General features: G+C 42.9%; 2 protein-coding genes across 2 annotated transcripts; one reads left to right on the top strand and one right to left on the bottom strand.

The window, feature by feature from the left end:
* The first annotated feature begins 7,271 nt into the window (after positions 1-7,271).
* Positions 7,272-47,208, top strand: vwa5b1 (von Willebrand factor A domain containing 5B1). The gene is made up of 22 exons (XM_056274426.1): positions 7,272-7,428; positions 8,308-8,469; positions 9,241-9,460; positions 9,695-9,849; positions 11,051-11,182; positions 12,222-12,346; positions 13,768-13,944; positions 15,473-15,583; positions 15,740-15,942; positions 17,394-17,508; positions 18,351-18,536; positions 21,339-21,540; positions 21,715-21,914; positions 23,360-23,603; positions 24,508-24,801; positions 24,977-25,114; positions 27,886-28,020; positions 28,516-28,587; positions 28,944-29,013; positions 30,312-30,435; positions 46,537-46,746; positions 46,795-47,208. Exons 1-22 carry the CDS (start codon positions 7,290-7,292, stop codon positions 47,206-47,208), a joined length of 3,828 nt encoding a protein of 1,275 aa, XP_056130401.1. The 5' UTR covers positions 7,272-7,289.
* A 16,504-nt stretch (positions 47,209-63,712) lies between these two features.
* Positions 63,713-66,208, bottom strand: mul1b (mitochondrial E3 ubiquitin protein ligase 1b). Its single transcript, XM_056275176.1, has 5 exons — positions 66,102-66,208; positions 65,222-65,378; positions 65,000-65,087; positions 64,739-64,859; positions 63,713-64,507 (listed from the first exon to the last, which is right to left on the bottom strand). Exons 2-5 carry the CDS (start codon positions 65,339-65,341, stop codon positions 63,778-63,780), a joined length of 1,059 nt encoding a protein of 352 aa, XP_056131151.1. The 5' UTR covers positions 65,342-65,378; positions 66,102-66,208; the 3' UTR covers positions 63,713-63,777.
* Positions 66,209-72,089: the final 5,881 nt, after the last annotated feature.

A 72,089-nucleotide genomic window follows, 5' to 3' on the forward strand; every position in this document is an offset into this window, starting at 1 on the left:
GTAAGTGGTATTATTGAAAAGTGGAAGCGTTTAGGAACAACAGCAACTCAGCCACGAAGTGGCAAACCACGTAAAGTCACACAGCGGGGTCAACGAGTGCTGAGGGACATAGTGCGTAAAAGTCGCCAACGCTCTGTTGACTTAATAACTGCAGAGTTCCAAATTTCCTCTGGCATTATCAACACAAAAACAGTGCGCCGGGAGCTTTATATATGGAATGGGTTTCCATGGCTGAGCAGCTGCATGCAAGCCTTACATCACCAAGCATAATGCCAAGCATCGGTTGGAGTGGTGTAAAGCACGCTGCCACTGGACTCTGGAGCAGTGGAAACTTGTTCTGTGCAGTGACAAATCACACTTCTCTGTCCGTCAGTCTGATGGATGACTCTGGGTTTGGCGGATGCCAGGAGAACGTTACCTGCCTGACTGCATTGTGCCAACTGTAAAGTTTGTTGGAGGAGGGATAATGGTATGGGGTTGTTTTTCAGAGGGTTGAGCTAGGTCCCTTAGTTCCAGTGAAGGGAAATCTTAATGCTTCAGCATACCAAGACATTTTGGACAATTCTGTGCTTCCAACTTTGTGGGAACAGTTTGGAGAGGGCCCTTTTCTGTTCCAGCATGACTGTGCCCCAGTGCACAAAGCAATGTCCATTAAGACATGGTTGGGTGAGTTTGGTGTGGAAGATCTTGACTGGCCCACACAGAGCCCTGACCTCAACCCCACCGAACACCTTTGGGATGAACTAGAATGAAGATTGCGAACCAGGTCTTCTCATCCAACATCAGTGCCTGACCTCACAAATGCTCTTCGCTCTTCTGGATGAATGGGCAAACATTCCCACAGACACACTCTAAAAATCTTGTTGAAAGCCTTCCCAGAAGAGTGAAAGCTGTTATTGCTGCAAAGGGGGGACCAACTCCATATTAATGCCTATGGATTTAGAATGGGATGTCATAAAAGCTCCTGTAGATGTAATGGCCAGGTGTCCCAGTACTTTTGTACACACACACACACACACACACACACACACACACACACACACACACACACACACACACACACACACACACACACACACACACACACACATATATAATCCAGTGATTCAAGTGAATCCTTTATGAGACAGTACAAGCCTGTTTCATGCCATAAGCATGAAACAGCTCCTTATTTGTTGAGCACTTTTCCTACCGTTGAGTGTTTCTTTTAACAATGTTTATTTATATATATATATATATATATATTTTTTTTTTTTTTTTCTTTTTTCTGATATGTTGGATCTATGTGTTTTGTGGTTTTTGTAGTTTGGCTATATGTGTTCTTGTAGTTTGGATATGTGTTTTTGTCTTTGTGTTACACTGCTGTGGGCCTGGGGAAATGATTTTTTTTTCATTTCATGTGCACAGGTGCATGAAATGAAACGACAAATAAATGTTCCCGATTCCTGATACAGTTCAGCCCCCTGAATGGCCACCCAGTAGGCAGGAGATACATGAGGACAGAGCCCAACCAGCTGAAACAATCCTACCAGCCATGACAGCTGAAGCTACTTTGGTTCAAATGAGAGTCATGGCCAGACTAAAGACAGCCAACCCTTGGGCATGGGTTCCACAACTCAGTGACAAAGAACAATCACAAAGCCTGCTTGCAGATGTGAACACAGTCTCACGCAACATCTCAACTGCCACCATAGCAGAGACCAATGAGCTTGCATATACCACTGCAACTGTAATCCTGGAGATGCTTGGGTACAGGATTAAGAACACAGGTCACCTACAGTACCCTCCAAGGATAAGAAGGCTGGAAGCCAAGATCGAAGCAGCACAGAGAGATTTTAGCCCGTTAGCAGAGGTGCAGAAAGGTGTGATGAATGACAGCCCCTGGTTGAAGAAGTACAGCAAGATGTCCATAAGTGAGGCTCTGGAAACTGCCAAAAAAAGGCTCACAGCTCTGGCCACCAGGCTCAAGAGATGCATACACTAGAGAAGAAGAAGCCAAAAGAGTAATTGGCCTGTTCCTCAAAGAACCGTCCAAAGTGTACTCCCAGCTGTAGAGTAATAGGGGAAAAACACCCAGAACAGAGACTGAGCAATACTGGAAGGATATATGGGAAAAGGAGGCATCACACATCACCATTGCCCAGTGGCTTGTGGGCCTAAGAGCACACCACAGCAATATATCAGAACAAGAACCAGTTATCATCACAGTGGCCAACATCCAACGACGAGTCTCAAACATGAAGGGCTGGAGTGCACCAGGCCCTGACATGATTCATGCCTACTGGTTGAAGAAGCTAATGGCACTCTGTGAAAGCCTGGTGACACAGATAAACCAGCTGCTAACATCAGGGGCTAACCCTGACTGGCTAACACAGGGGAGAACAATACTGATCATAAAGGATCCCCACAAGGGTACAACACCTTCAAACTACCAGCCAATAACCTGCCTCTCCACAACATGGAAGATCCTGTCAGTCATCATAGTAGCTAAGCTGATGAATGGGCACATGAGTCAATACATGAGCAAAACTCAGAAAGGAATTGGGCAACACCAAAGGGTCAAAGCGTCAGGAACTGGTTGATAGAGCAGTCAACCAAGACTCTAAAAGACCAGACAGACCAACCTGAACACAGCCTGGGCTGACTACAAGAAAGCCCTATGATTCAATGCTCCATTGCAAAAAAGCAGCTGGATAGCTCATTTGGTAAGAAAGTTGGATTTCCATGCTGGAGATTGGGGGTTCAAACCCCGATTGGGACAAGTATCCAGTAAGAGTCCAAAGCTTAGACTCCTAATGCCATACAAGCCAGCTACGTCGGATATGAGTGAGAGTAACATATATACCGATTAACATTAAAACCAGCTGCCTAATATTGTGTAGGTCCCCCTAATGCTGCCAGAACAGCTCTGACCCGTTGAGGCATTGACTCTGTAAGACCACTGAAGGTGTCCTCTGGTATCTGGCACCAAGATGTTAGCAGCAGATCCTTTAAGTCCCGTAAGTTGCGAGATGGGGCTTCCGTGGATCGGACTTGTTGGTCCAGCACATCCCAGAGAGCTCAATTGGTGAACTATGCAACACCTGGAACTCTTTGTCATGTTCTTCAAACCATTCCTGAACAATTTTTGCAGTGTGGCAAGGCACATTATCCTGCTGAAAGAGGCTATTGCCATCAGAGAATACTGTTGCCATGACGGAGTGCACTTGGTCTGCAACAATGTTTAGGTAGGTGGTACATGTCAAAGTAACATTCACATGAATGCCAGGGCCCAAGGTTTCCTAGCAGAACATTGCCCAGAGCATCACACTGCCTCTGTTGGCTTGCCTTCATCCCATAATGCATCCTGGTGCCATCTTCCCCAGGTAAACGATGCACACGCACCTGGCCATCCACATGATGTAAAAGAAAACATGATTTATCAGACCCGGCTACCTTCTTCCATTGCTCCATGGTCCAGTTCTGATGCTCACGTGCTTATAGTAGGCACTTTCTGCAGTGAACAGGGGTAATCATGGGTACTCTGACCAGTCTGCGACTACACAGCCCCATATGCAGCAAGCTGTGATGCACTATGTGTTCTGACACCTGTCTATCATAGCCAGCATTAACTTTTTTGGTAATTTGAGCTACAGTAGCTCAGGCTAACTTTTGCTCCCCATGCGCATCAACGAGCCTTGGGTGGCCATGACCCTATTGCTGGTTCACCAGTTGTCCTTCCTTGGACCACTTTTGGCAGGCACTTACCAGGAACCGGGAACACCCCACAAGACGTGCCATTTTGGAGATGCTCCGACCCAGTCATCTAGACATCACAATTTTGCCCTTGTCAAAGTCACTCAGATCCTTATGCTTGCCCATTTTTCCTGCTTCCAGCACATCAACTTCAAGAACTGACTGTTCACTTGCTGCCCAATGTAACATGATGTAATATGTATCCCCGCAGTAAGACAGAGACCGGAAATATGCTCGATGCACTGGAGCTGAGAATGATACCTCAGTATAAAAAGAGCTGGAGTCAAGGCAGTGATAGTTTTGAATTTTAGATATGAACCAGAATGTCTTTAAGTCATCCCTCTGTGTTACTACATTTTCTTTTCTTTTCTTAGGTTTAATCTTAAGCTTCCTTTTTTATGTTTACATTCTCGACTAATGTTTTGCTAGCATCACTAAAATTTCAACCTTTCAATTTCATCATACCTGTCGTCATACCTGTCATCATAACCTAGTTATGACAGTTAAATCATCATACAATGCGTTTTTTTTGTGAGTGAGCAAGTGAGCATAAAAGAGAATGAAGCACTAGTGAGTGCAATTTTATGTGTGAGTGTGTGTGTACACATACTGTAAACATGTTTGAGACAATGTGAGAGATACTGTAGGGAGAGAAGGAGCAAGGATGTGTAGAGGCTGAGCATTTTGCTGGTAGCATCTTAATTCAATTATGAAGCGGATACTGAGTTTAAGCCAATCAACACTCCCACATACCATCCCCAGCTTCACACCTACCAAGTGAGTTTACAGACATATTGATTGTCATTGTAGCCTTCAAAGGAAGCAGATGGATGAGCTTAAGTGAGCACAAAACACAGAGATAGCCAAACACCCACACTGGATTGAAAACATTAAGGGCTTTCCAGACACAAGGGAGAGTGAGTGAGGGAGAGAGATATACTCAGAGAGAGAGAGAGAGAGAGAGCGATAAAGGCTGGTCTAAGGATGACATGTTCCCTATTAGCTACCACCCATCCTTTCCACCCACCATTTTCCCCCCTCACCCGGTGTTGCATTTCATTTACTGTGGTCCAAAGCTATCAAATAGGATACCTGAATGGCGCCTCTCGTCATTGATTTCAGGCAAGGCGGGAGAGAGTGGGTGGTGCTGATGGTATGAATATGGAGGGGAGGGGAAAGGAAGGAGAAGGGGGTGTTTCATCTGATGCTTTGGACTCTGCTGTCTCAATCCCCCCTTCTCTAATTGTTCCCTCCCTCCCTCCCTCTCTCTCTGTCCCTCTCCCCCTCTCTCTCTCTCGCTCTCTCTCGCTCTCTGTCTCGACGAAGCCCCTTACTCCACCAGCCACAGGGAGGAGGAGAGACTAAAGCATAGTTTTTGGAACCACATGTTGCGTTGCAGCATTGGTTGTTACCTACAGTGCTTTCCTTTATGCTTTGCCCCCTCTTAATGCTAGGGCCGTTGCATCAATAGCTACCTGTGGCAGTAGTCTCATTCCCTCTACGCCACAGGGAGAGGAGAATAAGAGAGAGAGAAGAGAGGCTGAGGAACAGGTGGACATCTTTCATGATATGTGGACCTGTAAAAGAGAGAAATCCTCACCATATACCCAGTTGACACAAATGAAAGGTAAGATAATATTGCTGATGCTATAATGATGTCAGATGTATTGTCATGCTGCCCAGTGTCTTTGTCTGGCAATTTATGACAGATTGTTCATATATTATCAATCATTGTCTTTTTTTTAAATATAATTTTGCCAAGCATTCTATGTAAAATAGCAGTCAGTGAGGTGTTTCGATTCATTCAGCTAATAGGAATGAAGCCTATCTGTTTCAACAGGTGGTTGTGCTACTCCTCTGTTTAGGTCAATAATGTCAATGAAGGAGAATGGCAGTGCTGACAGAAAATGTTGAGAGTTCATGCTTTAGTGAACTCAGAATGATTCATGTGACTGATCCAAGCAGAGGAGGAGCAACCAGGGACTATCACTTTTGACATTCATTAGTACAAGCTGAATGACACACACAAAAAAAAACCCTTATTGAAAGGGGAAAAAAAAGAAACAAATACCCCCCCCGGAAATCCACCAACTCACTATAATTAAGTTATTTAAAAAAAAACAGTTCAGTGTACTGTATGTTAAATTCATGTTCAACATTTATTGTTTCAAGAGCATTTTTGAGCCACATCACTCCATCATTATTTGTGTATGATTATAATCTGCACCTGAGCATCATTGTTTGTCTCTAAAGAAAAAAAAAGATGGAATATTTGACAGTCCAGTTGCGCTAATTCCCCCATCATGATGGAGGAAAATGTTCATCTTATTCTTCTGCAAGGGGAGATCCGTTTCCATTGACGGACAAGAGAACGTACGGCACAAGCTGTCACTCAATCTGTGGTCCTCTAGACACATGATGGCACTGTTGACATAGACTGCTGGGTAGAGTGTCTGCAAAAGTATGGCCTTTTCCTCTCCATAAATAACTAGCCGGTTGCCAAAATCCCAGTTTGATTTGTAAGGAGATTGATTTTGTTTGTCGGTGAATTATGTTTAATCATTATCCACAAACCTTTTTTTTCCTTTCATGTAGCTGGATTTTATTGTTGCTTACAGAGAGTATGAGTCCATAAGTACTCTTGTCTTGTCTTGGGGTGAGGGGAGTATTTTTAAGCTGTCTTTTTTGATGAAGATTTGGTGGTTTCAAAATGGCAGGGAAATTAATGTTCAGGGTCTTTTATTTTCAGCCGCTCTCAGTATCACAGGTGATGCCACATTTTGGAGAGATCGCTGGTCAATCTGCAGGCAAGCAAGCAGAGCTGTCTCTATGGAAATTGCTTTCGTCATAGCACTTCCTATAAACCCAGTGTTGGGGCTCTGGTCTTCCAGCAGAGACAAGCCCTTGACAGCACATAATGAAGATTACTGGTGTATGAGATGACATTTACATAGAAACACAGCCCAGAAGCAATTACTGATTTTATTATTTGTCGTACACAATCATCCGTGCGACATTTGTGCTGGTGCATTTTTGTAGTCCCAGTATGTTTCTTATCATTTCTTCTCTCACTGTAAATTGTATGTGCATGACTGAATTTTGCTCTGCTGCTATGTAGTTTTCCCCTAATGATGTCACCATCTTAAATTTGTGCCCTTGTTTTGTCTCTTTTTTTTGTAACCATTCATCATCTCTAGGCTGGATTAGAAATGCACCCAGAGCCTTGTGTCACCCAAATCATGTTTTTTTTTCAGAGTCTATAAAATGATTGGGGTGGATAATGTGGTATAAATCTGTTTGATACGTTGAACAAATTGCAGTGCAGCAGTAGTCATTTAACTCCAGTGGCCATATTGTAACCCATCTTTATCTTTATTGTGATTGCTTTGCCTTTGATGTCATTCCTGAGCAACAGTGCAGTAACAGAGAGGGGAACAGGGGCCCTCTGAAGAGGGCAGCTTGCTAGTTTTGCATTTTAACATTACATTATCTGATGAGTTTGTTCTTTGAACGTTTGACTGATGGCACCAAACCAGAATCCTAAAACCAGCGCCATGCCAGGCCTCGTGAATAAGGAGAAGTGGAATGCTCTGCCCCTAAGTGTCTCTGACATCACTTCCTGTGTCAGGGGTTACACCCTGGCAATGACAGCTTCCATGACCTATGAAAATATTGAGGACCACGCTATTGAGGGTGAGTACATGACAGGAGATAGATGCGGTATTGGAAGGCCATCTAATTACCAACGCAGTAGGATCAAAGAAGGTTGAATCAGTTCATCTGGATGCATTTTTGACAAATATGTTTTATCACTCATCTAAGTGACATCTTCAGTCTCAACTGACTGCTGTGCTTGCTGTGATTGCAAACATTCCCTAATCCTCTGTGACTAGTACACATGGCCATTGAAACTAGTTAATGGTCACGCCCTTATTTGCATATGAAACCGGTCCTTGGTTTCAGTCGTTATGCAACTGTATTGTTTATAAGGGTGGGGATACCTGCTGTTAGTTTAGGCTGAAGAGGTCACTTAGATGAGTGATGAAATGTATCTGTCAATAAACATTGTATCCAGATGAAGTGATTCAATTTTCTTTGATTTTCTGACCTGGATTATTGAGCATGCATCAAGACAAACGCAATAGGATGTTTTGCTGTTTAAGGTCACAGGCACTCTCTTGTGGCTGGGGAATAATACAGATGAGTAAATGGAAGAATGTGCATCCCAGTAACAGTGGGCGTTTTGTTTAAATTGAACTATGAATCTAGAGCAGCATGGTGGTCAGTTCTTGATTTCCCCAATGCAATGTCTAACATTTATGTTTCCCAAGTGGGTTGCATTTCATAACTTGTACAAAATAGAAAAAAAGGGGGGGTCCCTGGCCAACCTGGAACCCCCGCCATTTAAAGATCATCCCACTCTGAAGCCTCCCTTCTGACATGTCAATAATGGTTTATCACTACCCTGAGGACACATCAGTATGGCAGGAATACAGTACGTGTATTCAGTGGTTGTTCGCTTCTGGTTTGTGCTCCCAATTGTACCAATTGTATTTCTTTCTGTCCTTCTAGGAATCTTCATATATCCTCTGGAAGAAAACTCTACAGTTGTAGGGTTTGAGGCTATGATTTCTAGTCAAATTATAACACTGCAAATCAAGGACAAGACGAAAATTGATGACTGTTATCTTGATTGCGCCGGTGTAGCTAATGGGGCTCTCCAGAGTGGAAGTGGTAAGAATGGATCTTTTTGACATATGAAGCTGTGTGAAATGGTGCTTACTAGCCTCCTTTTTGTTGCAGTTATAGTTGAAATATAATAGGTGCTACAGGTTGGGCGAGCATCAGTGTCTTTTTCTATTAAGTTTTTATCTTTATAGAGTGGCATGACGGTCTATTCTGTTGCCTACCAACACGGGGATCACCGGTCCGAATCCCTGTTTTACTTCCAGCTTGGTTGGGCATCCCTACAGACACAATTGGCCATGTCTGTTGGTGAGAAGCCAGTTGTGGGTGTGTCCTGGTCGCCGCACTAGCGCCTCCTCTGGTCGGTCGGGGCACCTGTTCAGGGGAGAGGGGGAACTGCAGAGAATAGTGTGATTCTCCCATGTGCTACGTCCGCCTGGTGAAACGCCTTACTGTCAGGTGAAAAGAAGCGGCTGGTGACTCCACATGTATCAGATGAGACATGTGGTAGTCTGCAGCCCTCCCTGGATTGGCAAAGGGGGTGGAGCAGTGACCTGGATGGCTCGGAAGAGTGGGGTAATTGGCCAAGTACAGCTGGGGAGAAAAATGGGGAAAAATCCAAAAAATAAATAAATAAGAAAAGTTTTTATCTTATTGCAATAAAAACGCAACAATAAAGAGCTTATGCATGCACAAATTACAAAAAAGCAGAAGAAACAAACACATCCCTAAATAAAAATCTCCTCTTGACCTCAAGAGAAAGTGCACGTTAACACTGGTTTTATCCGCTTGTTTATTAATCTGGTCTATTTTTTTCAGGGCACATTGTGATGGATGAGGATTTGGAGAGGATGGTGTTGGTGGTTAACCTTGGGATCATCCCTCCAATGGAGACAGTCAACATTCTCGTCAGCACCTCCTCCGAGCTCTCAACCCTCCCCAACGGGGGCATCCGGGTATCGTCCCCACCAGTGTGTACACCTCGTGTACAGAGGACCATTAATGAGGAGCAGGGCCGATCCCCTAACTTTACCAGAGCGTAAGGAAAAAAGAACAAGTTATTCTTCAACGAAATCGTGACGTGAAAGAAGGTGTACAAAATATACTTTGAACTTAAATTTGGCTCTGTTGTTTCCTCTGTCCCTAAGATCTGCTGCAGCACAAATCAAATCAGATGGAATGATAAAAAATGTGATTTAAACACTTAAATGGTGATGACTGTGTGGATGGTTGCATTTGATTGTGGTATAATGCTATGACACATTTACTGTAGGCGGGAGAGGCATAGCTGTGGCCCGAGTGCTCACGATCAAACACCCAACTCCACTCAGTTGTGTTTGGCCCCCCTGCTGGAGGAGGAGGCCATCAACTCCATGGACTACCAGTTTAATTTCCAGCTGGAGATACGGGTTCCCTATCTCTTGGCAGGTTAGAGCATTGCCCTGACACAGTTATGTTTGTTTTGATATGCTGCCTATGTTAATTCATTATCTATGTAAAATTAGACATCATCAATATATAAAATGTATCATAAAAGTACTTCTTTTGTGAGTTATAAAACACTGACCATATCGTTTGATAACTGATATTGGTATGTAATCAAATGTGGCCTTCAACTTGCTCCTCTTTTAGTCCCACTTCTGAGTTCAGAAGTTTGAATTACTGTTATCATGCATTCAGATGCTAGACGCTGCGTCAGAAATTGGTCCATCCTAAGGATCAGGTCCCCCAGCACAAACAGAGCAATATAGTGTATGCTGTTAAGTGCTGGGAGGATTGCTGTGACTTGTACATTGGGGAGGATGACACAACACAGAAGAGTTAACACGTCAGGCCAGGACTCCGCAGTCTACACCCATCTACAGGCCAGTGGCCACTCTTTCAAGGATGAAGATGTGCACGTCCTTGATAGGGAGGAATGCTGGTTTGAATTGGGAGTCAAAGAGGCCATCTATGTGAAGAGGGAATGACTATCCCTAAACTGGGGGGGGGGGGGCTAAGAGTACACCTGTCACCATTTTACAATGCTGTGATTGTAATTATTCCCAAATCCTCTGTGATAGTACATATGCCCATTGAAACTCTAGTTAATGCTCACGCCCATATTTGCATATGAAACTGGTCATTGGTTTCGGTTGTTATGCAACTGTATTGTTTATGAGGGTGGGGATACCTGCAGTCAGTTTAGACTGAAGAGGTCACTTAGATGAGTGATGAAACGTTTCTGTCAATAAACGTTGCGTTCCGACGAACTGATTCAGCCTTCTTTGATTTTCTTACCTGGATTATTGAGCATGCATCAAGACTTTCAGATGCTACTAGCTGCTAACGAAAATAGATACATCGACATTTTGTTTTTGTAGCTGTGCTTGTAATTTAGAAATCAAGGAGCCAGGGGTTACTTTGTGTTTCAGGAGTGTCATGGTTGTTTCGATACAGTTGCTGATTTTTTGTTTCTGTGTGCATTATTAATACATGCTGTTTAGAGCACTATTTTGACAGCATTAGTGAGGGATGCTTATGATAAGTCAGATTCTGTGGAGGAGTCGGGAAATTCTATAACACCAGTCTTAAAACCAGATTCACAGCTGCTGGTTATCTTAGCTGCTCGACTGGTTTGTTTGTGTAGGTGTGGAGAGCCCCTCTCACGCCATCCGGGCTGATGCGGACCCTCTGGCCCGCTCTGCTACCAGTGTTGTCATCACCCTGGCTGACAAGTACACTTATGACTGCCCTGTGGAAATCCTCATCTACACCAGCGGTGGGTAAATGCACGCAAACATTCGCTCACAGCATGGCACTCCAATTAATCCCCCCCCTCTCTGTGGTGCAGTATTTTGAAGAAGTGTTTACCTCAGATCTGTCAAGCCCTGAGCTTGTCCTTCAAAGCCTCCTTTTTATTTATTTTTTTTAATAAGCAGTGAGTTGATCAGATCAGTGGTGAGATGATTCATCACTTCTCTTTGTGTACGACTGCTTGGCTACAAGCTGTCCAACTTCTGTCGACGTATGATATGCCTGCAGAGCCTGACCTCATTGTGTGGGTGTGCATTGCTGGGTATTTCTTTTTTTTTTCCTTTCCGTCCTTCCATCTCTACCTTACGGCCATCCTAACCTATGTGTGGGCTCCTCGTCTCCCAGAAGGCAGGTATGAGCCCCTGCCTTGCTGAGCCAATAGGCCTCTCAGATGGCTTTGTCCGCAAGCAGACCCGGGGCCATTGGAGTGCAATTCAATTCGACTCAGTGTGGAGCTGAGATTTCAATCTCATCAGGGATGCTGAGACCCTGCAGAGTGGTGGAGAAAACACAGAAATGGAGCGGCTTCTTGAGGTTGTCAGTTTATCTTAGCGAGCTCCGTGTTGCAGCATTGCCTCAGACAAATAATGTCTGCTTTTATCATCGGATTGATTTACCAGTTGCTAGTAAAAAAAGAAAAGAAAAAAAAAACAAAAACAGTAAAGCTCTTGTGTAACACAAATTATTAAAGGAGCAGGAAGGAAATTACAGTCTGAGGAAAAAAAGGTAAAACCTCAATATTACGTTAGAGCCCAGCTTATATCTAAAGAAATTTGGGGCTTGTCAAATTATTTTTGAAAGTCATAAAATTGGAATCCCCTGCTTATTTTTATGTAAGAGTAGGGCTCAATCAGTAAAAACCGACAGCGACACTCCTCCGTACCGTTAGCTCTGGAGCAATTTCAGGATTGTCCATTCCTTCCATTATCAGGGTAATTGTTGCCATCGTATGTTGTCAAGTTGATGGAGTGTCTATGTAATGCCCTGTGGTGTCCTAACTTTAGAGCCTCATCTGCCGCATGTGCTCATTGAGGAGGGAGACATGACACAAGAGGAGTATGATGAACACCTCCGTGGCAGGAGTGACTTCATCAAGGCCACCAAGAAGGACTCGAGTAACGAGAGGAAAGTGAGTGTGTTGACAGTATCCTGCACAGCAGTGGTGTCAGTAGGTGGCTAGAAGAAAATACTGTCATATGGGAGGGAGGGCTGAATGATGTTGGGGGAAAAAATTGCAATTGCAATGGGAAAAAATTTATATTATAACAATGACTAGGGCAGGTGGGGGCAGCAGTCCAATACGTTCATTGATTCAATGTGACACTATTGTCTTGACTTAGTGCTCACCCATCAATCCAGGTTATTCTATGATTAACACTGTTTTTTAAGCACTTTGCTTACCCTTGAAGAAGGGGGCTCGTCTGTGAATGAGTGAAAGAAGGGTGGTGTATATGAAGGATTCATGAGATCTCAGGAGGCTTCGTGTCACTGTCTTCCAGTTTAAAATATTACAATACACTTAAGTAAAACTGTAAACTGGGGTGTTGTTGCATCAGCAATACTAGCAATCCTTTCACATTACAGGGAGTCATTTGATCCACTGTCAATATCAAAAATATTGCTTAATGCATGGATTACTGAGCATGCATAAAGACAAAATAGAAAATTTAACATTTCATTGCAAAAATACAAACCCCTTGAATTACAAAGTTATTTCAAATGACCAAATGACTACTGGCTATATGTCAGTTTGCGGAGTGGTTTTTAAATTGATAAAATAAACAAACCCCTTTTAAATGACTTTGCTAGTTTTAGTTTTCTGTCAAGCAGTGAAAAAAGTTTCAGCTTCATGTGACTGATGGGCCTCACATTGCGCCCATTGCAATGTGACCATTTCACCCGCTTTAAATTGTGATGTGGATGATGAAGCATTATATTGTTCAGCCCTATTGTATGGGAAGAAATTCACAAAGACTGGTGACAAAAATATATTTTGTGACAAAGATGGGTCTTTTTTGGTTATCTTCTTGAAAGGTTTGGCAAGAGTTTTGGCCAGGGGAAAGCACGTTGTCGCCCAATATTAGAATTTATCTATTTCAGTATAACATAGGGAATATAATACATGCACAACCACAACCCAATAGCCCCATGAATTTGCATCCCCTTTTTCAAATCATACACCTCAGTACTAAATCAAATATTAACCCCATGTCAGTTCAACATGTAAAAATATGTCTATCACAATTAGTCACACAATCACTGATACACTCATAAGGAAGACGTGTGTCAGTTCACATCTCAGCTGCAATTAGATTCTTAAGAGACCAACAGACCTCAACAGTAAAAAGAAAGAAAGCACTTAGCCGTTAAGTGACGTGTGATAAAAAGGGGTTTATATGGAAACCCTCCAAAGGCTCACCACGTTCTGCCTGGATGTCTTTCCATCTCTCTAAAAAAAAAACCCCAAAAAACGGGTCCTTTTCCTGATGCTCCCCCAATCATCTCTGGAGCGCTTGATTGTTAAATTCTTTTCTTTCTGTCTGCTTATAGGTAGATATTCTTCACAAGCGCCTCCACAAGGACATCCTCCACAACCCTGTGGCCATGTTGAACTTTTGCCCGGACCTCAAATCTATTAGCTCGGACCTGAGGAAGGTCCACGGCGAGTTCATCTTCCTCATTGACCGGAGCGGCAGCATGAGTGGGATTAACATTAACTGTGTAAAGGTATCCTTACCGACATTACTAGTTTGTATGGACCATAGGTATTGACACCGACGAAACCTAATGATAGATCAACGCACATGCCTTGATGAAATTATTATCATTGATCCTGTCTGACACTGAACATCATTCGTACATACCAGTAGCTATGAACAAAAGAAAAGAAAGGAAGAAAAGTTGAGCCATATGTAAAAATTTTGAAAGAAACAGAGTTGAAGAAAAATGTTGCTGAAAATGATTCTATCTCTGACACTTACTGGACACTGTAGGGGGAATCCAGGTGGCGTGGAGGTCTATAACGTTGCCTACGAACACACGGATCGCCGGTTCGAACCCCCGTGTTACTTCCAGTTTGGTTGGGTGTCTCTACAGATACAATTGCCATGTCTGCGGATGGGAAGGCAGATGTGGGTTTGTGTCCTGGTCGCTACACTAGCGCCTCCTCTGGTCGATCAGGGTGCCTGTTCAGGGGGGAGGGGGAACTGGGGGGAATGGCGTGATCCTCCCATGCACTACATCCCCCTGGTGAAACTCCTCACTGTCAGGTGAAAAGAAGCGGCTGGTGACTCCACATGTATTGGAGGAGGCATGTGGTAGTCTGCAGTCCTCTCCGGATCGGCAGAGGAGCTGGAGCAGTGACCGGGATGGCTCGGAAGAGTTGGGTAATTGGCCGAGTATGATTGGGGAGAAAAAGGGGGGAAATAAAAATAAATAGACATTGTAGGCATCACTGCCACACTTTTTTTTTCCCCTCTGGAGAAAATGTGGTGATGTTCGGTGTTGGTAGACTAGATCTTAGCAGTTAGAGAATGACCTCTCAGGTCATATCAGAATTCACATCAGGTTTCTTTCCACACCCAGAGAAGAGAAAGCCGGGATAGTCTCTGGCAGAGTTTTTTTTATGTGCCTCTTAACTATCTGCTTGGGTAGGCTGGCTGTGTGCTCGCGCTGCCTTTATGACGCACTGCTTGAAATTCATTTGTGACTCAGACTGCCATTTGTAATTGGGTGTGTCTCCTCCTGAAATCTACCATGGCTGGTCATAAGGCCAGGGTCAGCCTGATGATGACATAATGACTCTGCACTGCTGTGTGATGTTGGAGGAAATGCTGCAGAATACCTGAACAGCCATGTGAAAAATGGAGAACATCAAGCACAAGTGTTAGCGCTCAAAAGCAACAAAAAAAAAAAATCCTCCTCAATGATTCAATCACACAACATAAAGTGTCTGCCATATATGCTTGGCTGTTCTATCTTTCAGAATGATAAACTGAAAGCTGCTATCATAGAATGGTAAGAGCATGGAGGACCGCATTACTCATTGAATCTGTAACCAATACAGCTGTTTAAATGGCTGTACTGCATGGGTAAAATATACAACTAATAAGGTCAACATGAGCTGAATTTAACTGTTGAGCAGAATGACCTTTTCTGTTTCTTTTTTTTTCTTCTTCGTCATTTCAAAGATAAGTGTCTCTTCTTCTCACACATCCTGGCCTTGGGATCAATGTGCACTGTGCTTTTCTCTCAGGACGCCATGTTGGTGATTTTGAAGAGCCTTGTGCCCGGTTGCCTTTTCAATGTCATTGGCTTTGGTTCTACATTCAAAACCTTATTCACAACCAGCCAAAACTACGAAGAGGTAAAGCGACTTTCTATGACTAAGCAATCGATAAACTGTGCCTTATGCTGCCAGTTTCCATTGGATCTTAGCTGCCTCCTAAAGGTAAAAAAAAAAAAAAACTGAAAATTTTGTTAATGTGCATATTTCTTTACTCTTTTATATGCCATATCCTAGGAAACCCTGGCCCTAGCTTGTGAATATATTAGGAAAATCAGAGCTGACATGGGGGGAACCAACATCCTGGCACCACTCAGCTGGATCCTAAGGCAGCCGATGTACAGCGGTCATCCCCGCCTGCTCTTCCTGCTCACAGATGGGGCTGTCAGCAACACAGGCAAGGTTATTGACCTGGTGCGCTGCCATGCATGTTACACCAGGCAAGTATCTGTCAACTTCACCCACCTTTTTGAGCATGCCTTGGTTCTTAGAATAATTTTGTGGTGATAATGAGTAGAAAATATTTTGAATATTATTGAAAAATTTCACGCTACAGCATGCTTTTAAAACTCAAGCAACAGTTTGCCATTCATTCGTGGTGGGACTTTGAATCCGCTTCAAGATGATATTTCATAACAAGAATAAAACATATCTGCACTGACACTCCAAACTGACCTGGAATAGCATCTTATTTAGCTGATATGTCTTTTAAAATGAAGATTAGATTGAGCATAACAGTGTTATCAGAGGCCAAAACAGCAGCAGAGATAATGTTGGATTCAACCTTGGTTTACTCTTATTATGCAAATAGCAAATAAAAAAAACCCATTGATTACAAGTAATCAAATCTAAGGGGTATGTAGGGGCTTAAAAGCAACATTTTTTCACTGAGCTATGTAATCCTGTCAAAATGAAACCAGGGAAAATGCATCTTATAGTAACAGTTCTTTCAGTGTTGTATAAGTTGTTCAGACAGGCAACGTCTCATACTGACACCTCTTCCTGATAATGTGACATTTGAAAAAAACAAAAAAACTACTACAGCTACATTGGGGATGTGGGAGTGCTCTCTGTGGGATGTAAACAGCAGCTATTAAATGGGAATAAGCACTGATGGCACATATGAGCCGCCACGATATAGAGGGAAATCATTTCATTTTGACAGATACATCTAATAACCTCACACTACCTTCCTCTACTTACTTAGTCATTCTTGAAATAATTGACTTTTGTCCTCTTTCCTCTAATGGATGAGAGCCCTCAGATTATTGCATTAGGTACAGAGTGTTTGGCCGATTCGTCCACATATCCTGGATCATTACAACAAACAGTGCACCCAGTGAGAGGACACAGCAAATAATAATGAATCTCTGTTGCAAAAGTCCGTGTCAGATTTGTGACTACGCAAAGGGTCAAACGTCTTTTTTAATCTCCACTCTTTGCCTCCTTCTAATATGCAAAGGGACATCGCTAGTGGCATAAGACAGCTATCACAAGTCTTTGTGGAGAATGCAATTGACAGACCTAATGCGATAACTGATATGGCAGGGCTATACTTGTGATGGAAACAGAACCAGCAAGCCTCCTTGGAGTACTCCAGGGGTGCGTGCCCCAGGCCTGCATTCACTTTCAGCGCATGGCAAATAATGTTCAGTATGGCGGCTCCATCTATCAACATTTTCCTGGTTGTGTTGTTGCATATTTATTTCTTTATGATGCTGAGTGATGGGGCTGCTTCATTGCAATACATCACTACATACACTATGTTTCTTGAGTTTTTTTGTGAAAGGGTTTACATCCCAGGGGGAGACTGTTGTCTCTTATTGGACTCACATATATTTGGATTTACCGATGAATTTACAAAGCTGCAGCATCAACCGTGTTTTTGCAGGTGCCATACATTTGGTATTGGACAGAACGCTTGCAGGAGGCTGGTGCAGGGACTGGCTGCTGTCACCAAAGGAACAGCAGAGTTCTTGGCTGAAGGAGAGAGGCTGCAGCCCAAGGTACTTATTTCTAATGACAGGACGATTCTTCTCTTTGACAACCAGCTATTCGGAATGTCACCGGGGGGATCATTATGCAGTGGGTGCAAAGTGTTCAGTGTTTGCCATTGCCACCAATTAGCAAATAAATTTGTCGAGAAAAACACTAATTAAGAGAAGTCCCCTCTATTGTAAAAGGTTTACGTCACGCATCAGTAAGGTCATATTTTTATAAACAAGACTGAGAATCTGCAAATTATTTTGTCTGAATGGAAGGTGTTTCAAATCAATGCAGTTAAAATAAAAAATTGCTGGCATCAAGGTAGCATAGCAGTCTATTCTGCTGCCTACCATCACGGGGATCGCCTTTTCAAATCCCCGTGTTACCTCCGGCTTAGCTGGGTGTCCCTGCAGACACAATTGGCCATGTCTGCGGGTGGGAAGCTTGATGTGGGTATGTGTCCTGGTCGCTGCACTACCGCCTCCTCTGGTTGGTCGGGGCACCTGTCCGGGGGAGAGGGGGAACTGGGGGGAATAGCGTTATCCTCCCACGTGCTATGTCCCCCTGGTGAAACTCTTTACTGTCAGGTGAAAAGAAGCGGCTAGTGACTCCACATGTATAAGAGGAGGCATGTGGTAGTCTGCAGCCCTCCCTGGATCAGCAGGGGGGGTGGAGCAGTGACCGGGATGGTCTTGGAAGAGTTGGGTAATTGGCCGGATACAACTGGGGAGAAAAAGTGTGTGTGTGGGGGGGGGGGGGGTGGCTATACAGAGGAAAATAACATTGTCCCTCTCCCAGAGTTTTACTGTTTATATTTATTCCTCTAGTTGCTATTTCATTTCAATCACTTTTTACTCTACAGATGATCAAGTCTCTTAAGAAATCCATGTCACCGGTGCTCAGTGACATTGCCATCGAATGGCTGTTCCCAGAGACCAAGGAGGTGTTGCTCTCTCCTGTTGGCAACACCTTCCTGTTTCCTGGGGACCGACTGATTGGCTATTGTGTTGTCTGTGACACCACCCGCTACCATGCAAACCCCAAGTCTGTAAGTACAAAACCCCTCACCAGTCCAAAAGGGACAGAATACTACACACAATGCCCCTCTAAGTGGTATTTATTTATACAGTATACTGCATTTTGTATGATGTATGAATGATAGGCTATATTCTTCGATAGCCAATCTGTCAAATTTGAAAAGAGGAACATTCCACTTTATGATATCTTGAATTCATGTCTATCTTAAACTGTAGCCATTGATTATATACTATAGGTCAGGGGTCAGGAACCTTTTTGACTGGGAGAGCCATAAAAGCCAAATATTTCTAAATGTATTTCATTGAGAGCCATATAGTATTTTTAAAGTATAATGAATTAAATATGTCTTACTTTTAATGCGACTTCTGGTGCTGCATGGTTTTGCTGATGGCCTTGTAGTCTGGTTCATACGTGGTGAGGCTGAGCTTCATGCAGGCGTTGAGGCTTCCATCAGTTAAACGTGAGCGTAGGTTGGTCTTAATGTTCCTCATATGCGAGAATGACTGCTCACAAGTTTTAAGAATCAGCTGGTCTTCAGGTTGAAGATTTTTCATTTCCGTCCACTTGTGTTCCCTCGCCAGCTCTGCTCGCTGTCGCGCAAGACTTTCCAACTCTCCATTAAGTGACTTGAACTTACTCATCCACATGTCTGATGCCTTCAGGTCAGCAACTTCCAGCTCAAAGTCTCCGATAGAGACCCCGGGGATGCATGTCAGGTCGATTTTGTCCGCTGCACACTCATGTGGATGAGTGATGAACTTGAAAAGACCAGTGCGCGCACGAAATTCTCCAAAACGTGCTTTGAATGACTGCAGGAGATTGAACGTAAAGCCAGCTAGCTGCTGGAGATCCAGATGTTGAGTGGAGTCACTTGCTAAGCATGCATCTCTAAATTGTTGCAGTCTTTCAAAGTGCAGAAGACGACCTGTTTCAATGTCCCTGAGAAAGACTTCCAGCTTGCTTTCAAATGCAAACACTGCTTGTTGAAGGGATGAGATTGTATTTCCAATACCTTGCATTTTCACATTGAGCTGGTTCAGATGGCCAGTTATGTCCACGAGATAGTGAAACTGCAGGAGCCAGTCAGTGTTGTCTAGCTCAGGATGCTTGACGCCTTTCATTTCAAGAAAAGTCTGGATTTCACTCAGGCAAGCTGCAAAACGGCTGAGCACCTTCCCCCTTGACAACCAACGCACGTTGCTGTGTAAAAGCAGACCGGGATAATGATTCCCAACTTCTTCTAACAGAGCTTTAAACTGGCGATCATTTAAAGCTCGGGCAACAATAAAGTTGACCACTCGAATGACCAGCGACATCACCTCACCAAGCTCCTGGCCACACGTCTGAGCGCAAAGCGCCTCCTGGTGCAGGATGCCATGAAAACTTAGGATGGCTCTCTTTTCATGTTCACGGAGAAGCGCTACAAATCCTTTGTTCTTCCCCAACATACAGGGTGCACCATCAGTACAGACAGAAATAAGCTTATCCATCGGTAGTTTTTTTTCTTTAGCAAACTCCATGAAAGACGTGAATAAGTCCTCTCCTCTTGTTGTCCCTTTCATTGGCAAAACAGCCAAGCTTTCCTCACGCAGTGTGTCACCTGCAGCATACCTGGCAATGATACTGCACTGAGATAGATGGCTAACGTCTGTTGACTCATCTAACGTGAGAGAAAAGTATGTCCCGGCGTTTATGTCCTTAATTTGTGTTTCCTCGACCTGATTTGCCATCATGATGCTACGATCGTGCACAGTTCTTGCTGACAGGGGCATGTCTTTTATTCGTTTGATTATCTTGTCTTTATTTGGGAAGTCATCAAACAGTTCATTGGCCACATCAAGCATGAATGTTTTGGCATACTCGCCATCTGTGAATGACTTTCCATTCCTTACTATTGCCAAAGCCCCCGCAAAGCTAGCGGAATTCCTGTCACCTTGCTTGGTCCACACACGTAGTTGCTGCTGACTCGTCTGCACTCTCCGCTGTAGCTCCTCGCGTGCCCTTTTCCTGCCGTCCCCCGCTGGAGATTTCCATGCAAATGAAGCATGGTGCGTATCGAAGTGCCGCTTTATATTTGACCGTTTCATCGATGCAATTTTATCATTGCATATTAGACATACCGCAGATCCTGCTCTCTCCACAAATGCAAAGTCCTCTGTGCACGCAGCCTGGAATGCACGGTAATCATCGTCTTTTTTTCCTTTCGCCATCTTTTCCGTTACAAGGGTTGAAGCGGATAAACTAGTTGGCTATCTGAAAAAAATTGATTTCTTCACCTTTACAATGACCCGGACATGCTCGCGAGCCATTGGTTCCCGACCCGACCCACGGGTGACCCGTGACCCGTGAAATTTATCTTCAAAACTAATTTCTGTTCACTTTAAAATGACACAGTATTATTAAGAAATATCACAAGTATTTTAAAATCAGTTCCAAACTGATTTTTTTTTTCAACTCAAAATTGTCTGGGAGCCATATGCCGTCACCGGAAGAGCCATATATGGCTCGCGAGCCATAGGTTCCCGACCGCTGCTATAGGTCATATCACATATGTACTATATCTATCTGCTCTATATTCACTTGAACATTCACTTGAAAAATGCCAAGAATGTCAACGATTTGAGACACTGTCTGTCCCCTCTGAAAGGTACGTGAAAACAAATGCCGTTGTTTCATAGATGAAAAACAAAAAGAGGGATAATTACAAATTAGTGTTTCATTCAAGCATGGTGAACAGAAGTAGAGTCAAGCACTTGTCCAGATGCCAGTTAGCATTATGAGTTGTATCATTATTAATTAATTATCTCAACAGGACAAGAGGAGGCGATACAGTATGATGCGCTCGAATGAGTCAGCCAGTTCAGTGTTTTATCACTCTCAAGAAGAGGAACCGGTGAAAATGGGTTTCGATGGTCAGGGTGCCAATAGGGACACACACTCTGGCACCCTGTATGATTCCTATCAGGACTCCATGTCAGAGAGCAGTCCTGTTACCACAGAGCATGACCCTATGGGTAAGAAACCATAAATTTTGTAAACCATTGGATTCCTGATTCCCATGTATCTTAGATTTTGTCATTTTGTTGGTGCGGCACCATCTTAGGACACACACATTCACTATCTCTCTTTGGGTGTGTCAGATTGTGTCTATACTCAGATGGTCTTTATGTGTTCGAACATCATTTCAGGGATTGACAGCAAAACCTCACCAAGGAGGCGTGCATACAGCACCAACCAGATCGTGGACTTCAACCCAACAAAGAGGGTCTACACACCAAGTGATCCTGGCACTGTGGTGGGGAAAAACCCCCTGAGGAGAGCCAAGTTCCAGGAGCTGATTGGCCAGACGACCCCTGAACATGGTGCCCATTGGAGGAATGACTATCAGGTTTTTCTCCAGAAGCAGAATATTCTTGTGCATGGTATTGCATTTTATCATTAAACGTCCACACTGGGGGGCGTCCGGGTGGCATGGCGGTCTATTCTGCTGCCTACCAACATGGGGATTGGTGGTTCAAGTCCCCGTATTGCCTTCGGCTTGATCAGGCGTCCCTACAGACACAATTGGCCGCGTCTGTGAGTGGGAAGCCAGATGTGGGTATGTGTCCTGGTCGCTGCACTAGCGCCTCCTCTACGCCCACCTGGCGAAACTCCTCACTGTCAGGTGAAAAGAAGCAGCTGGCGCCTCCACATGTATCGGAGGAGGCATGTGGTAGTCTGCAGCCCTCTCCAGATTCGGCAGAGGGGGTGGAGCAGACATCGGGATGGCTCAGAAGAGTGGGGTAATTTGCCAGATGCAATTGGGGAGAAAAAGGGGGAACCCCCCCCCAACATTGGCCGAGTTCCCAATATTTAATCAGCATATCAGGTTTTTCCTATTCTTGTCTCAGTGTCACGAAGCCAATATAGCTTCAGCACACAGACACCAGACCAATTCGCTCCAAATTAACCTTTTTTTTTTAGCCACAACAAATCTAAAACCGTTGTGTGGAGTTTAATATCACATGTGTGTCTACACATATGTGCACAATAAGGCAAAATCCCTCACTGTTATCCAGACAGAGAAATCATATTTCTTATTCTACCTTGGAATTTATATTTCATCCTGTTTTCAACAGAAGCTTTGTTCATGTTCAGACCATGGTGACAAATGAGATTTAATGGGGTGAGGAACATCACCTGACTCGTGTCTGAGCTGAAGTATAATCAGGAACACAAAAGACGGCATGTGCTTGCTGCTGTAATGAGGGGCAAAATTCATGAATGATAATTAAGTTCAGTAGTTGCCCAGGAATGTCTCAAGTATCCTTGAAGAAATAATGTTTTCTCTATTGCATATTGACTTGGAGGGCATTATTCAATAATAAAAATCCCAAGTCCAGTGATTAACATATATATTGGATAAGATCAGTACCAATGCCTCTGTGTGTATGTATTGGTGGTGGTGTTTTAAAGTTTTACAGATAGGCTTCTGAGCGAAGCCGTACTGCAGTACAGCATGACACTCTGAATAACTGATTAAAAAAAAAAAAATTGGCTACTGGCTCCAAAAGATTTGAGTCTGCAAAGAAAGCAAATGCGCTGCTGTATCTTCTTACGAATAAATTACACTTTTGTTGTGCAGATTACCCCTTTATGCTAGGGCTCAAACACCACAATAACCCCGCAATACCAAAGGAAGCTCATTTGAGCAGGTTGTTCTGATTAGGTCATCACTTGTCAGGGGAAAACACTGTTGAGAAAACATTGTTGTGTGCTGTCACAAAGCAGTGACAGCCAGCTTTACACCAGGGTGAATCGGCTGAATAATCAACTCTCTCCCATTGTGTTCAGCCACAGTTGGCGAGCCTGTGTGGCATGTCATCCAGAGGGCACCCTGGTAGCTGTCACAGGCCTTTACCTCAGCAGGAGGGGCTTCTGCAACAGGAGGCAGGCTCAGAAATTCACCTCCAGCCCCAAAACCAGGCCGATCCTCCACCGGGTACCAGCGTACACACTGCAGCTAGCATCACCACTGGAACAGATGGATCAAGGTCCTCTACAGACAGCCCATCTGTCGGCAGCTTGGGAGATGCAGGTTGGACAAAAACAAGGACAAGATTTTTCCTTAGCCTTGATAACGCTAGAAAATTCTAGGTTGTAAACAAAACTAATGGAGATGGCTAAAAAGTAAAACAACAACAACCACACAATTACTTTACTGCTGTGTTATATTTATAGACATATTAGACCACCTATGAAATATGAGGACTAAAAAAACAGGTTGATATTTGCATTCATGATTTATCAAACACATTTGGGACTTGGCTCTACATGATGAAATCCTATCAAATAATGGTTTAGACAATACCCATGTTCCTTGGCAGGGAATATAGGATGATTGAAGTAAAACCAATTAATTTTGAGTTTAAGACCAGAGTAGATCATAATGTATATTTTTGAGTGTGGTCCTTCCAGTCACTTAAAAGTTTCAGTCAAGATTGAATTGTTCCCCAATCTCATTACATTTTAGTAAATGGAGGCTGTGCTTCAAGCATTAGTTACTCAAAGACCTTCACTCAATGCGTCATCCTTTGCCTAAACAATGTAGGCCATCAATAAAACCATGGAGATGGATTTGAGGGAAGATGAGAAACATTGGATGACATTTAGAGACAAAGTGAACGATTAGCCATAAGCAGAACCAAAGAAATACCACCTCAGCAAACAGTTATTAGTGGTCTATTAAGGGAAAAGCTTTTGGCACATCGAGCAAGTTCAATTTAATATGCCACCACCTAAAGTTCAGTTCAAATAATAAATCCATTTGTTAATAGCTTGAATCCAATTTGACTTACAAGTTATGGAAATTGAGTCTATGTAAAGTCAATAGTCCAAGTCCCAGGCTCAAGTGTAACTCAACTAAGAAGTAGATGCACAGATTAAAAAAAAAAAAAATCCTCGCATCCAGCAGACAAATGTTGTTCCTGTGATATTTAAAGATGGTTACGGCCACCAGCTTTGTGAAGCAGAAACCCCATTGGAGAGCCATGCCTCAGACCTGGGAGGCGCCATTCAAGGGAAGGGGAACTGCAAGGCTGTGGTGTCTGGACTGTTGTGTGGGAAACCCATGAAGTGGGAGGTAGTCTTTGATATTGAGCCCTATCTTCATGGCCGTGAGCGAGAGGAAAAGGTTCATGAGGATCTGTGGAATGAGACCTTCCATCACCTGGCTGGACGCTCCATCATCCAGGACTTTGAGGACATGGCTGAAAAGGAGTGCGAGATTGAGCATGGTGAGCAATGGTTTTGGTGTGTTTAAGTGTCTTCATCAAACTTTGAAATGCTGTAAAAATAAGTGAGATTTGTGGAATGGATCATTTCTTTCTGTCATTTTGCTATTATCAGTCAATCATCTCTTTAATTGGTCTTCAAAGCATTGAAATGATGTATGGTTATTATATTTCACAGGCTCTGGCAGGAGGTACCAGCTATATGCCATTCACACCAGCAAGGCCTGCAATATACTCAGCAAATACACAGCGTTTATTCCCATAGATCTGGACACTAATGAGTATTTGCAGACATCTATTGAATACATAAACCCCTGTAAGTCATATGGTTTTAATGTGTGGAAACTGAGATTACTTATATAAGATGTTATATAAATACAAACATATAACTTTGTCCTTGATTATAATAGGAATCCTATTACTTTGACTTTAGAAGTTTGTTCAGCATTTATGAAGAAACAACTTTTCATTTAAAACTAAATACAAGTGAGTCGAGGCTCTCATCTGCTTTGGCATCAAGAGAAAAAAAGAAACCTGAAACTGCTCCGCTGGCAAATATATAATTGGAGGCTGAACTTGTGGGACCCATTTGCTAGGGTTTCTGTTAACACAAGCTGTATTTCATTATAGTGCTCGCATGCTATTTTACTTTCAAAATCTTTAATTCAGTCACTCTTGATGGATCTCAATGGATCAAGCTCGGGTCCTCCACCAGAGGCCTGGGAGTTTGAGGGTTCTGCGCAGCATCTTAGCTGTTCCTTGGACTGCACTCTTCTGGACAGAGATCTCAAACGTTGTTCCTGGAATCTGCTGGAGCCACTCTCCCAGTTTGGGGGTCACAGCTCCTAAGGCTCCTATTACCATTGGGAACACTGTGGATTTGACCTTCCACATCTCACCTTCCACATCCGATCTAGTTCTTACTTCAGCCCCATGGTATTTCTATAGATTTTCATGCTCTTTCTTCCTGATGTTGCCATCACTCAGGATGACTACATCAGTCACTACTGCTGTCTTCTGTTCCTTGTTGACCACCACAATGTGTGGTTGGTTAGCCAGCACCTGCTTGTCAGTCTGGAACTTGAAGTTCCACAGGATTGTAGCTCTGCCATTCTCAATCACCTTTGGCAGTGTCTCCAATTTGGACTTAGGAACTTCCAGTCTCTATTCGGCATCGATGTTCCTCTACAGTATCCCAGCCTCTTGGTTATGCCTTTCAGTGTACACTTTCCCAGCTAGCATTTTACACCCTGCAACTAAGTGCCGGACTGTCTCACGGGCATCTTTGCACAGCCTGCATCTTGGGTCTTGTCTGGTGTGGTAGATCCCTGCCTCAACTGATTTGGTGCCGAGTGCCTGTTCTTGTGCTGCTATGATCAGAGCTTCTGTGGTGTCCTTCAGTCCAGCCTTTTCTAGCAACTGGTAGGACTTCTCGATATCAGCCATGTCTTCTACCTGTCAATGGTACATCTCATGGAGGGGCTTGGTCTTCCATGTTAACTCTTTTTCATCCTCGCCACACTCTGTCTTCTGCTGCTTAAGATACTCACTCAGCAGTTTGTCCTGGGGGGCCCACTTTCTGATGTACTCGTAGATGTTCCTTGTTTCATCCTGGATAATGGCTCTGACACTCACAAACCCTCGGCTCCCATCTTTCTACTTATCGTACAGTCTCAGGCTGCTGGACCTTGGGTGGAACCCTCCATGCATTGTAAGGAGTTTCCATGTCCTGATATCTGTGGCCATTACCTCCTCCTTTGGCCAGTGTATTATTCCAGCTGGGTATCGGATGATTGGTAGGGCGTACATGTTGATAGCTTGGGTGTTATTCTTCCCATTGAGCCGGCTCCCCAGGACCTGCCTCACTCTCTGGAGGTATTTGGCTGTAGCTGACCTTCTTGCTGCCTCTTCATGATGTCCATTTGCCTGTGGAATACCAGGTACTTCTAACTGTCCTGTATGTCTGCCATCTGGTAATTCAACCCCTCCAGCCCTCACCGCCTTTCCTCTTTTTGCCACCATTCGACCGCACTTGTCCAGTCCGAATGACATCCTGATGTCGTTGCTGTGTGTATGTGTGTATATATATATATATATATATATATATATATATATATATATATATATATATATATATATATATATAGGAATATATATAGGAATATATATAGGAGCAAAATAAGGAGCAAAATAATCCAGTGAGTCAAGTAAATTCTTTATGAGAGAGGACAAGCCTGTTTCATGCCATAAGCAATCATTAGTTGATTGCTTAAGGCATGAGTGTCTGCATGGGTTTCCTTCGGGGGCTTTGATTTCCTCCCACAGTCCAAAGTCAGTCAGGTGAATCGGCCATACTACATTGTCCCTAGGTATGAATGTGTGTGTGTGCATGTGTCACCCCTGTGATGGTCTGGCAGCCTGTCCAGGGTGTCTCCCCGCCTGCCGCCCAATGACTGCTGAAATAGGTTCCAGCATCCCCACAACCCTGAGAGCAGGATAAGTGGTTCAGATAATGGATGGCTGGATGGATAGCTATATATATATATATACATAGTGGGGTTTTTTTCTGGAAACCGTCAATGGTGTTGATGAAAGTGCTCAACAAATGAGGAGTGGAATATTAAGAGGCTATTTTCCTACATCTATCTTAAAAAAAAAAATATATATATATATATATTTATATATAGTATATAGATAGATAGATAGATAGATAGATAGATAGATAGATAGATAGATAGATAGATAGATAGATAGATAGATAGATAGATAGATAGATAGATACAAAGTACATTTAAATTCTGTTCTAGGGTTGTATATTTCCAGATATCATTATTATGTTAAAAATTTAGTGTAGTATTAGTGTCGAAATACAGGGCTTGTTCATGCCACAATACCCCGCTATACCATATATGTAAGAACAGTTACCTGTGAGTGAGTTGCATTGCCCCTGGCCGAATATATATTAATTTAGTTAATGGGACAGTGCACTGTAAACATAAATCATCTAGGCCTGGGCTCTACAGGTGCAGGCCAGGTTTACAGTGTGGAAATGAAGTTACCCATGTCTAAATCTCTTGGGTATTTCAGGTGAAGGTCTGAAGAGAGGCTCTCACTCCAGCTCCCGCTCAGGAAGCAAAAAGAACAGAGGTTATTCCATCGGGCTGGGTCGCTCTCAGTCTAGCTGCATGTCAGTGGAAACTGAGGATGCCATTCTGTCAAACAGTAAGAAAAAGGATGTGTTTTCTACAAGAGACTTGTTTATGCAAAACTGCTTGATGTCTTTGATGGAAATGGAATGCAGTTGCATTCAGTCACCAATACCAAGAGCTGTATAGCGCATATTTTCAACGCTCAGTGTGACTGGTGGTGAAAGGTAAAAATATATAATCTTGGGCAAAAAAGCACTATGTTTAAAACTTGTTTTTGATATTGGCATAGCAACAGTAGGAGCCATGACTACTGCATTCATTATTGATCCTGCTTAGCACAGCTGGCTAAAAAAATCCTGTTTGGTGTACGCAGGTCTCTGGTCAATAGATCAATATCATGTATAACTTATCATTTAGACCAGATTTGTGCACTTTTTGTCTTTGGAGAAACACAGCAAATTATTTATTTATAACAAGATTTAAAAAGAAGTTTAAATTTTTGACAAAACAAATTTACACTTTAACACTTTGAAGTCTTAATCAACAATCTTTTTGATTAATATGTCAGGTGGCGAGGATGGGGGATCTCCATGTAGCACCCCTTCTTCCTCCAGTTGGGAAAAGTGTAGCTTCACAGACGGTGGGTTCAGTCCATCAGCCAGTCCATGTCTTCTTGCATTTCATCAATTGTCTCCATCACAATCCTTGAGTTAAACCATCAGCTAGTTTTTTTGTGGTCATGTCCTCTGAAAAGCATTATTTCATTGCTTCTGATGGAAAATGTGTTGGTATTTCAGTCCCTCTTGCGCACACACGCACACACTCACACACAGAGGAACAGAGAGAAAGGTTGTCTAGGAGTGACGGCTGCTAGCATTGGTGCCCTCCACTGCATCCGTGAGATCCCTCCAGGTGTTTTTCACTGTGTGACAGTCATGATGAGAACTGAATAGAAAAGTAGCTTCATGCATCTCTTTCCCACTAATTCTTTCTCAGCCTTCCAAAGGAGTCCGTCTGTGACATCAGAGCAATCACAGAAGTCAGTGGAGAGCCTGTTTTCTGCCAGGTGGGTGGTGTAAGGAGTCACGCGCTAAATTAGAGACTGCCTGGTGCCATATAAACATACTGTAGACGATGTACTACCCCAGCATACGGTTAACTGAGCAATCACTTGAAGTGAGGGGACCTCATTCCAGTGAAATCAGTGGCTCATGACGGGTTGAGCTATAATATGCCACTGGCAAAATGTTACTTCTTTTAAACTGCTGCCTCAAAATGCCAGTATTATTTTATGAATCCTCCTCTCATTTCATTACAACAGCCAGATTTGATATCTCAGGTGAATGCTGTCTATTTCGGGACACTATTTGTTTTTTCAACAATGTCAGTAAAGCCACTTGAACTTCAACTGTTGTACTTGATATAACATGTATCTACTCACTGGCAATCTTAAGAACTAAAATGATCAAAAGAAAACAATTGCTTATTTCAGTGTAGCTCAATGGGCGGCATACCTGGAGTTCTGGCAGCATTCCTTGAGCATGGCACTAATGGTTTCAGGGTTAGGGGTTTGGTTCTGACTAGGGCTACTGAAACTGTAATGTGACGCAGTCATTTCACCATAAAGCGCTGCATGTTCTGAGACTGAAAAGTGCTGTAGAGATATATTTATTACTACAAGGGTTGTAGTACTCGAGTATGGGCTCGTTCTCAGTCTCCTCTCGGACTTCCCAGCGTAATGACTCGGCCTTGACTTGATCTTAGACAGAGTGGAATTGGGATAATTTTTCAAGACTGGTCGAGCACCAGACTAGTGTACTTATTATACTTAAATTAATATCAAATTTTCCCAGAGGAGATCAATAAAGAGCAATCTAATCTGTTGCTTCTTTTTTTATTATTAGTAGTTTATTTCGCTAAAATAATGGAAAATTGAAATCGGAAACATTCCTTCCTTGGCAAAGGAAACAAATGCCTTAATAAATAACACCATGTTGAAAACTGCTGACTTTTATTACGATGGTAGACAACAGCTACAGCCATGGTGTTTAATTGGACTTGTGCTGTTCAGTCTTTACATAAGTTTTGGCCCCACTGGTCCTAAGTTGGACTTACTACCTTATAGACTCTGACTTGACTTGGACTCGCTCTCCTAAAGACTTGGTCTTGCCCTCCTAAAGACTTGGTCCTGCCTGGGGTGGTCTTGACTACAAGGCTAATTACTACCTGGAGAGCAAATGGCATGTATTGCAAAAATGTAGGGATGGATATGGAAAGGGAATAGAAAAAGTTTAGGTGGAAGCTGTAGATAATAGTCATGGGTGGTGTGTCAAACTGTTTATCTCTCTCTCTGTTTTCTGTAAGACTGGCAATCAGCAGGACTCGTCTCCTAACTCGGGCAGCCAAGGGCTTCATGTGTCGATCGCACAGTAAGAGTGGTGACTCAACTGGTGAGAGTGACAACGAGAACAAAGACTACATCCCTCTGGTGAGCGTCACATCCATAGTTGCATGTAAAGGACTAAACCACAGTCAAAAGAGAGAAGGACTATAAATCAATCTTAATTATTTCTTAGGGTATTATGTCAAAGAAATATCTTCTGTCACATCTTTCAGCTTTTCTCAAACAGCTTGCTCATGTGTTTTGAGAACAGCGGAAACAGTCCCAAGATCCCAACGGTTTCATCATTTCCTCTTTCATTAGTTAGATCTTTGCTAGGGTGACCAGGTTTTCAAAGTCCCAAACTGGGATACTAACAATGCACACCCATAATATGCATCCTAGTTCCTTCAATAACTGGTTTATTAGCAGCTCTGTCACATATCTGCCTTTTGCCAATTATCATCTACATTTTAGAATCATATATTGACAATGAGCGCTGTTGATCGCATTTTTAACGTATTAATCACATGATAGTCTGTGATTGATTGCAATTTATGCAAATAGAAAAATACATAGCAAAATGCATCTGCAGGCCTATAGCTAGACAGTATCTGAAGGCTACTTCACATTTGTTGCTTCAAAGATTATTCATCTCTATAACATGCATCAAACTTGATTTAATCCAAAAGTCTTTGTTGATTCTTCACCGAGAAGACACTTTTCTTTGGCATGAAGGATAGCAAGATCCATCCGCGACTGCAAAGTAACTTAGAGTTTCTCCTCACCTGCTGCCTTTTAGCCTCGGAGTAGAAATCATCATGACAACCAGACCGCAAATTCTGATTGACACCTCTAGCACTTATTTAGTGATGCAGTGTTTGTTTTCTTCAGTGTGGTTGCTGTTTTGAAGTGTTGGCTGGGATTTTTAAAATTTTCCTCAAGTTTTCAGGACATCCATGTATTTTTTGGGGTTACATTCTGCTGAAACAAGGACATATTTCTATATGTCAGAAATTTTTCAGAAAACAAGGACACATTGAGACTGTCACAGTCAAACCGGTGTGCACCCAAACTTTGCATTACCCGTTCGAAAGTAAGAACTAAGCAGCTGTAAGGTAGCTAAATCATTAGCCTTTGTGGCTTCATGACATAACATTTGCCCAGTTGTCTTTATACATGTTCAATGATAATAATAATAATAGGTAAGAAAATCAAAGAAAGTTTAATCAGCTCATCTGGATACAACATACATTTATTTATTTATTTGTTTATTTATTTTTGATACGTTTCGTCACTCATCTAAGTGACCTCTTCAGTCTGAACTGACTGCAGGTATCCACACCCCTTATAAGTTAGAAGAACAGGACAATATTATTGACAGAATTTTGTACCACAGATTATACCCAGGGGAAACTACACCTAATCTGTATGGTTTACCTAAGATCCATAAGCAGGATGTGCCATTATGGCCTATTGTTTGTATGATTAACTCAGTGACTAATAACATCTCTAAGTTTCTGGCATCTATACTTAACCCATTGGTAGGCAGTAATGAACATCACATTCAGAACACTATGGATGATTTTGTGGATAAGGTGGGGGACATCATTATGGTGGAGGATGAAAAAATGGGCTCTTATGATGTTAAGTCTCTCTTCACATGCATTCCTGTTGATGAAGCAGTGGAGGTAGTCTGTATGAAATTACAAAACGACCCCACCCTTAGCAATAGGACGACCCTTAACACTGACAAAGTGTGTCTGCTCCTGAAGCTGTGTCTTCAGTCCACTACTTCACATACAAGGGGCAGTACTATAGGCAGAGGCATGGGTGTGCTATGGGTTCCCCAGTCTCACCTATAGTGGCCAACTTGTGTATGGAAGAAGTGGAAAAGCGGGCTCTGATGTCCTATCTAGGGACACCACCTAGCCATTAGTTCAGATTTGTAGACGACACCTGGGTTAAAATGAAATCTCAGGACATACCACATTTCACCGACCACATGAACTCTGTGGCCAACCACATCAAGTTCAGCAGGGATGATGTAAAAAATGACAGATTAGCCTTCTTAGACTGTGAAATTGCAATTGGTGATGGGGGACATTTGATAACTGATGTTTACTGTAAACCAACACATACTGATCAGTACTTAAGGTTTGACTCTCATCCACTGGAGCACAAACTAGGAGTCATCAGGATGCTGTACCACCGAGCTGACAATGTCCCAAATGACACAGCGGCCGGGGAAGGGGAGAAATCCCACATTAAGCAGACCCTGGTTAAGTGTGGTTATCCTAACTGGGCATTTGTCAAAGCCAGGAAGACGCCCAAACAGTGCACCAGCCAATCAAAGAGAGAAGGACAACAGTTGTCTAAGCGTAAACCAGTGGTGATTCCATATGTGGCAGAAGTGTCGGAAAAGTTAAGACGCATATTTTCCAAACACCACATCTTAGTTGCTTTCAAACCCAAAACATGCTGCACCAGAAATTGGTCCACCCCAAGGATCTGGTCCCTCGGCACTACAACTACTACTACTACTTTTGGCTGTTCCTGTTAGGGGTCGCCACAGCGGATCATCCATTTCCATCTCTTCCTGTCCTCTGCATCTTCCTCTGTCACACCAGCCACCTGCATGTCCTCTCTCACTACATCCATAAACCTCCTCTTTGGCCTTCCTCTTTTCCTCTTCCCTGACAGCTCCATATTCAGCGTCCTTCTCCCAATATACCCAGCATCTCTCCTCCACACATGTCCAAACCATCTTAATCTTGTCTCTCTTGCTTTGTCTCCAAACCATCCAACCTGAGCTGTCCCTCTAATATACTCGTTCCTAATCCTGTCCTTCTTCGTCATTCCCAATGAAAATCTTTGCATCTTTAACTCTGCCACCTCCAGCTCCACCTCCTGTCTTTTCATCAGTGCCACTGTCTCCAGACCATATAACATAGCTGGTCTCACTACCATTTTGCAAACCTTCCCTTTAACTCTTGCTGGTATCCTTCTGTCGCAAATCACTCCTGATATTCCACCCACTCCACCCTGTCTGCACTCTCTTCTTCACCTCTCTCCTGCACTCCCCGTTACTTTGTACAGTTGACCCCAAGTATGTAAACCCATATGTCTTCGTCACCTCTACTCCTTGCATTGTCACCATTCCACTGTCCTCCCTGTCATTCACACATAGGTATTCCATCTTGCTCCTACTGACTTTCATTCCTCTTCCCTCCAGTGCATACCTCCATCTCTCCAGGCTCTCCTCCACCTGCAACCTACTCTCGCTACAGATCACAATGTCATCCGCAATTCAATTCAGTTCAATTCAAAACTTTATTGCAGACTCAGGGTCCATAACAGACAAAGACAAATAAGTAAAAGACAAACCCTAGACAATACACAGAGTAAACACAATAAAATAACATAAACGGAACAAGCCAGTGTGTTAAAAGAAGGCAGCTATACCAGTGGTCCCACTGCCGGGATTGGAAGCGTGTGGCACTGAATCTTATATTAGTTAAACTCTTGATGATTACATTATCAGAGTCATTGAGCCGGCAAATAAATTTATACATGAGATTTCTTAGAAGAGCCTGAAAGGTACTGACTCCTGCAGCCACAAACATTTCACTTGCACTACACCATCTAGGTCTTTTTAGTAGTATTCTCATAGCATAAGTATAAGCCACTCGAAGCCTCTGTAAGCTTGCTTTTTTATAGTTTGACCACAGGTGTGCAGTATAGAGTGTTGTACAATATGCTCTGAACAGAGGCATCTTCACACTAACTGAACACATACCAAACTTGCGTGACAGAGTGTTTGCTTGTGCATACATCATGCAGCATTGCCTATAAATATCATCATCATCTGTCATTTGTTCAGTAATATAGTGTCCAAGATATTTCACCTTATTACATACCACAAGATTATTATCAGACAATTTAAAATCAGGAAATTTTAGATGATTGACCTCTTTGGTTCTGCAGATCATGACAACACTCTTACTAGCATTGTATTTGATATCATGCTCCACACCATACACAGAACATATATCAAGGGTTAGGGTTAGGGTTAGGGTTAGGAGACCAGCGCTACAGGGACTAAGAATGACAAGGTCATCTGCATACATAATATGGTTCACCAAGGTATTACCAGTCATGCACCCAGTGTTACAGGCTTTCAGCTGCTTGGACAAATCGTCAATACATAAATTGTAGAGAACTGGAGACAGAATTCCCCCTTGTCTGACACCATTGCTGACCCCAAATGGGGCTGAAACACTATTACCCCATTTCACTTGCATAGTCTGGTGGGCTTACCAATAAGCCAGAATTCTCACAATGTATTTAGGCACCCTTCTTTGACTCAATTTAACAAACAACTTTCTATGATTAACATGATCAAAAGCTTTAGAAGCATCAATAAAACACATAAGAACCGGTGAGTTTTGGCCTCTGTATTTGTTTACAATTTCTTTTAAGTCATATATATATATATATATATATATATATATATATACATAAGTCAGTGCCATGTCTAGCTTTAAAACCAAACTGGTTATCTGTGGCGTTGATAAATTCATGCACTCTATCCAGCAGTATTCTTTCTAGGACTTTTGACAGTATGCTGGCTAGAGCGAAAGGCTTGTAGTTATCTAGCCTGCATACTTAGCCAGCTTTGTCCTTAATGACTGGCACTAACAGTACAGACAACATTAAGTCTGGTAACAAGCCATGGACCATAAAGCCAGTAAAACAGATAGCAAGGAGAGAAGCTAACATTGGACTGCCATATTTAAGGTGTTCAGCAGTAATATGATCTAAGCCACTTGTCTTGATAACAGACAGCTTGTGTAAATCTTGGTAGACCTCGTGTGACATGATCACCATTGAATCATCACTCTCAATATTGCCCACCTTATACAGATCACTGTGGACACAATTGAATAAGGTACTGTAATGCTGTCGCCATAACTCAGCAATATTGTCTGTACCGGAGATACCATCAACAGTGCATGGTAGAGATGTTTTACAGTTGTTGAGAGCTCTCGCTTCTTTCCAAAAATTAGCAGGATCGTTTCTTAGCAGCTTCTTAGCCATGGAATCTGCCCTCATGGCTTGCTCATTTTTACAGATGAAGCGAATGGCGTACTTCTATCTTGCATTAGTGAGCTTCTTGTGTTCAAGCTCAGGCCCTTGTCTGGGTTTGCCTGCCATCGCCCATGATTTAAAGGCTTCACGTGCTTCTTCATGATACCCAGCTACATACTTGTACCAACCAGACCTGATGTTATGTGTCTTATTTTTATACTTGTAGTAGAGCTTACTACCTTCATACAGACCACTAACAATGTCATCATACATGCAGCAGAGATCTTTCCTATGCCTCATATCCTTACAATTAATGTCTCTGCACATAACTGCATCTCTAAGCGGATGTATATTACCCAAGGTTTCATCTGAACTAAGCTAAGATGTCCTCCTTTGTAACAGATGACCAGTCCAACCTTTCTGCATTATCACTATCTCCATTACTAGACAGCACAGGGAGATGTTCAACATTTATAGCCATAGCAAGTGGTATGTGATCAGTCCTTGCTGCCCCATACATAATACCCATACTCCCCAATGAGGCATCAGCAGTGCAAATACAGTGGTCCAGCCATGACGTAGTGTGCCAGGCCTCACTTATGTATGTAAAAGTATTTGTAGGCAAAAAGACTTTGCTTGACATTAAAAGATTGTCATCTTGACAGAACTGAACCATGTGATTAGCAAATAACGAATTCCTGTCTGAGATATCAGCATTCAGATCCCCAATGACATACACACTGGAAGAAGTATTATCTTGAATAAAGGAATTGATGAATGCAAGCCTATTTAAATATTCATCCTCATTCTGCTGGCATTCATAGGGTGTATACACATTTAGGATAAATAATTCCGTCATTGTGAGTAAACTGTATTGCAATGCACCAGTCAATACCAAGCCTAACCACATTTATCAATGAGTCGAGCTTCTTATTCCATAGAATAGCCACACCCCCTGGTATCCTGCCTCTGACTATTCCCACGCCAAGGTCAGTTGTAGACTCACCAGCCCCATGAAAGTTCTCATTGAAGGAGTTTAGTTTTTCCAGCTCTTGCTTTGCTAAAAATGTCTCTTGCATACATAATATGTCGCAGTTCTCCAAAAGGTTTTCAACAACTATGCGGCGAGCTTTATCCCCTGCGCTCTGGCCAGACGCAGGCCACGACAGTTGTATGACAAAACCCGAATGTTCATTTAGCAAGACAAGTGAGTGATCATATCACCAGCAGGCATACTCACCCCCCCCCCCCCCCCGCAACAAAAGCAGTGCTTTTTTTTTATAACTTTGTTTATTGAATTTTCCGCACAATCAACATTTACAAAATAATTGTCCTCATAAGTTGTACAGCATGAACACAAAACACATCCAACAATACACTAACACACCAGAATACAATGAGGAATAAAAACACACCGTCAAAGGAGAAAAAAATAATAAATCAAATCAAATCAAAACAAATTAACTAAAATAATTTAAAAAAATAAAATAAATAAAATAAATAAATAAATACAAGTACACATATTCCAATGCACTTGTCCGCAGGCCAGCCAACCCAGCACAGTCCCTCACAGACATCATGTACACATACACCCTGCCTCCTTCATCACCGGAGCTTGCCACGCCCCCACCTCCATCCAACAAGGACATCAATAAAAAGGAAAAAATATGTATATATATATATACACACACATCACTCTGGAATAACAGGGAAATGAAGTCGCTTAACATACGAAAAGAAGGGGGTCCACATTGCCCAGAATTTGTTTAGAGACCCTTTGAGTGTGTGCCTAATTTTTTCCAGCTTTATACAATTTAAAACAGACTTAATCCAAAGAGCATGAGAAGGGGGTACAGAGGATTTCCAACTAAGCAAAACCAATCGTCTCGCCAACAGGGTAACAAAGGCAATAAAATCCTTATTAATATTGGTCAGTTGCAATGTGGGCGAGGGCACCCCAAATAGCGCAATAAAAGGGTCTGGCTTGATCTGTGTGTCACATACTTCTGAAAGTGTGCTAAAAATATCTTTCCAAAAACCATCAAGAGATGAGCAACACCAAAACATGTGCACATGATTAGCAGGAGACTGGTTACACCTCACACAGTTAGGATTTATGTCTTTGTAAATTTTCGCTAGTCTCGCTTTGGTCCAATGAGCTCTATGAATGATTTTGCATTGAATGAGACCATGTCGGGCGCAGACCGAAGAGGTATGTACCCTTCCGAGTGCCCTCTCCCACAGCCCATCAGATATTCCCTCCCCCAGTTCCTCCTCCCATGAGGATTTAATGTCATTAAGTGAGGCAATTCTTTTTTTTTTTTTTTATAAATTTATTTCTGATTTTTCCCTTTTTTCTCCCAATTTAGTGGCCAATTGATCCCTATTTTAATTCAAACACCCACCCTCGTATTGCATGCGTTCGCCAACTGCATCTCTCCGGCCGGCAGTCTCGAAGGAAAGCGCCTCCCCACTTTCGTGACAAGGCGAATCCAAGCCGAACCACTGTTTTTCCGACACACACAGAGACGCATTCACATGACGAACACAAGCCGACTCCGCTCCCCTCCCGAAGACAGCGTTGCCAATGATTGCTGCTTCATCGAGTCCGGCCATAGTCGGATCTGACGAGACCGGGGCGCGAACCCCAGTCCCCAGTGGGCAACTGCATCGACACCAAGCCGATGCTTAGACCGCTACGCCACCGCGGACCAAGTGAGGCAATTCTTAAAGAACAAATTTGTCTATAAATTATTGACAAGGTACCTTTCAGAGTGGGAAGCGGGGTAAGAAAGGTGTCAAACTGTGTTTCACCAGGAAGGGTGGGGAAATGAGGATCCAAATTGCGGACGTAACTCCGGATCTGTAAAAATCTAAAAAAAAATGATGCCTGGGAAGACCAAATTTAACTGCTAGTTGCTCAAACGTACTAAATGTATTGTCAATGTAGAGATCTTTAAACCTTTTTATACCAAGACTAGACCATATTGAGAAAGCACTATCAACCATAGATGGGGCAAAAGCAGGGTTCGAGGCCACCGGAGCAGAAAGAGAGGTTGTCTGAAACCCAAAATGGCGTCTAAATTGATTCCAGATCCTCAATGTTGTTTTGACACACACATTCTTGGTGAAAGAGGAATAAGGGCCTGTAATGGAGGAGTGAGCGAGGGAAGACAATGATGCCGGTACAGACGAAGCAGCTTCCATCTTTAACCAAATTGGGGACGGGGACATCTCTCCACCTCGCAACCAGAACTGAATGACCCTAAGATTAGCCGCCCAATAATAAAATCTAAAATCTGGTAGCGCCATACCTCCGTCTGACTTGGGTCTCTGCAAGAGCTGTTTTCGTATCCTAGGAGTCTTCTTATCCCATATGAAAGGCAGAATTAGGCCGTCTATTTTTTTGAAAAATGTGTTGGGAAGAAAAATCGGTAGGCACTGAAAGAGATATAAAAATTTAGGGAGTGTGTTCATTTTAACAGAATTAATTCTCGCTACTAAAGAGAGGTGCATCACTGACCAGCGTTCAAAATCATCCTTAGTGCGGGTTAAAAGCGAGGAAAAGTTGGCCCGAAAAAGGTTTTCAAATCGACTCGTGACTTGTACACCAAGATAAGTGAAACAACTATGAGCAACTTTGAATGACAAGGTATGTAATGGGAATTTTTCCGCGGTCACATTAAGCGGCATCAATTCGCTTTTACTGAGATTCAGTTTATACCCTGATAAATGACCAAAGGATGTAATAGTAGCAAGGGCAGCAGGAACAGAAACAGAAAGATTAGATGTGTATAGCAATAAGTCATCTGCATATAAAGACACCTTGTGCTCATGTCCGTATCTAACTATACCTTTGATAAGAGGGTTGGAACGAAGTGCTATTGCAAGGAGTTCTATGGTGAGAGCAAACAATAAAGGGCTTAGAGGGCAACCCTGGCGTGTTGACCGTTGCAGAGGGAAACAGCCTGACTGAGTGTTATTAGTCCTGACAGAGGCTTGGGGGGACGCATACAGAAGTCTTACCCAAGTAGTGAATTTTGAACCAAAGCCGAATTTATTTAGTGTATAGAAAAGGTACTTCCACTCCACCCTGTCAAACGCCTTCTCCGCGTCCAGGGATATAATGGCCTCCGAGGTGTTGGTGTCAGAGGAATTGTACATGATATTAAATAGTCGCCTAAGATTGAAGAATGAATGTCTATTTCTAATAAATCCTGTTTGATCAGGAGAGATAATCGATGGGAGAACTGTTTCCAGGCGTGTTGCCAGAAGTTTGGCTAAAATCTTATAGTCAACATTTAACAGGCTAATTGGACGATATGATGCACATTCAAGAGGGTCTTTATTATTTTTACGAATTAAACAGATAGTCGCTTGAGTGAGAGTCTGTGGAAGAATACCATTAACAAATGCTTCATTATACATTTCAATTAGAATAGGGGCTATTTTGGGGAAAAGCTTTTTATAAAACTCTGTCGAGTAACCGTCAGGCCCTGGGCTTCTCCCGGATTGAAGGGATTTGACAGCTCTAGACAGTTCTTCAACAGTGATTGGTTGTTCTAATTCTTTAACCAAATCCTGGTTGACTAAAGGTACATCAAGGGAGTGGAAGAAGTCATCAAATTCTGATAAATCAGCATCACTTTCAGAAGTATATAGAGACTGGTAGAAACTTCTGAACTCATCATTTATCTCCCTAGGGTCTAATGATATTCCGGATGATGTATGAATTTTGGGAATTTGATGTGATGATGAAACTTGACGCAACTTGTGTGCTAATAACTTACTGGCTTTGTCTCCCTGTTCATAGTAGGTGCTCCTAGTCTTGACAAGCAGCTCAGTAACTTGATCTGTTAGCAAAGTGTCAAATTCTGCTTGCAAAGTTAAGCGCTCCTTATAAATATCTGGAGATGGTGAAACGGAATATGCGTTATCTAATTGGGCAATGCGGCGTGTTAGCATGGACAATTTATCTTTTTTAAGTTTGTTCTCATATGTGGTGTAGGAAATAATTTCACCTCTAAGATAAGCTTTCAAAGTTTCCCATAGGGTAGACGCAGAGATACCTGGGGTTCTATTTGTATCCATAAAAAAGTCAATTTGGGCCGAAGCAAAGTTAATAAAATTTTCGTTACTGAGTAATTGAGTGTTAAGCCGCCAAGGCGGTCTCTGATTATTAGCTGTTTGAAAGACTACTCCCATAGTGACAGGGGCATGGTCCGAAACCACAATTGGATTATATAAGCACGAAGATATGGAATGGAGAAGTCTATCATCTACAAGGAAGGAGTCTATGCGCGTAAAAGTGTGGCGTACCGAAGAGAAAAAAGAGTATGCCCTCCCAGATGGATTAAATGTTCTCCAAGGGTCTGAAACAGCGAAATCAGACATAAAGGTACGGACAACCCCAGCTGAGGTTGATAAAGTAGTAGATTTAGTGGAGGATCGATCCAAATGTGGGTCCAATCAGCAGTTAAAGTCACCGCCTATGATCAGCATATGGGAGGACATATCAGGGAGTGTGGAGAAAACCGATTTGAAAAAATCACCATTGTCCCAATTAGGACCATAAACATTAACAAGAACCACCTTCGTATCGAATAACCTACCACTGACAATTACATATCTACCATTGGGATCAGCTATCACATTAGAACATGTAAAAGGTACTGATTTGTGAAGTAAGATAGCCACCCCTCTTGACCTACTCTGAAATGAGGAATGGAACACCTGACCCACCCATCTGCACCTAAGTATTGAGTGTTGTGATACCTTGAGATGAGTTTCTTGGAGGAAGATAATGTGAGCTTTCAACTGATGGAGGTGGTGGAGAACCCTACTGCGTTTAACTGGGTTGTTAATGCCCCTACAATTCCAAGTGAGAAAATTAAAACCATTCCCTCCAGTAGGATGAGCTACGTCAGGCTGAGTCATGTCTTAAGAGAGAGAGGACATGTTAAGGACAAGGCATAATGCAAATTAAATATTTTGGCTGACCTCAATAGTGCAGATTCAAAAAACAAAAACAAGTGACAAAACACAAGAAAACAAAACACAAATACAGAAGGAAAAAAACCCTCCCACAAAATCCCTCTTGCCGAAGCATCTCCCCAACTGAGATGCAAGCAAACCCCTAAATACAAAAAACCTTTAGAGCAACGCATACCAACTTAGCTAGCTTACTCTTAGCTACGAGATTTGTGACCATTGAACTAGAATAAAGCAAATGTGCATAAGTCGGTCTCCAATAACATTAGGACCCGAGGAAAACTAACTCAGTTAAGAGAGGTACAAAATCTATAAAGTGGCAAAATTGAACTTCAACCATGTAAATAACCAAATACTGGCAGTGCAGGCAGCTCAGATCAAAACAAAATGAAATGAGAATGACACAAATAGTAGGCAGTAATGTAAGTGGAATAAAATATATCTCCACATTATATCACCTTAATGTGAGTAGTCCGCTGTATACTCATCAACATGTATTGAAAATAAAAATAAAAAACTCACTACATTCAAGTGTCAACAATGAGCACTGCAAGGCTAGCTTCACTCTCCAACATGCACTGAAAATAAAAAAACAGCTGCGTTCAAATGTCGACAATGAGCACTGCAAGACCAACTTCACTAGCTAATCTGCCTACCAGCTAGCCCGCTAACTAGCCTGCTAACCAGACCAGCCAACTGATATTTTGAGCTACAGACCCGGCGGTGGCATGACAGCTTTTTTCACCCTGTTTTTGATGAAATCGGCCGCAACAGCCGGGTCCTCAAACCTGTGTGTGGAGCTGTCCGGCAGGGTCAGTCTCAGAACCGCAGGGTAGATGAGACCATACTTCACGCCGGGACAGGCGCGCAGCTGGCGCTTCACATCTCCGAAGCTAGCCCGCTTCTTGGCCACAGCCGTGGTGTAGCCCGGAAATATCGAGACTCTTCTGCCCTTGTAGAGGAGAGGAGACGCATCTCCAGATCTCTTCAGCATGTCGTTCCGGACGTGAAAGAAATGCACCCTGATGACAAATGGTCGCGGAGGTTCACCCTCCCGGGGTCGGCTCCGCAGGGTGCGATGGGCCCGGTCTAGCAGCGGCTTCTCATCCAGGCCGAGCAGCTCCTGAAGCAGCCCGGCTACGAATTCTGTCGGTCGCGGGCCCTCCACTCCCTCCGGTATTCCCAGAAGACGGATGTTGTTCCTCCGCATTCTACCTTCCAGGTCCTCGCATCTGTTGTCCAGGTATGTCACCCTAGTTGTTAGTGAGCCGACGTTCGCCTCTAGCTCGGTAACCCGAGTGCTGTGATCTGTAGCACTGCGCTCCAGCTCCGATAAAACGACTCCATGTGCGTCGAGTTTATTCTGGATCCTCTCGATAGATCTTTTAAGCTCGTCTTTGACCAGTATCATCTCTGATCTGAGAGTGGTAGCTGAAGTGTCAATCTTACTGAAAATATCGGTTTTGAGGGAGCCCATCATGGATTGTAGCATTTCCGCGGTCAGTACTGTCATGCTGTCAGCACTAGCTGTAGCACCCTCATAATAGCGCCGGACAAGTGCCCCTTCAGGCCAGAGCTACGGATTGTACATTTCTCCAACCTCACTGCATTCGGCAGATATTTTAAATGAGCTGAATCTACTGTGTACAGAGCCAGTCTTTTGACAGATAACATCCCGGCCAAGTTTATCTTTAACATACCCAGACAGAGTGTCAGCGTCTAGGTCTGGTGTGAACTTCGTGGCAAAAACACTCACCAGCTTCATCTTTACCACCTTGATATTACTCCCAGCTCCGGTACCAATAACATTACCGGATTTCTTTTTCTGCCCGGGGTTAACAGTACATGAGCTTGAGTGAATAGCAACTTTCGCGGGGTGACGTTTCACGACTTGACTCCACATTGAGGTGCCTGGCAGAGACATTAATCCACTAGGACCCTCTGATACCTCAGCCTTCTCCACTTCCAGAGTGGAGACCACTGCTGAAGCTCCCTCCTCTGCTCCCAGGCCCGGGGCTTCCACAGTTGCAGCCCCAGATGCCGTGCCATAATCAAGCATCGTAATCCACAGAAACTCCTGCCTGATCTTGTCCATCACCCTGTCCATCACCATTGTAAACAAGAAAGGGCTCAGAGCCGATCTTTGATGTAATCCCACCTCCACCTTGAGCCTATTTGTCTTTCCATCTGCACACCTCACCACTGTCCCACTTCCCTCATACATATCCTGTACCACTCCTACATACTTCTCTGAAACATTCGACTTCCTCATACAATACCACACCACCTCTCTTGGCACCCTGTCATATGCTTTCTCTGAATCCACAAAGACACAATGTAACTCCTTCTGGCCTTCTCTATACTTCTCCATCAACATTCTCAAAGCAAACATCGCATCTGTGGTGCTCCTTCGTGGCATGAAACCATACTGCTGCTCACTAATCATCACCTCACCTCTTAACCTAGCTTCTATTACTCTTTCCCATATCTTCATGCTGTGGCTTATCAACTTTATAACTCTGTAGTTGCTACAGTTCTGCACATCACCCTTATTCTTGAAAATCGGTACCAGTACACTTCTTCTCCACTCCTCAGGCATCCTCTCACTTTCTAAGATTGTGTTAAACAACCTAGTTAAAAACTCCACTGCCATCTCTCCTAAACATCTCCATGCCTCCACAGGTATATCATCTGGACCAACTGCCTTTCCACTCTTCATCCTCTTCATAGCTGTCCTTACTTCCTCCTTGTTATTCCACCGCACTTCCTGATTCAATATCCACACATCATCCAACCTTCTATCTCTCTCATTTTCTTCATTCATCAGCCCCTCAAAGTACTCCTTCCACCTTCTCAACACACTCTCTTCCCTTGTCAGCACATTTCCATCTCTATCCTTGATCGCCCTTACCTGCTGCACATCCTTCCCAGCTTGGTCCCTCTGTCTAGCCAATCGATACAAGTCCTTTTCTCCTTCCTTAGTGTCTAACGTCTCATACAACTCACCATACGCCTTTTCCTTTGCCTTTGCCACCTCTCTCTATGCTTTACGCTGCATCTTGTACTCCTGTCTACTTTCTTCATCTCTCTGGCTATCTCACTTCTTCTTTGCCAACCTCTTCCTCTGTATACTTTGCTGTACTTCCTCATTCCACCACCAAGTCGCCTTGTCCTCCTTCCTCTGTCCTGATGACACACCAAGTACCTTCCTAGCTGTCTCCATTACTATTTCTGCAGTGGTTGCCCAGCCATCTGGTAGCTCTTCACTACCACCCAGTGCCTGTTTTAACTCCCCCCTGAACTCTACGCAACAGTCTTCCTTCTTCAACTTCCAACATTTGATCCTTGGCTCTGCCTTCACTCTCTTCCTCTGCTTGGTCTCCAAAGTCATCCTACATACCACCACCCGATGCTGCCTAGCTAGTACATTCTCCCCTGTCACACACAGTATACCTACCTTTCTTCTTTCCATCATATCAACCAGCTCTCTCCCTTTACCAGTCATAGTGCCAACATTCAAGTTTCCGACCCTCACTTCCACACTCCTACCCTTCCTCCTCTCCCACTGCCTCTAGACATACCATCCCCCTCTCCTTCTCCTTCACCCAACAGTAGCATAGTTTCCACCGGCACCCTGCTGGCCAACAGTACTGGTGGTGGTCATTGGTAACCTGGGCCTTGACCGATCCAGTATGGAAATCTGACTTATGAGCCGCATATTTGATTTGGCAAAGATTTTACGCCGTATGCCCTTCCTGACGCAACCCTCCCCATTTATTCGGGCTTGGGACCGGCACTAAGAATGCAATGGCTTGCGCATCCTCTGTGGCTGGGTTCAGGTCCCCCGGCACAAACAGAGCAATATAGTGTACACTGTTAAGTGCCAGGAGGATTGCCGTGACTTGTACATCAGGGAAACTAAAGAAACTCTGGCCAAGAGGATGGCACAACACAGATGAACTAACATGTCAGGCCAGGACTCTGCAGTCTACACCCATCTACAGGCCAGTGGCCACTCTTTCAAGAATGATAGGGAGGAACCCTGGTTTGAACAGGGAGTCAAAGAGGCCATCTATGTGAAGAGGGAACGACCATCTGTGAATCAAGGGGAGGCCTAAAAGTACATCTGTCGCCATCTTACAATGCTGTGATTGCAAACATTCCCAAATCCTCTGTGAATAGTACACATGGCCACTGAAACTCTCATTAATGGTCACACCCATATTTGCATATGAAACTGGTCGTTGGTTTCAGTCGTTATGCAACTGTGCTGTTTATAAGGGTGGGGATACCTGCAGTCAGTTTAGACTGAAGAGGTCATTTAGACTGAAGAGGTCACTTAGATGAGTGATGAAACATTCCTGTCAATAAACGTTGTATCCAGATGAACTGATTCAACTTTCTTTGATTGCCCAGTTGCCTAGCAACAGCGTACTTGCGACTTTACCTTTTAAATGTCGTGCTGTGCGCTCGACTTCCCATGTTGAAACCACAAATTCATGAGTCTCATTTGAAGGCAGTAATGGAATGGGGTTTGGTACAGTGAACCATCTGTGAGCCGTATGCTATGACAAAATGATATTATACTGGTTCTGTAACAACAAAACCTCTTTAGAGAAGCCATTTCACTTGGGCACCATCTTGGAAACGCTGCCAGGCAGTAAGTTCTTAACCATCAAGATCAGACACCTATCTTTTAAATGGGGATTTTTCTATATATTTCATCTTCTGAGGCACATATCATTAGCGTTTTATATTCAGGAGCACTGGTAAATTGCACACATTTAGTTAAAGTTTGTTGCAAAAGGTGCTGTTTTTACAGAAAAAGTTATTTTTTACACTTTACTGATGCTTGTATGCATGTGCTATCCACTTCTTTCACATTTGCATGTGAATAAGTGTGATTGGCAGATTTTTTTTGCGAATTGAAGACAGAGGTGCTTCAATTGGCCAGTTTTGCTCACAGAATGACTTTGCATGGGTTTACGATGTCAGAGCCATCATCTTAAACTTTTCAGATTGTCCTATTTGAGTGCACTGTTTCCACTCTAATTTAAGATGCCTCTGATAACAACTTTAAACACTTCATCACACACCATTAGGCTTAAGTGTTTTGCTTCAATACAGGTTTCGCTTCAGTTGGCAAGTGGGGCATTCCCTCTTGACACAGCTCTGTGTGATGCCATTAATGTGCCCATGGACAAACTTAAGTGGACCTCCCCATTCTCAAGCCACCGTGCCAGCCTGAGCCAGCTATCTCATTCAGGCAGCCGCCATGCCGAGAGCACAGATGATGGATGCAGGTCACCATCTGACCAGCAACTTGCAGAGGAATCAGTCAGCAGCCACAGCCCCTCACTTTCAATGAGGAGTCCCCGGACTGAGGCTGGACCTGCTGCTTTAGCTAGCCTGTCCAGCTACAGCTCCATCACTGCCAAGCCCCCCCTCTATCTTCAGTCCCAGATGGACAGTGGACAGGGCTCTGGGTTGGAAACCCAGGAGACACCCCCGCCGTCAGTGTACCCCAGTGGGCTGCTAAGGAGGATGCTAGATCCCGAGAGCATGGTGTGGGCCACAGCTGTGGCCCTCGCCTGGCTGGAGCACAGCTCGGCCAGCTACTTCATAGAGTGGGAGCTGGTGGCTGCCAAGGCCAGCATGTGGCTGAGTGCTCAGAGCATTCCCGAGGGACGGGATTTAGCCTCCGTCAAGGCTGCTGCCAACCAGCTCTTTATCATTCTCAGACACTGGGATGAGAACCTCCAGCTCAACATGCTCTGCTACAACCCAAACAGTGTCTGAGACTTAGCTGCACAGACGCTGGAAATGGGTTTAACCCCACATGATACTATGCTAACCAAGGCTGTACTATTTGTTATACAATATGCCTTTTGGAGTCAAATTTCGTTGTTGCATTTGTGAGCAATGTGTAATTGGTCCTTCCCTCTTTTGTATGTGATACTCTTCTGAACATATCACAGGCTACTCAGAAGCACCGCACGTAAGTTATCAGTTTGATGGTGCCATACATTGTAGCAAGACTCCCATCAGCATGGGATCAGAAAAGCTGTGCCAAGTATTTAAATTTCATTTGGTCAAAGTGATATAGGTAGCATGCTAGACAACTGATCATCAACATTTTGAGAAAGGAAGAAAATCTGTTATTTTCATCATATTGATGTCTGGTTATGGATAGGACTCAGCCAAACTATTCCAAAAGGAAATTGTTCCTTGTTCCTGTCGTTTCCACTCTGCCCTCTAACATTTCAAATCATCTTTACATCTCTAAATTAAATGTGCCAAAAAAAAGGAGTTGCATGAAAATGCCATTGAGATACTTTCATTCATTCTTCCCATTTTGCAGTATGGTGGCAGCAAAGACTGTAAAATATGCAAAAGTCAGCATGGCTAATATCATATCAGGCAAATGAAAATTCAAACGTTATTGTTTTGAATTTATTCTATCACTTCTCTTAAAATATTTGATTTCAATGGTAATCTATGAACACATAATATGCTAGCATGTCATTTTCTTGCTTTTTTGTTATTAATTTTTTTTTATTGATATTGATTTGTAACGATTGTGCCAACACCATTTTACTCTGGTCATTAAGCAGCAAAGTTAGGCCAGTCAATCAGCGGTGAGAAACTCTTAAGTCCTCTGTTCCTGTTTGATTGCAAATGGTACATAAAATTTGGTACATCTCGTCTTTATTGAGCAGAATCCAATTAAACAAAGAGGGCAGACATCCAGGTAGCGTAGCAGTCTATTCTGTTGCTTACCAACACAGGGATCCCAGTTCGACTCCCGATGTTGCTTCCAGCTTGGTTGGGCATCCCTACACACACTATTCGCCGTGTCTGTGGGTGGGAAACCTGATGTGGGTATGTGTCCTGGTCATTGCACTAGCGCCTCCTCTGGTCAGTCGCGGCACCTGTTCGGTGAAACTCCTCACTGTCAGGTGAAAACAAGTGGCAGGAGACATGTGGTAGTCTGCAGCCCTCCCCGGATCGGCGTAGAGGGTGGAGCAGCGACTGGGACAGCTCGGAAGAGTGGGGTAATTGGCTGGATACAATTGGGGATAAAGGGGGGGGGGGATTAAAAAAACTGAGGGCAAATGCTGTATGCATTGTTATTGTGAAAAGCAATTTACTTTCTAGAAATACAAATGCAAAGTCTAAATTTCTGCCTTCACCATAGCGACAATTTTTTCTGCAATCTTCTCATATTCCCAACAAACTAACTGTCAAATTAATAACCAGCATGACTGAACAGAATCTAAACTTACTTTTTAATCTCACCATATATATCTAGGTGAGAACGGGGGCAATGATCTAGGTTCAGTTTTTGTTCAAGTTAGAGTGAGTAATATAGATTTGAGGGGGGCAGTAATCAATAGGAAATGAAAGGCCCCCACTAACAGCCCTTTTATTCTCATAACTCATTTGCCACAAGTGCCTAACCATGGTTGAACGGTTCACTGACTATGTAGAAGTCTGTTTCTCTTGTAATTTATTTATCCCTAAATTCACTTTACTGTATGTTTTCTTTATTATGGTTTTAGTAGCTTAACTAAGAATCAGTTTTACTTTTCTCAAGTTATAGTTATAGCCTCTTTGTTTGTTCCTCTTTCTTTTTTATATTTGCTCTGTCCCCTTGTGTTCATTTAGCATATGTTGAGAATGTATCTCTATGTTCATCCTCTTACACCATTGCAGTATTGTTTTACTCAGGTATAGTATCTCACTCAGGCTCTGTTGCATCCATCCTCTTGCATGAGCACAAGTGTTTATGCTATTTTATGTTTCAAAAGTGGATTGTCATACCTTGGACCTATTGTGCGTGTTTTGCTCTCTGAAATGGGAAGTAGATATTATAGTTGTATGCTATTGCAGTAGTTGCAGTGATAAGTGCAGCTTTAATTGTGATACGTTGGAGTTTTTTTTCCATGTATTGGAGGTTAAGTACCTCTCAAGTATACGTGTGTCTTCTGAAATGATTATTGACTGTTAGAGGCCCTGTAGATCTCGTACTGTGTATTTATGAATGTCAACGGTATGACCAGCTCTGAAGGTGCATGTAATAAAAATCTTTCCACACCAAAGGTTCAGTTTCTGTCGTTATTATTGTCCAACCACAACCATATATTTCCAAAAGGTAATACTTTTTTTTATTATTATTTCCAGTAGATGTTGCACCGCACTTTGAGAATCCAGGCACAATATATTCTCGTATGGTGCCATGTTGAGAGATTGATGTTGTCTTGTTCAAGTTTTATCTTTTGTTGTCTTGGACTATTAATAAATGAACTGTCTGATGTCAGCTGCATCAGACGTGTTTGATTTATCTTTGCCATCCATGCCTGTCTTTATCAACAACAGATGGACTAAACATTAAAGAGCTAACTGGGATAACAAGGCACCAGCAATACTATCAACCCTTACATGGCAAATCATGTGCAGTGACAGGCTTTGTATCAAGTCCAAAAGATGGAGGGAAGGGGGGGAGGGCAAACAAAGGGTGGAGGAGGGGGAGTAGAACAAAGACTGTGGTCTGGGTGAATGATTGCTCATTAAAGTGGTGCCAGATGATGACCATCTTCAGCTCTGCCTCAGAGATCAAACAAACTCCGACACTTGATCCTTCTGACGTAGTGCTTTGAAGAGCAGCGGACACTGAGAGACATAAGCTAGCTCTCCATTTTCCTCCCCCCTTACCAAAGAAAAAGGTCTGTCGGAAACCTGTTGTCTGTCAGAAACCTGTTTCTACAGAGATTGGAAAAATTAAAATGTTAGACAGATATGCATTGGAGTTTTGCACACTGTAGATGCATAAAATGCCATTTAATTTACTCTGTATATTGCAAACAATCTCAGGCAAACTTCTGTGTTGTTGCTAGGCTACTGTATCCCTTTAGACTTTAAAAGAAGCTAGAGAACCTATTGCATGAACTAATTTGTTATTCTTAGCTAATTGACAATAGGATCTGCTCGAAAAAAGGGATTATGGCAACTGCACAGACTCAGTCAGTTTGGAGGGTGAGGATGCAGTGTCTGCAAACCAAATTAGGATGCAGAGCACGCTTCACATTATGTTATGCCAGTGATGAGGTAACCTGAGCTCAAAGAGAAACCATAAAACAATCAGTAATAGTGCTTTTCTTGTCTAATGTTGATACCAAAGTTTTGTAACATCAGATCAATATTCAGCAGGCACATGAAAGTCTTAACGTGACTTTACGTCTTAATATTGCTCTACTGTATATCCCTGCATCTGAAATGGTTTGGCTTTGGTAATTAGAAACGTCTCCATAGCAACTGCAGCATCTCTACCTAGGCTCCTGGCAAGGAGTCGATAATAGCTCACCGTTGTTCTGCAAAGACAGGAACTCCATGTGGTTAAATTTTAGAAAAACGGGTTCAAGAACAGATCTTCAGACATAGGAACAGTAGTCACATCCACTCACAGTCACAGGTCTTCCTCAGCCTAAATCTGCCAGTTAAAAGGCGAGGGGCAGCATACATCATATCAAGTTTTCCACAGCTTGAGATTAATACCCTTTAATTTGAGTTTGAATTGTCCCTCTAGGGCATTGCATCCTTCCATTGGGTTGCTATGGTTGCAATTTCGAAGTGACAGCAGCACAAGGCACTTCTGTTGTAATAAAAGTGGAGCATCATGGCCAAATGCATAGATTGACTGGCTAAACACTGGTTGGGGGCATAAGCCGGTGCTTTAATTCAAAGAAAGAAATGCATTAGGAAAGTGGGCACCCTCGGGGTACAACAAATTATGCAGATTGTTAACGCCAACAACCTATTACATGGTACAGCATGTGCACACACTGCCTGCACAAATTGTCTAACAAATTGAATGGGAAGAGGAAAAGACAGAGGACAGTGAAAGAGAGATATGGATAAAGAAGCAGACAAAAGTCTTATTGAATCTTGGCTCATTAAAATGGTGCAATACGATAACAGTCCTAAGGCCTTTTACTAAGATTACTAGAAAAATCGAAAGGGGCTCCACAAGTCTCACAATTATTCAAAGGTGAATAGAAGCAAGATAATATGATAGCCAGTGCTGTGGAGTTTGAATCCCCCCCCCCCATGGCTTCCTGCTGCAGTCTATGTCAGATGAACTGGAGACTTCAAATACAAGTGTGAGTGCCTGTGTCTTGGCACTGTGATTGAATAACAACCTGTCCTGTGGTTTCCATATTGCACCAAGGAGTAAGTGGGTAGAAAAAAAAATGGATGGAAAAGTTGAAAAAGAAAACGCCGCTGTCAGAAGTGGTGTTATGCATTAATTTGTTCCAATTCACGGCATCCGGGTAGTACAGCGGTCTATTCCGTTGCCTACCAACACGGAGATCGTCGGTTCGAATCCCCGTGTTACCTCCGGCTTGGTCCCTACAGACACAGTTGGCCGTGTCTGAGGGTGGGAAGTCAGATCGGATGTGAGTATGTGTCTTGGTCGCTGCACTAGCGCCTCCTCTGGTCGGTCGGGGGCACCTGTTTGGGGGGAAGGGGGAACTGGGAGGAATAGCGTGAGCCTCCCACGTGCTACGTCCCCCTGGTGAAACTCCTCACTGTCAGGTGAAAAGAAGCGGCTGGTGACTCCACATGTATTGGAGGAAGCATGTGGTAGTCTGCAGCCCTCTCTGGATCGGCAGAGGGGGTGGAGCAGCGACCGGGATGGCTCGGAAAATAGGGTAATTGGCCAAGTACAATTAAGGAGGGAAAAAAAGCGGGGGGAATCAAAAGAAAAATTGTCCAATTCACTTTTTGATGCATGTCTGACATATTTTGGCTGCTGCTTCTTTGGCTCCTGTAGAAATGGGGACTGAAAGACATTTTATGTGCACCTATTTTCCAGCCACTTAGACAATGACAGATTTCTCAGGGCTCAGGCCAAACAACGTGATAAGATTGACGTTGAAATTATATAAACTGAAAATATTCATTTGAGCCTGGTTATTTCAATCTGATGCAATTCAGTTTGTGATTACAGGGGGTAGGGACTCCAGCCTTTACGACATCAGGCATCTCCTCCACCCCCCACCTTAGCCCTTACACACAAATTATGCACTTAATGCATCTCATAAACATACACATATTTCTCATTAAATCTATACTGCCCAACATTGATTTAATGTCTCGCCAAACGTAGTATTTCCACTTCGCTGCTCCTGGCCTGTTTGAATGTGGAGTACCATGTTCCTTGTCTCCCCCCCTTTTTTTCTCCCCAATTGTACTTGGCCAATTACCCCACTCTTCCGAGCCTTCCCGGTCGCTGCTCCACCCCCTCTGCCGATGCGGGAAGGGCTGCAGACTACCACGTCTCCTCCGATACATGTGGAGTCACCAGCCGCTTCTTTTCACCTGACTGAGGAGTTTCACCAGGGGGACATAACGTGTGGAAGGATCACGCTATTCCCCCCAGTTCTCCCTCCCCCCTGAACAGGCGCCCCGACCGACCAGAGGAGGCGCTACTGCAACGACAGGACACATACCCACAATCCGGCTTCCCACCCACAGACATGGCCAATTGTGTCTGTAGGGATGCCTGACCAAGCCGGAAGTAACACAGGGATTTGAACTGGCGATCCCTGTGTTGGTAAGCAACAGAATAGACCGCTGCGCTACCTGGACACTCTCCCATATTCCTTATTGTGTACATGATTGTACGATGTTTGTCTGATTTTTTTTCTTTCTTAACCAATTTGCACAATAAAAAACAAAGATCCCACCTTCACGCTGATGTCATCAGTATTGTGAGAATTAGCGCCAGCCTAAGGTAAGGAAATGTGTGTTTTGTTTTGTTTTTTGAATGTGACTGATAGCACAGTAGTACCAACCCAACCATTTTCCTTAGTCCAACTGGTGGAATCTGAGAAATTATTAAAATGCATCTCACCACATTACACCCAAAACCTAAGTCCCCTCAAACCCATTTGGTCCCTATATCCACTACACCGCAATTACATTGCACCTACGCACTTTCTTTTGTCATTGCAGCAGTCAGAGACTAGAGAAACAGGCTTTTAAGTTTCTGTTGACAGTCCTTAGATGGTCTGAGAAAATCTGGTCTGAGTGATTGGCAGTCTTTCCATTATTAGCAACTACTGCCAAAAATATTGCTTCACCGAGTCGCTTAACCCCCAGCTGTAATTGTAGAGATGCTCAGTGCCCACCACAGGAAACAGCCACTGCATCCACACATCTTGTGAATCGCAGGGTGAGGCGTGTCTCACTCGTGATTCATGCGTATACATCGCTTAAAAAAACCCCACAGTGCACTTCACATCCTGCCGTCTCGTTTCCTGACACAACACAAGCTCACTGACAGCTTTTTCACAAAAGAGTGTTCTTTATCGTGGTTTATTATAGCTGTTAGTGCTCTCTTGGTAGGCCACAGAATGGAGGTCTAAAATCAAATTTAATAGCACGGGCTATGTCTGGCAAGTTTAATGTCCTCTACTAGGCACACACACACCAAATATCGAACAAACAAATGACTGAAGTATACAGCTCGACACCAGTTCATTGGGAAGTCTGGTCCAACAGCTGTAATAGCATGCTGCAAGTGATGTAAAAGGGTAAGTGGGGTATTGAATTCACCTTGAGGAGCAGAAAGCAATCAAATGATTGATAGTTCTTTCTGAAGTTCTGGTTGTTGTTTTTTTGGACACCCCCCCCCCTTTTCTCCCAATTTTATCCAGCCAATTGCACTACTTTTCGCAGCCGTCCCGGTCACTGCTCCACCCCCTCTGCCGATCCGGGGAGGGCTGTGGACTACCACATGCCTCCTCCGAAACATGTGGAGTTGCCACCCGCTTCTTTTCACCTGACAGTGAGGAGTTTCGCCAGGGGGATGTAGCGCGTGGGAGGATCACTCTATTCTCCCCCTCTCCCTCGAGCAGGCGCCCCAGCCGACCAGAGGAGGCGCTAGTGCAGTGACCAGGACACATATCCACATCCGGCTTCCCACCCGCAGACACGGCCAATTGTGTCTGTAGGGACGCCCAACCAAGCAGGAGGTAACACGGGGTTTCGAACCAGCGATCCCTGTGTTGGTAGGCAACGGAATAGACCGCCACGCCATCCGGATGCCCGAACTTTTAATTTTTACGAAAATGCTCATGAAGAGATGCCCCCCCCCCCACATTGGTGCCCAAAAGGAACACACTGATAAACTAAAGAGATATTAAGGAGTGAAAACCAAAAGGCCGATGACACACATGTAGATTTTTTTCTTTTTTACAGGGCTGTATAGAATGATGGAAGATTAAGTGTTGAATAATGAGAAGATTTTCTCCTTTTCTTCAAGTCTCCTTCTTGTCGAACCTTGGCTGATGTTGAACGGGGCCTCGGTGCAGTGTAACCCAAGCATCACCATCAAAAGATGTCATTTGAATTGCCATTTTGGAAAACAATGGTGAAAAATCCCCCCAAAGCCTGGATTCTGAAAGACGGGGAACCACGTTTGCGTGCCCATTTTTACTTTTCTGATTTTATTCCTAAACCAGTCTTTGCATATCACTGACATCTTCAATTCCTCCCTGTCTTATTGCATATCATTGTTAGGCCATAGTATTCTTAGTAAAGTTGCCACGTTAAGCTAGCATAACATGAGCAGCCTGGGAAAATCGCACTTAATCTCCTCTGATGATGGCCAGTTTTCTACAGATGGATTGCATTTAAACATTGATGAGCTAAAACATTATGACCACTCATAGGTGAACCGAATAATATTGTACATCTCTAAACAAGGGCACATGTCAAAGCAATCAGTTCTCGTAGTCAACATGGTGGATGCAGAAGAAATGGGCAGGTCGCCTTAGCGACTTTGACAAGGGCCCAATTGTTATGGCCAGACAACTGAGTCAGAGCATCTCTGAAACGGCAAGGCTTGTGGGGTGCTCCCGGTCAGCAGTGGCGAGTACCTACCGACAGTGGTCTGAGGAGGGACAAACCCCACATTGGTGACAGGATGTTGGGCGCCCAAGATAAATCCATGTGAACTGCACGATGGCCCAGTGGTTAGCATAGTTGCCTCACAGCAAGAAGGTCTTGGGTTTGAACCCCAGGTCATCCCAGATCCTTTTTGTGTGGAGTTTGCATCTTCTCCCCGTGTCTGCGTGGGTTTCCTCCGGGTGCTCCGATTTCCTCCCATCATCAAAAAGACATGCATGTTAGGGTTAATACTACTGTCTGTGCCCCTGACCAAGACAATGGAAAGAGCTGGAGTTGGTCCCCGAGCATTGCAGCTGCCTACTGCTCTTATAAAATGGGATGGGTTAAATGCAGAGAACAAATTCATTCTAAGAATACAATTAGTTGTAAAAAAAACAATATCAAATAAAGTGGCTTTCATTTTCACGTGCAAGGGCAACAAAGGCTATCCCATCTGGTCCGAACCAACAGAAGGTGTACTATGGCACAAATCACAGAAAATTTTAATTACGGTTATGAGAGGAATGTGTCAACTGCATCGCACCCTGCTGCGTATGGGGCTGCATAGTCATATACCGGTCAGAGTGCCGATGACCTCTGTCCACCATCGAGAGCCCCTACAATGGGCACGTGAGTGTTGGAACTGGACCTTGGATCAGTGGATGAAAGTCGCCTGACCCTGTAAGTCCTGTTTTCTTTTAGATCATGTGGATGGCTATGTATGTGTGTGCCGTTTTCCTGGGGAAGTGATGGCACCAGGATGCACTGTGGGAAGATGACAAGCTGGTGGAGGGAGAGTGATGTTCTGGTTAATTTTCTGCTGGGAAACCCTGGGTCCGACAATTCATCTGGACGTCAATTTGACATGTGCCCCCTACCTAAACATCATTGCAGACCAGTTTCACCCCTTCATGGCAATGGTGTTCCCTGATGGCAGTGGCCTCTTTCAGCAGGATAATTCTCCTTGCCACACTGCACACATTGTTTGGGAATGGTTTGAGGAACATGAAGAAGTGTTCAAGGTGTTGCCCTGGCCTCCAAATTCTCCAGATCTCAATCTGATTGAGCATATGTTGGATGTGTTAGATCGACCGGTCCGATCCATGGCGGCTCCACCTTGCAACTTACAGGACTTGAAGGATCTGCAGCTAATGTTTTGGTGCCAGATACCACAGGATATCTTCAGGGGTTTTGTAGAGTCTATGCCTCGGTGGGTTGGTGCTGTTTTTGCGGCATACAGAGGACCAATAGCACGTTAGGCAGGTGGTCGTAATGTTTTGGCTCCTCAGTATATAGCATTTTTCTAGCTGTGACAACCACTCAAAGTGCTTTACAATCAATGAATGCTTCACATTCACCCACGCATGCACACACACACACTCATACACCAGCGGCAGTGTCAGCTATGCAAGGCACCAACCAAATACACACGGCCTTATTATTGATATGTTCCCTCTTGAACTTGAAAATTCAGTATTACAAGCAACACCAACACAGCTTGAAACATTCATTTAGATACCAAGAATTCAAATGAATGAGTGTAGTGAAAACTGCGGGACAAGCTCTGCTAAAAAAAAAAAGTGCAACATACACACGCTTATGTAGAAAGCCAATTAGGGAACCTTCTGGTAAACGGTTCTGCTACCAGTATCCATAATTCATCAGTCCTTTTCACAAGAACTCCAGTATGAATAGTACTCATAAAATTAGCAATTAATGTTTAAAGTGGATCGAAGGGTCTTATCTTCAAGTACAAGGTTTGTGTAGTTTATCTATCTTTTCAGCTGGAAAGAATAATTCTTTAATAGATTATTCTGACTACCTGAACGATGGTCGGTCTTATTGGAAAGTTAAGCCAGTGTACTGGTCAGATCACATAAACATTCGGATTAAAATACCAGAATGGATATTTGACTTTTCTCATTGTGATACCCGACTCCTTCTAAGACACTGTCTTAAGTAAGCCCACAGTAGAGGAGAATGTTTAATAATCAATTAAAGCACCAGTAGACAATTTTTTTTTGCTTTACCTTATAATTATGAAGTAAATGATGATTGCACAGTTTAATGGCTATAGAATAAAGACAACATCGGCTTTTAGATTGGTTCCCTATGAGCCTTGTTTTCAGGCTTATAGGGAACTAAATTCTGTCTACCACCGGATACGATCTCATGGGAAAATTAATGCTCGATTTATGGCACAAAGGAAGTGCGTCAGCCATTGCCCAAGTAAAACTGGAAGAGTATAGCGCTTTTTGGGCATCCAGGTAACGTAGCAGTCTATTCTGTTGCCTACCAACATGGGGGTCGCCGGTTCAAATCCCCATGTAACCTCTGGCTTGGTCGGGTGTCCCTACAGACACAATTGGCCGTGTCTGTGGGTGGGAAGCCGGGTGTTGGTATGTGTCCTGGTCGCTACACTACTGCCTCCTCTGGTCAGTCGGGGCACCTGTTCAGAGGGGAGGGGGAACTGGGGGGAATAGCGTGATCCTCCCACGCGCCACGTCTCCCTGGTGAAACTCCTCACTGTCAGGTGAAAAGAAACAGCTGGCGACTCCACATGTATCGGAAGAGGCATGTGGTAGTCTGCAGCCCTCCCCGGATCAGCAGAGGGGGTGGAGCAGCGACCGGGACAGCTCGGAGGAGTGGGGTAATTGGCTGGGTACAATTGGGGCGAAAAGGGGGGGGGTATAGCGCTTTTATTTATTTCCCCCAATCGGTAGCCATAGCTATCCTCAGCAGTGGTAATGGTGGACGATAGAACTGAAGTGACAGTGGAAACTCTATCCAGCAAGGGAAAAAATTGACGGAGGAAGCAAAGAAGGCAAAGAGGGAGAGTGATAGAAACAGAGTTAAAACAAGAGTGAACCTCGGACGGGCATTCACTTGATGTAGTGAGTTCCAGTGTTGTATCAAACTCTGTTCCCCCATCAAGATCTGTTTCCCCCTAGCCAGACGAAAGCGTTCCCATGGAAACAGGTTAGCCATTGGTTACGATTAAGTTAAGGTAAGCATTAGGTTAAACTTAGGGTTTGGTTGAGGTTATATTAAGGTTAATCAAGCGTCCTGATGTTGTATCGAACTCTTGCTAAAAGAAAACAGATATCAACGTGGAAACAGTTCAATACAGCACCCAGGACTTGAGAGGGCTCCAAACCGACATTCAGTTGGCATTCTTTCTACTGGACAGTAAGTAACAACACTTGCCTACTTATTAATACTACCAGCTGTTTTACTCTGCCTCTATCATAGCACTGCATACAGGGTTTCTAGTTCAAGCTGGCATTGTTACAGTTGTTTCTTGCTTTGGGCAGTAGCCAGGCAGCTAATAAATGGAAAGCGATTTGGTTGTCTTTGTGACAGTGGCGCAAACAATGAAAACAATTGGAGACACTAGGGGAGGACTGTTGAAAAGTTAACTACTGCCGCTTTACATTAAGAATTAAGCAGAGTATTAGTTATTTATGGCTCTGTTGATCAAGATGCTACTGGAGTTCCTAATGGGCCCCTTGAAAGAATCAAAAAGATAATACTATGGAATTGTAAATCTCACATTTTTGAATTCATGTATGTGAAAGGGCAAGAGTAACACCATACTGCAGATTCAAATTGCAATTACTGCCCATTTCCAATTACAGTAAAATAAATATGATCAGCAGCCAGTCTGCACTGTGTTTCTAAGTTTACATGGTGATATCATGTCCTATTTGTTTACCTCCCATAGACCAACGTGTGGTCTGAGGAGTAATTCACCTGTCTGGTAGTGTAATTTGTCTCAATATCGGAATTTCACAGAACTGGAATGTATTTTTGAGGAAAAACACAATAGCCATGAGGTTAGAGCAATGGGCTGGAAATGAGAACATTGTTAATTTTGGCCTCAGACTCTTCAGCTCAGAGGGCAAAGGATTCCCCTGGCTGTTACAGTCCTGACAGGGCAGACAAATAAGACACCACTAAGCCCTTTTGTAGTAAAGAAGAGCTCGGCCCATGAACTTTCTTGCTGAGGTTAGCTATGAGGATAAATACCCACTGCAACGTGCCTTTAAGCAAAGCCTCACACACCCAAGCAGGTGGGTTAGCTATCGGTTAAAGTTAGGGTAAGGTAAGTGTTAGGTTAAGGTTAGGGTTAGGTTGAGGTTATGTTAAGTTAGCTTTGGTATCGCTCCAGTCTTTGTCCCCATGTCACAAAGGCACAACATCACAATGTGATTGGTCCATTGCAATGATGATCCTGGAGCAACATTAATTATGATGTTGTGGGAACAACACCAACACAGTGATATCAGATCATCATTTGAGTATTAGAAAAGTGCTATATAAGTTTAATTTATTATTATTATTATTATTATCCAGTACAGGTACAACCAACTTGCTCTGCAACTGACACTTGTGCCAGTGTCAAGTGTGCTATTTATGAAAATAAATTGTAAGTAAAATCTACAAAATCAGATTCTTGCGTAGTCCTCATGAGACAATGAAATTCAAAACTCCTAAGTGGGGGATGAGAGAGAGAAAGAATCTCTGTGATGGTTCAAAGAACAGCAATGACAGTCCATATTGATGAACACTAAGTAGGCCTAGACTGAAGCTTGTGGGTTTCCCTGGTTTTAAACTCGTTGCCGCTTTCATGTTTATGGGACACAAAAAAAAAATCACTTCGCTTGTTCATGCATTTCTGATGGATCGGGCATGTGGTAAATAGGTCCTATTTCTCAAATGCTACTCAAACGAAAGTTTTTGATGGAACAGTTCCGACGTCTGGGCACTGAAATCAGTAACTCCATTCACTTACCTAAGCGATTTGCTTGTCATGCTAAACTTATTTGATTTTGAGGCTGATTCTACAACAACACTTAAGCAATTCAAGTTTCTGGCAACAAGTTGGAGGACGCTGCAATAAAAATAGTGAGCAATCACACAGGTGACCAATTTTCAGTGGGGATGTGAGTGGAAGTTATGGGCTGTGCAAGAACAGAGAGTGGGTGTACTAAGTCCTTTTAGTCAAGGTGGCTACAATGAAGATTTTAGTGTCGTACAAACATCAGCCAGAGAATGGACCATAAGGTTGTTCCTGTTTGAACACTGTTCGTCGGGAGATGTCTATGGACATGCCTCTGAACACAAGGATCATACTAAATAATACACGTCAGATAATATGGAAGGACAGTTCTGAGACGAGCCTTTGAACATGTCACCATTCTGTAATGCCAAAGGGCATAAAAAAACTACTATATCTACGTTGTTGCACTGTTAGATAATGCTGCGAAAACTGAGGAAAGCACATTTTGATTCAAAATTCCAATCCTCAAGATTTACATGCAAAATTTTTTTTTTTTACTTTTCATTGCTGATAATTTTAAGGAAATTTCTAATTTACTACGAATTCCTGATTGCGTTCATGGTTGCTTACTGAAATGGTTACTGCCGAGTAGGACTTTACCAGGAATGTGATATGGTGCATACATAGTGCATTTCATGTTTTTAACTCACCGAATGCAGATGAAGAAGTGGTACGTGGGGGGGGGGGGGTTTGGAAAAGAGGCAATGTTGTTGTTGTGGCCTGCAAGCAGATATGGCAGAAGAGACATTCCTCGAGACTATTAATTTTAAGCTTGTTTTTATTTCAGTATAGCTTGAATAGTATATCTGTTCAGTGAAGAGATTCAACACAACCATTTCTGTTGAAGTGAGGCACATCACAAAAGTCAGAGGTAGACAAAGATTGGATCAGTTTGTCTTTATCACAGAGAAATGTTTGTTTTAATAAACAACCCTTGATCAAACATGGCTTTAATATACTTAAAAGGGAATTATTTTTGGGACGGAAACTTGAGCAGTGTTTAAGATATTAAGTATATAGATGATTTTTTTAAATTATTTAACAAAACTGTTCTATAATAATTAAAACAAATAAAGAATGACTTGCCACAAAGTTTTAGAAGCTGGTCTGAGATTAGAAGACATACATTAAATAAACTGATTTCCAGAATTGAGGTGAATGATTTTACTCTCCTCTCTGCTAACAATTTGCAGTTTCACCACAAAGTGGGAAAAGCTTCTAAGCTACCCTGATGATCCATCCACAGGTCTATCAGATTACCCAGGGCCTCTGGTGTTGTTAGATCTTCTTCTGAGTCAATTTGGGATTGATGGTGTGATTTTACTTTAACTGTTGGAGCATTTTTACTGCTGGCCTACCAGAAGTCATCTAGATTTAGGCAAATCATTCATCACATAGGACTGCATCACTCTGCCCATTGCCTATGTATGCACATGCATATAGGTATTTGGCACATGTACAAAAACAAACTGACCTTCTATTACTTCTGCTTCTATCCTAGTTAGGACTTTTTTCATATTCTAGGACTAGTAAAACAAAGATTACCACCTGTAGATGAGGTGATGGAGAACTGTTTCTCTTCTATTGCCCACTCCTTCATAATGACATATGTTTCCATCTGAAAGGCTTCAACTCCATTGTGTCCTCTGAAAAATGAATAAAAAAACTAATCAACTAATAATCAACTTCAGTAATATTGTTAAAGATCCAGCACTTTAGTATCAACACTGGGTTGCAAGCAACATCTTAGAAGACATGTAAAGGATTATTATCCATCCATCCGTCTATACCCAGTTGATCCAATTCAGGGTTGTGGGGGGCTGCAGCCTATCCCAGCATGCATTGGATATGCATATCTTTGATATGAAGACATGTAAAGTACACCATTCTGGTTTGTTTGACTAAATCTGCTTGCGTTTTGGTTATTTGGTCACTGGTCAATTGTGCCACTTATGCATAAGCAAAAAGTAGACTGTTGAAGGAAAAAAAGATTTGCTATATTTATGTAATTTTTAATTGTTTTAAATTGAATTGCGGCCAACTGTAGTGAAGTTCCTAGTCGTATTCCCCATTGCAAGACAACTTCAAATTTGGCACCTTGTTTAGATTCTGTCAATGCCCAAGAATCAATAAGCAGGCTTGAAGGGGACCTTGCACTGTGAGCACAGCTTTGTAAAGTATCATTTGACTTTGTAAAGGAATGATGATACCCTTACTTGTGCTTTCAGAGTCAGTTTTCCATTAAGAGGAACAGCCCTATCATTTAATAGTATGCCTTTCTAACCTTGTGTTCTTTGCCAACCAAATAAATAAAGCAAACGACCTCAGATGCGCATCCTGTATCTTCAGCAAGGCAAACATCACCCTCTCCTGGCAAAAGTCACCTTCATTCTCCAATTACAGCACAAGAGTGGTCACTGGTTTTATCTGTCTTTATTGTGACATTTAAGTGAATTATCCTGTAACCCCCTCTCAGAAAATGGCCTACATTCCATATGTCTTTAATAAGGTTTCAGTGGGCCAGAGGCAGTAAGGGCTTTGGCAGTTTTTGGAAAACCATGTGCCATTGAGTCAGGTGTAGATTTCACCAACTCATAACAATCACAGTTTCAGCCTGACAGGGTAAACTGTTCAGTGAGATCAGCTGGTGTAGTGCTTGGCTGGAATAAAAGCATTCGTGAAACTAGTCCTCAACCAAAGTGACATGGTTGTGTATCACTAGTCCACAAGTTAGTTTTCGTCCTAAACAAACACCCCCTACAATTCAAGTGACAGGCAAGCTATTATAGAACACTGGAGGTAAAAAGCCAAAATGAAAAGTGATACAAAACTGGATCCTCAGGGTAGAAAACAATGAATCCACTGGGCCAGGGGTTGGCCCCAGAGGAGTACTCTGGCCTGCTGCTGGCTCACACTGCTGACAGTACAAGGACCTAGTACAACCTGCACACCTGGTCCCCATTTTGCCAAATGGATGTCCCTAGAGTAAAAATGAATAAAGAACTAAAAAACAAGAGGACAGAACCAGCCCTCCTTTTCACCAGGAGAAAGGAAACAACCAGAGAAGCTCATGCAGACCATCCTTTGGCACCTCTTTGCTGCACTACCACCCAACCCAGAATTAACTACAACACCTTTAAGTCAAACCTAACCATTAAAGAGAAAAAGTAAAATAAATTGCAAAGGCATGAAAAGGCAGCTCACACACTGGGCAGATTCCTTAACTTTTGGCTGTAAAGATGAACAACTTGTCGAAGGGTTAAAGGAATATTTCTATGATGTTTGTAAGTCTATGTTATATATTATTTTCTTTTCAGAGTAGCTGATTTAAATATCCCAAATGTACGATATGTGTGGCTTCATTCAAATAACATAGTTCTTGGACACTGATAATAAACTACTGAAAAATAAATGTTTGTCAAACTTTTATGAATTTCACGAAAAAAAAGAAAAGAAAAAACATGAAAACCACAACTCCATGACTTTTCTGGTTTATCCTGACTATAGAAGTGTTCCAAGATGTGATATACATATATTCCAAGATTGCCGCAAGTCCATCAGTGTTTACATTAGCTGTTGTAGAGAGGCACCACTCTGTCTATATTTGCCCTGCAGATGGGGCACTTCTTTGGCTCTGGCAAGGCCTGATAGCACTGAGCACAGGCACACACGTGTCCACACTCAAGAAAAACACAAGACCGTTCCCGGCTCAGGCAGACAGTGCAGGCGCTAGGAGAAATGCTGCTTTCCTCAACATTGAGTTCACGCATTCGTTTCCTCTGCTGTTCCTTGAACTCCTCCAGGATGCTCTTCTCCTTCCTCCTCTGTCTGAAGTGCAGGTACCATTTCCACAAGATGAACAGCAGCGTGGAGCAGGCAGCTACACCCAAGGCCACAGTAAGGACCCTCCATATCCTAACGCCATTTTCCTGCTTCCGCAGCAGAGACTCATAGTCCAGCCGACTGAGAAAGTACTGGAAGTTTTGCTTTGGAGGTTGAAGCTTGACCATTGTGTTGTCCAACACCAGCTCTCCTACTCCCGTGACGCTCTCCCCCAAACGCAACATCTCCTCAGTCTCTTGGATGCCCTTGGGTCGCTCCCCACTGATGAAATGCCCAATAACATTGGAAAAGGATTGGACTGTTGGATGGAAGTCCTCATAAGTAGTCTCCAGGTCCAAGTCTGCAGAGTCTAGTGGCCGTATGATCCTAACTGTAGCTGTAATCGCTTCATCACTGGATGCAAGGTTGAATGGAACTATGTTGGTGCGCTGGTGAATGACTTTCTCTGTGTCGTTCCTGTTGTTTATTGAAAGGACATATTCATTACTGTTAGACTAGGAACACTTCACCATGCTAATTTGTCTGTTAAGCCAATTTATCAAGTTTATCTTGTTTGTTTTTGCTTCTTTTTTTTATATGCATGCACACCTTCCCTTGTACTTGAGCACTCTACAATGACAAAAAAGTTGAATTGAATACAAGCCATTTTAATTTACACCAGCAGTAGAGTTCAAGTCCTCAACATACCAGAGGTGCGTCGTACGATTCCACACCATCTTCTTCTCCTTCAGCGTCAGTCTTTCAATGACACCTTTGCAATTTTCAACAAACTGGCTGTTCAGCGTTTCCTTAACAGCCTTCACAACACCTTGTGACATGCAAAAAAATTAGACACTTTTGTCAACACTATCCATGACTCAGTATCCATGTTCACTGTACTTTTGCCTCATCAGTAATACAAACTGTGGTGCAGCAACTTTATTTAACTTTCAATTAGACATGACACACCTTCTATTACAGCATACTGGACACATTTTCCAGGGGTCTCAGACAGCACATTTTTCAAATCCTGGTCAATAGATACCTTCTTGGCTTCCTGTGAAAAACAATGTGCAACATCAACAATTTTGAAACTTTTTGGTTGAATGAACTTGAAACAAATCTGTAGACCAGTACTACTGATATTACTAATATTTACATGACAGAGGCAGTTTCTATAATGTGACTAACCTTTAATCTGGCAACTGTTGTAGCCCTCCTCTTGTAGATTGAGTAAAAGACTGCAGTCAGGGCAGAGCTGGTGGCTAACACCACCACTTGTGCCGTTGAAGGCTTCCCACTGGAATCCATCCTGCGTAATATTCTGTTTAATCTGCAGCATCTAAGGCTGAAGAGGTGGAGATCAGACACAGACTGTAGCAGACGTTTATCACTACCTGCTCTAACAATATTTCCACAACATAGGCTTTGATGGATCAAAGTGAGAGTACATAGGTCCAAAACGGCCCCAGGAGAGAGAACTAGCCGGTCACTGGGCCCACAAGTTAATTTAAAAGGCAAATTGAATCTCTAGAAAACAGAAGTGCTGAACAGCTGTTGTTTGAAATAGCTTGATAAGCCTTATCAAGCACACTGCGAGCATTTACGTTAGTTAACCACAGCCCCTTTTTAAGTAAAATATCGGTTTGTTAGATCGTAAATTAGAGTATATTATATGGACCTCATCACGGCTAACGTTACGGCGTGACTGAATTCAGATTCTTCCAACACTAATCAGGCGTTTGCCAAACCTCTGTAGCGCTAGCTAGTTAAACCTGATCTGCACCATAGCAATCCTCCTGCATGGTGACCTTGTGAGACAAGATTCAACGTGAAATTATATTTGATTTAATGTTATTTAACAAAGCTAATGTTATTTGAAAATAAACATGTCGTAATACAAGCAAGTCCCAAAGTGGTTCGTTGCGTTACTTAGCTAATAATAGACGGGCAGTTTCAAAGGGCTAGCTAACTAGCTAGCTACCTTATCTAGCTGCCCGGTGACTGAACTGGCTGCAATGTTTAACTTAACACCAGTTACTGGACGCAACGAAACCGATTCTACACTCACTCTAGAAGTCTGTTATCGATGAAAGCTCGTCAGCAAACGTTTCAAATGGTCTCACAGATGACTTACTCGCTGCTTCTCAGCAGCAAACGGGTTACGAACTGTTTCGGGTTCACTTCAAAATAAAAGCTAGCGAAAGCAGAAGGTCCCAGCTGCGATGTTCTCTTCCACCAGCATGTGTCAGTGTATGATCATGTATCGAGTCGAGCGTTTGGCAGCGCCGGTATCTCGTACATAGGAAGAAAAGGTGCATAGCAGAGAATTGCTCATCAATTGTTGATTCAAGAGGAGGCAAAAAAATAACTGAACATCTGTTAAAGTTCGTCAGCAATTGTAACAACTCTTAAACGACACCACCGGGGGCTCTCATCAATTGTAAGGCCCACAAGCCGCCTTTATTTTAGTAGTATTTCCTCTCTTTAGGGATCTATGTAATAGTACCTCTCAATTACTGACCACTATTATTGAGCAATGTGGGGGGGGGGAAATCAAAGGGATTTTATACTGTGATTGTTGCATGTTTGCTGTGGACTGTCGGAACAAGCTGAGGCTTTTGGAGGTGGGAGAAACAGACAACATCAACATCAAAATCAAAACTGGTTCAGCTGGTCCAGTGTCTGTCTTTTTGAATGCAGCACACTGGGGAGGCAGGGTGGAGGTGGGGGGACTGTGACTCATTCACATCATTTTAATCAGTACCATTCTGCAACCCCTGCCAAAATGTACAAGTCATATTACGCTTCAGGAAAGTCCAAATATGAGTCATTGCACCTTTACTGCTCGAGGCCCCAAAACAAAATGCCCCCCCCCCATACACACACACACACACACACTTGATTGGCACACCCGTTTATTGCATCTTCATTGTAGCCCCCCCCCCCCGCAATGGTTTCCATGTGAAAATTTTAGTTCCTAATGACAAATTTTATAATTATTACAGTAAACAAGCACTCAAGCTCATGTATTTTATAGTCCAGAATGGGCTCTTCTGCACACTGCCACTCTATAGCTGTAATGCTGACTTGTCTTTCTTACATTGTCAGTGAGCCAATTAGGATTTTTCTTTCAGGGTGAGTTCTCCCATGGACCTTTATTGCATGCATCTGTAGAAGTAAAAGATAAAATAAGTGAATAAGTCCTCGCTGAGTGAGAAAGAAGATGTCTGAAGAGAACTACACTCATGTAAATATCTATGATGCAATGGGAATGGGAAGAAATGAAACAGATATACAGCAATAAGTGTTTCGAATGTGTCAGAAAGATTACATGAAGAGGGATCCATATGAAAAGAAAAGAAAAACTTCCCAGCTGTGCAATTGAGCCTTTTCAGACTCGGTCTTATAAATGTATTGATGCACACTCTGCATTGCTGAGTGAAAGCAGCCAAGGTGATCTTGCTGGGATTTTATCTCAGTCATGTGTAAATGAAGGGAGATTATCCCTTCGCTTTGTCAATTTATTACCACATGGAGCATCCATAACCTAATCTGTAATTTAGTTTCAGTGTTGCGTTTTACAGTGTTACGGAAAGAGTCAGCCAAGCAATCTGGATATGGTTTCCTCAGTGTTGCCAAGCAAGTGATACAACACAGTCTGTGACAAGGACAAAGTTCAGTACACAATAGGATGCAAACTATCTGCTGATGTTTCTCTCTCAGCTGTCTCTAATTTATGCAATTGGAGTGTCTGTTGTAATCCTTAATACTGAGCTCCTTATACATGTGTAAAATGTAAATGACCGTAAATGATTCAGGAAAACAGTATTTAAGTTTTTGAGTTCTGCTATAATTTCTGATGTCTGTTCATCTCCTTTGAATATTTGGTTTGCCATATTGCCTTTTCTCTGTTAATGTAAATGTGTTCATAAGCCCATTCTTTATCTTGTTTTTAAAATAGTTAAGACTTAATAGTTTATAAACTATTAAGAGGGAAAAATAGTTAATAATTAAGACTTAATAGTTTATAAACTATTAAGACTCGGCGCGTCCAGGTGGTGTGGTGGTCTATTCCGTTGCCTACCAACATGGGGATCGCCGGTTCGAATCCCCGTGTTACTTCCGGCTTGGTTGGGCGTCACTACAGACCCAATTGGCCGTGTCTGCGGGTGGGAAGCCAGATTTGGGTATGTGTTCGGGTCGCTGCACTAGCGCCTCCTCTGGTCGGTCGAAGCACCTGTTGGGGGGGTGGAGGAGGAACTGGGGGGAATGGTGTGATCCTCCCAAGCATCCCCCTGGCGAAACTCCTCACTGTCAGGTGAAAAGAAGCGGCTGGTGAGTCCACATGTATCTGAGGAGACATGTGGTAGTCTGCAGCCCTCCCCGGATCGGCAGAGGGAGTTGAGCAGCGACCAGGACGGCTCAGAGAGCGAGGTGATTGGCCAGGGGAGAAAAAGGGGAGGGGGGGGTTAAAAAACAAAAACAAAAAAAACAAAAACAAACTATTAAGTCTCATGATCATAGTGCTAGACAGAAAACAACAAGACTCATAAACATAACCAGTAATAGATGAACCCACCAAGGAGGTGCTGTGACAGTAAGAACCAGACAACCAAATGTGAACCCACCCATAATAACAACTCACAAAAACCCATCTTCAAACTACCCTTCAAAAGCTATGCCAGTTCAGTAGTATAATAGGAATACATAGCCTACCACAGAAAAGTCTGCTGAAAAATCACAGTTTAACATCATCAACCTGACTTATATGAGTGATTAACCCACAAGAATTTGGGGCAGGCTCCTCATAAGAAAAGGTGCAACCTCTTTTTCAACTCCGGCAAAAGAACAGAACCCTCCTCTGGGCTTCTTTACAGCATTAGTCATCTTGTTGTGGGGACACGGTCTACCTTACAGAGCCCCCCCCCCCACACACACACACACCCACACAACCACACCCTCTCTCCAATATGTGTGTACACACACACAGCTCAACACCAATGTCCTTGTTTTTCTTCTCTTGTTGGGTAGGTCTGTGTACCATTACTGTATAATTGCCTGGTCTGCACACATTTACATGTATTTCAGACAGATGGAGGGAACATCCGTGTAGGAGGAGCACAAGTGGAGAGAGGAGAGAAGCACCAGATGCGTCTCCCTCGAAGCCGTGGAGTTGAGAGTACGGCTATGAGCATCTCTGTGTCTGATGCAGATATATGCCTAGCACACAGCCTTTCTGCTGCAATAGACAGACAAATTCCCTCCCCCACATAAGTCTAGCCAATTATATGCTCAACACCCAAAGCACACTGCATTCACCCAAGCCTTCTCTCATCATAGCTTTTTTGTTTCAGGTATTATAGTCCTATATCCGAGGCAAGCTGTGTTAATGACTAAGCGATATCATGTATGAGATTGACCACACCTGTCAAAATGGAAATGGTGAGACAAAAAAAAAAACTCCAATATGTTTACAATAAGTTGTATACTAATTTGAATACCAGGGCTGTTTTCATTCAAATCAAGGATAAATTAGCACCTACATAAACAAAGCCATAGTGCATTCAGTGTAATTTTGGCACAACAGTTACTGTCATCTGCCATAGGATATAGGCTAAAGCATCCATCGGAGGTTGCTTTTCTCTAAAGTCTTGCACCATCTCAAACTTGTTTATACATGCTACATTATACATATTATATCAAGTATATAATCAAAAGTAATAATTAATAATGTACAACCCCTAATCAGAAAAAGTTGGGATGGTATGCTAAAATTAAATCTGAAAACAGTGATTTGTAATTTATCTTTGACCTGTATTTCATTGAAAACAATATAACAGCACATTATTTGATGTTTTACCTCATGGATTTTCTTGTTTTGTTTTGTTTTGTTTTGGGGTTTTTTTTTCAAAATAAACACTTTTTAAAAAAAAATTTGATTGTTGAAACATATTTCCAAAAAAGTTGGGAGTGTAAAGCATCACTTTGTAACATTTCCATTCCTTTTCGCAACACTTAAAATACATTTAGGGACTGGAGACACCAAGTGATGAAAGGTTTCAGGTGTAATTTTGTCCCATTCTTCCTGCAAACAAGTCTTAAGGTGTGCAACAATACTGGGTCTTCATTGTCGCATTTTGCGTTTCAAAATGTGCCGCACATTATTTATTGAGGACAGACCAGGACTGCAGACAGGCTAGTCCAGAACCGCACCCTCTTCTTCTGCAGCCATGCCTTTGTAATGTGTGCAGAATCTGTTTTTGCATTGTCTTGTTAAAATATGCATGGGCGTCCCTTGAAAAGATGTCATCTCGAAGGTTGTATATGTTGCTCCAAAATCTCTATGTACTTTTTCAGCATTAATAGTGCCATCACAGAAGTTAAGTTACCTTTGCCAAGGGCACTGACACAACCCCATACCATGATAGACCCTGGCTTTTGGACGTGTTGCTGTAAACAGTCTGGATGGTCCTTTTCTTCTTTAGTCCATTTGGACCATTTCTTCCAAAAAAGACCTGAAATACTGATTTGCCTGACCACAATACAGTTTCCACTGAGTGATGGTCCATTCCAGATGCCTCCGAGCCCAGAGAAGTCAACGGCGCTTCTTGACACAGTTAACATAAGGCTTCCTTTTGGCACAGTAAAGTTGTAACTGGCATTTGTGGATGTAACTATATATTGTCATGCTTGACAAAGGTTTGCCAAAGTTATCCTGAGCCCATGTGGTTATATCACTTACAGATGAATGACAGTTCTTGATGCAGTGTCGTTTGAGGAATCGGAGAGTATATTTATTCAGCTTAAGCTTGGGCCTTTGCCCTTTATGCAGTGAAATTCCTTCAGATTCATTGACTCTTTTAATTATGCGTGCACCGTAGAGGCTGAAATATATAAATCCCTCCCTATCTTTCTTTCAGGAACAATGTTTTTTTTAAACATTTCAACAATTTTCTCATGCATTTGTTGGCAAATTGGCGATCCTCAGCCCATCTTTGCTCCTAAAGGGCTAGGCCTTTCCTGGATGCTGCTTTTGCACCAAATCATAATTACAATCACCTGTTGCATCACATGATTATTTATTTTACATCATGACTAGCCCTAAATTGCCCCCATCCCAACTTTTTTTGGAATTTGTTGCAGGCCTTAATGGCAGGAATGGATCTATATTTACAAATGAAATTAGTTGACCAGACAAAACATGAACATGAAAACATGATGTGTTCATTCTGTCTGCAATGAAATACAAGTAAAAGTACATTTAGAAATCACAGCTTTCTTTGGATTGCCAAATTTCCTTTAAGACAGTGGAATAAATGAATGTAAAGTTGCTTTCATTCCTAGAGCTGTAAAGTATACCTTTTAGTCATAACAGAGGAAAACTGCTTTTTCTCCTGCTGAAATGCATGTTATTAGAAAACCTCAAGATATTGAAATCAACTGGCAGTCTGTGTCTGCAGGATTGCTTTTGAGGATTATCAAACAAAGGTGCAGGATGAATAATTGAGCTATTTGGCGTATGCCTGTAGATTGGCAGTTCTCATTTTCCCGCTCTAAACTCCAAACATGCATACATGTACCTGCAACCAATAACATGAATCTGAATGCAAACGATGCCGAGTGCTGATGACTGCTGAATATTTTCTAAAGGGATATCATTAATCAGGTCAACCGTTTGAATAAGGAATTATTGTGGGAAATGCTCTATCTCTTTGAGAGCTTTGATTTCAATGTTGGGCTTTGGTGTAGCAAAACCTGTTTTCACATATATACCCTACTGACACTCCAGAGGAGTTCAGGAGTTACAAAATCCAGGCGTTATCGATAAAGCCCCTTATTTTTGGCGTTTACTAATTCATTAGCCCAATGTCTATAATTCCCCGATTTTAAGATTAATCAGTGAACATTTACTTCTGCAGGTTCAGTGCATAGTTTATAGTACATCTGACCAGTTAATTAATCATCTTCAGTTGTACAACCCCTTCCTATAGTAGACTAGTAAATGAAGGGGCACCTGACAGGGCAGTCCACTGTGGAGCTATCATTTTCATGATTA

Source organism: Lampris incognitus, chromosome 2 (assembly GCF_029633865.1).
Source record: "Lampris incognitus isolate fLamInc1 chromosome 2, fLamInc1.hap2, whole genome shotgun sequence".
NCBI lineage: Eukaryota > Metazoa > Chordata > Actinopteri > Lampriformes > Lampridae > Lampris > Lampris incognitus.

Bases quoted from the DNA above. Each gene is read 5' to 3' on its own strand.
- vwa5b1 (XM_056274426.1), top strand. From the start codon at position 7,290: ATGCCAGGCCTCGTGAATAAGGAGAAGTGGAATGCTCTGCCCCTAAGT. The intron at 11,183-12,221 runs GTGGGTAAATGC...TCCTAACTTTAG, and splicing joins AATCCTCATCTACACCAGCG to AGCCTCATCTGCCGCATGTG. The intron at 28,021-28,515 runs GTAAGAAAAAGG...TTAATATGTCAG, and splicing joins GGATGCCATTCTGTCAAACA to GTGGCGAGGATGGGGGATCT.
- mul1b (XM_056275176.1), bottom strand. From the start codon at position 65,341: ATGGATTCCAGTGGGAAGCCTTCAACGGCACAAGTGGTGGTGTTAGCC. The intron at 65,088-65,221 runs GTTAGTCACATT...TGTTTTTCACAG, and splicing joins CAACAGTTGCCAGATTAAAG to GAAGCCAAGAAGGTATCTAT. The intron at 64,860-64,999 runs GTGTGTCATGTC...GCATGTCACAAG, and splicing joins CCAGTATGCTGTAATAGAAG to GTGTTGTGAAGGCTGTTAAG.